General features: G+C 34.9%; 2 protein-coding genes and 1 long non-coding RNA gene across 4 annotated transcripts in view; 1 reads left to right on the top strand and 2 right to left on the bottom strand.

Annotated features, from left to right (window-relative positions):
* Nucleotides 1-18,150: 18,150 nt before the first annotated feature.
* Nucleotides 18,151-58,353, bottom strand: LOC143236912 (neuromedin-U receptor 2-like). The gene is made up of 4 exons (XM_076475589.1): nt 56,702-58,353; nt 33,036-33,587; nt 32,485-32,619; nt 18,151-19,042 (listed from the first exon to the last, which is right to left on the bottom strand). Exons 1-4 carry the CDS (start codon nt 57,027-57,029, stop codon nt 18,336-18,338), a joined length of 1,722 nt encoding a protein of 573 aa, XP_076331704.1. The 5' UTR covers nt 57,030-58,353; the 3' UTR covers nt 18,151-18,335.
* Nucleotides 42,495-61,072, top strand: LOC143236913 (uncharacterized). Of its 2 annotated transcripts, XR_013019791.1 has the most exons (5): nt 42,495-45,722; nt 47,466-47,656; nt 49,306-49,375; nt 59,645-59,791; nt 60,199-61,072. It is a non-coding gene; the product is annotated as an uncharacterized LOC143236913 (long non-coding RNA). The 2 variants fall into 2 exon arrangements; XR_013019792.1 differs by lacking the exon at nt 47,466-47,656 and having other exon boundaries at nt 42,504-42,843.
* A 9,749-nt stretch (nt 61,073-70,821) lies between these two features.
* The window catches only part of LOC143237756 (uncharacterized), an 11,316-nt gene continuing 10,048 nt past the window's right edge, over nt 70,822-72,089 (bottom strand). Inside the window, exon 8 of the mRNA XM_076477317.1 lies at nt 70,822-72,089. This exon is cut by the window's right edge and continues 1,361 nt beyond it. The gene's annotated coding sequence lies outside the window, so the exon portion shown is untranslated.

The following is a 72,089-nucleotide window of genomic DNA, read 5'->3' as shown; positions in this document are numbered from 1 at the left end:
TGTTGGGCTGTAATCTCAGCTAAGTACGATTCTCGTCCTTTTATTAACGTAACGCGCTTCACTTCATCTTTTGTGACGCTGCACCATGTGCGATGCATGAGAGTATTCCGAGCACTACAGAGCTGTTTATACTTCATATGCTTATTAGGAATTACAAACAGCTTATTGTAAACAAGACGATCACGATATCAGATAGTGTGTTTGCTTCTTCTCCTAAACAACGCATTATGCACACAGAGGGAAGGTCAGAGACCTTATAATTCAAGTGTAGCCATCTTTAATTTTGATTGGAAACGGTAAGCAACGCTCAGTACCTGCAGCTGGTACTCTTCAACCAAAATAAAATTTACCGTTATATTTATAACGTATTCACCGCTAAAAGCAGGCAACCAGTTCAGTAGCACCATGTTTCGAACCAGAAATCATCAGATCATACTAATCATTGAACTCCCGAGGTTTACATCGATAAATCTGTGAAATATTAGAATATGTAACGTTACGTACCTTCCTAGAAGAAAGGTCTTCATTAGCATTCCCCCCACACGTATAGACACACACGCGCCTGACTTTTTTAATTATTTTATTTAAATTCTGTCAATTATTATAAATATCTTTACGTGATCCAGAAATCACGTTATTATATGTTCCCCTGTCGAATATCTTACCAAATATATAGTCACTGAAACATCGGTGAAAATGAAAGCGACAAGTTCGGAAACAGTCAACAAACAATAATGAGGGAGATATTCCATACATACACCACAGAGTCTGGTGATTTGGACCCTCGACTTGCAATCTGCGGGTCGCCGTTTCCCATTCACTTCACTGAACATGGTCTCTCTCTTTCAGCCGCGGACACGTTATAATTTAACGGCCAATCTCACGTTGGTTATGATTGCTAAACCAGAGCAAATAGACCTCTGCGGGACATTGAAAACGAGCCAAACCACAAATATAGTAAGTATGTGTCAAACATTCTGTGGGATAGTTTGATTCTCAGCTTATACATTTTGACAGTTTATCTCTCTTGTACGCTAACATGTGATGTGCCTGAGGACAGTGAATATTGTTGTTTTTCATAATTTAGTTATTTTAATAAAATAGATGCCTGAAGGTGATGGATTTTGTTTTTGAATCTCATCAATAAAGTATGCGCGTTGAAAGTGTTAGAGTGTTTTTTAATTCATATTCTAAGTTTTATTATAGATGGCGTATCGTTTATATTCTCTCTTTCTAAAACGCAATCACATTTTTTTTCGTTGATTCTACAAAAATACATGTTCATATACACATCTTCATACATAAAACTTCATAAATACATTTTCAAATGTCCCTCAGTGGCACAGTAGAATATCTGCGGAATCACAACGCTAGAAACAGAGTTTCGATACCCGTGGTGGACAGAGCACAGATAGCCCATTGCGTAACTTTCTGATTAACTACAAACAAACATTTTCAAATACGTTTACAAAAATCTTCACTAAACATTCTTCTATGTCATTTTAACACAAACAAGAAAAAACAAAATTATTCTTTCATTACAATTTTCTTAATTGTGTAACAAAATGTTCTAGTAGTTTCAAACCTAATCAATGTCCTGTTAAGAGACAACAGATAGCTTGTTGTGTAACTGTGCGCTAAATAGAACTCAGCAAGAATATAGTAATTTGTGTTCTTTGTAATTTCGAGTATATAATATTATACCAGTTGGAGAGAGCTGTTCACATACCAATATTGAATTAACTTATTTTTTATTGAGATGGCGAAATTCTACTATCATTATATATAAGTAATTTAAATATCACAGTTGTTGTGATTGACCATATATGCAAATTAACACCCTAAATTTGCCAATTAATTTAACAGTTTAACAGAGACCGGTGTTTTATGTTTCATCCTAGAAATATCTATGAGCATAATGATATAATATATACCAGTGATGGCGAACCTTTTAGAGATTGCGTGCCTCAATTGTGACCCAAAATTATTTTGTCTATCCGAACGTGCCAGGATTTTCATAAAAATGGCAGTTACTTTCCAATAAAAAACCGACTTTTTGATGAGTATCTTTATTTTAAAAAAAGTCGAATTACAAAAGTTTCAATGAAACTAATAAATAGCCTTGACTTAAAATTTGTATATTTAGTCTTGAATTTTATTAAATCAATGCTATCTCTGCTGTTGTGAACACTCGGATAACTTGTTAATTGATGGTTCATATTTTGTTGATTTGAGAGCAACACATGCAGCACTCAGTTCATCTGTAAGCTTGTTTCTTCTGTCTGATTTGATGAAATTCAAAGTTGAAAACAGTTGCTCGCAAGCGTAAGATGATCCAAACAAAGTAAGAAGAGCTATTCCAAGTAATTTCATTGACTTAAAATTAATTGGCAAAGAATTCCACACTTTAAGAATTTCATTTTCACAACTCTTTGCAACGTTTTCTTCCAAGATCCCTCCACACTCTATTTTCTCAAGTGTTTTACGCAGGGCACAGAATTTATTAGTCCAAGTATAGTTTTCCTGAAATTCTACCAGCTCCATTTTTAGAGTTTTCAAACCCAACCAGTGTAAACAGGAAAGATCGAGATCTTCAAATTCAGTTTTATCGGGAAAGGTAAGAAAATACAAAGTTTTTTCTATCTTTTGAAACTGCATAAATCTGTTATTAAAATTCTCCTTTGCTACCGCGATAATGCTTGAAAATTCTTTGGAGATTTCCTGTTTGCTTAAGGAACAGTCCGCAAATGTTGTCGAGTTTTCTGAATGCATTTTCAGATTTGGAGAATATTTGAGTTCCCCATCTTCGATGTCTTTTTCAAAAACTTGCAATTTTCACTCAAATGCCTTTATATCACAGAACATTCTTTCTGCTGTTTTTCCTACTCCTTGTAGTTTTGTGTTCAGTGCATTGAAGTGTGATATAAAGTCTGTAAAGAACATGAGGTTATTAAGCCAAGCCACATCAGTGAGCTGTGGAAAGTCTTGTCCTTTTTCATGCATAAAAAATCTAATTTTGTTCAAGCAAGCAATAAATCTTTCCAGAAAACGTCCTCTGCTCAACCATCGGACATTGTTATACATAATTAAAGTACTATATTGTGCCTGAACCTCATCAAGAAGTGTTTGAAACTGACAAAAATGAAGCTCACGAGTCATAATGTAATTCACCATTTTTGTAACATCTTTGAGTATATCATCTAATTTTTTGCTACTTTCTTTTGCACAAAGAGCTTCTTGATGTATAATACAATGAAACTGGATGACTTGATGTTTTATTTTGTTCTCAAACAACTTTATGAAACCAGATGTTGACCCAACCATACATGGTGCTCCATCACTAGTGATCGAAACTGTCTTTTCGGGCTTAATACTTTGTGTCGAAAAACATTCCATCACAGCATTGTAAATATCTACTCCTTGTGTTCTTCCGGGTAAAGAAATCAGTTTCACCAATTCTTCCCTCATGGAGTCACCAGCAGCATAACGCAAAATTACTGCTAACCTTGCATGATTATTTATATCCGTACTCTCATCCAAACACATGGAGTAACAAGAAGCCTTTTGTAAATCAGTACTGAGTTGTTGATTGACATCATTTGCCATACGTAAGATACGATCCTTCACGGTATTTCTGCTAAGTGGTACCTCACAGATTCGTTGTAAAATTTCACGTTTATTTGAAAAATCACTAAAAAGGGAATCACTTCCAGCTAACATAGTCGTTTTTATGAAATCTCCATCAGATAGAGACTTACCATGTTTAGCGATACATAATGAAATTTGAAAGCTGGCCTTCGTCAAATGATTAGGTTTAGAAAGAAAGTTTCCAAGACTAAGACATTGAGAATGATATTTTCTCAGTTCGTTTGCAAGAAATTCCTCCTTTTCTGTTTCATCAAGTTCAGCAACATTTTTGTGGTTGGTTTCAAAATGCCGTTTGGCACTTGAAGTACGACACACAACACTTTCACCACATAAAATACATAACGCTTTTCCGTTGCGTTCAATGGTTCCAAATAATTTTGTCCAATTTTCTTGAAATAATCGTCCACTATCCATTAGCTTTGCCTTCTTTGCATTCATTTTTGGTATAAGTTAAACACACAAAAGTAAAGTTTAATGAAACAAACTTTTAAAAATTTACTTAAACAAAGAACAGTTAAATATTTAAACAAATTAAATTGTCCCGTTTCGTTAATGTAGCTTTTTTAATGCCATGATAATGTGGAGAGCAAAATTTAAAACTAAACACGATTGGTTGAAAAATATTCTCAAGTTAATCAATAGTTTATAATGTTTTGCATTTTTAGCTGCATTTAGCTTGTATTATATTCAAATTTTCAATAAAATTACAAAGAATGATTTATGACAAGTTTTCTGTTTTTTGTATAATTCTTCATGACTGCAGAATAATAAGTAACCGATATAATTATTTATTCATATTGGTTGAAGACCAATACGAATAGATGTAATGACTTACGATGGCACCCCCGTCGTTGAAAAGGTTCGACATGCAACCTGTAGGGATAATATCCCTAATATATCCCTGGGATATATTATAGTATTAATCTAACCCGAAGTAGAGACAAGGGCTGACGTTAAGGCACATTAAACTGGGAACAACGATTTCCCAGGCTTTACCGATATCCAATCCTTCTCATCGATCCTACCGGGAATATCCCTAGTTCTAGTGTTAGCTACACTTACGCGCATTGCCTCCTCTGCACCACGAGGAGGCCCTGAAAATCAAAGTACTTGAACCCTAGTGCTCTCAGGTCATGCCACCTCTCATAATTACCTAGCTCGCTACATACTTCTTAGCAAAGATGCGGAAATCCTATCACGTGCCAGCAATCGTGGCCTTGCGTGCCATAGGTTCGCCATCATTGATATATACTAACTGACTAATTTTGATCAAAAATAATTCATTAGGTTTCATATTTCATGACATTTACAACTATAGCATTGTAATTTTATATAATCGTAGGAATGCATTTATAAATAGTGTTCATTAAGTATTGAACTAGCAGCTCCTCAAAATATCTGTGGTCAAATTATTATCTTTATTACAACAGTACTTCTTTAAATACTACGAAAAGCTTTAATTACAGACATCGAGATCTGAAAGTCCACTTGTCTTCGGCCTAACATTTGCTTAGTACTATCTATATTCGATAAAATGATAACTATACAGTGTAAGTAGTGTATGTTCTTGCTATAATTTAGTTATGATTAACTTTGTCATACATAATTTTATAAGTAAGTAAACGTATAATGTTTATATTATGATAACTTCATAACATAAACACTAGGTAACATAATAAATTCACATAGAACATTTGGTAAGATCACAACGTTATACAGAACATCTGGCAACATGACAACTTCGTACAGAATATTTGATAACCTAATAACTCCAAAGAGTACATTTGGTAAGATGACAACTTCATACAGATCATCTGGCAACATGACAACTTCGTACAGAGCATTTGGTAACATAATAACTTTACATAGCACATTTGGTAAGAAGACAACTTCACACAGTACATTTGGTAACATAATAAATTCACATAGAACATTTGGTAAGATGACAACTTCACACAAAACATTTGGTTAGATGATAATTTCATACAGAACATTTAGTAACATAATCAATTCACATAGAGCATTTGGTAAGATGAGAACTTCATACAGAACATTTCGGAAGATGACAACCTCATACAGAACATTTAGAAAGATAACAAGTTCACACAGATCCTTTGGGAAGATGACAACTTCACAGAAAACATTTGGTAAAATGAGAACTTCATACAGAACATTTGGCAACGTGACCACTTCATACAGAACATTTTGTAAGATGACAGCTTCATACAGAATATTTGGTAACATATCACATTGGTAGCTGATCCAATTTTTAAGTGAGTTTCTACGACCAATTGAACAACGTTTACAATGGATTGAAATTTGTTCAAATTTAGAAAACAGTTAAAATATTGTTTCTGTGTACAGTTCTGAACTACATCTACATTAATAAAGTTGCGTCCTTTGCTTCTTCCTTTAGTAAAAGTTACGTCTTTGATGTTTTCCTATATCACACCCTCCAATGGCACAGCGGTATATGTGCAGGCTTATATCGCTAGAAATCTGGTATCGATACCCGTGGTGGGCAGAAAACAGATATACTGTTATGTCTTTACAAACAACAATATCAGTTGGAATTTCTAGCAAAAAGAAGTTATTTAGTGAAAATTAATCAGCTGAATTAAAAATATCAGTTGACTTGTGGATGTCACGTGTATCAGTTCTCTTGGAGACAAAATAAGGGATTCCTCATTAGCAGACCACGTTCACTGGTACGTCCAAACTCTTGTTTAACTTGACCTGTGTTTACCGTAATGCAAGTTGTCAAATATTGAAACTATTATTATGTTATGAAGAGTGTCATTTAGAGTTATTTATTTAATATCCTTGAGACGTCATGACTGTGTCATCTTCGTTATAAAAGCTGAACTAGATCATATATTTTATTTAATACATATAGAGGGCACGACATACCAAACGGAAAATTTGCTCGGTCACCTCTTACGTCACACTACTATCTTACAACATGAGTATATTATATCAAAAACCAAACAGTAAGTTTTGCAGTAGAAATTATTTAAGAATGTTGTCTGTTGTGAAGAATTTTTTTCATTTCCTAACGTTTAATAAAATCATTAAGAATAATTTTCGATTCAAATAAATACAACGTCTCACATCGGGCTATCTGCTGAGCCCAACGAGGAGAATCATACTCTTTATTTTAGCGTTGTAAATCCGTAGACTTACCGTTGTACTAGCGGGGGGCTAACCCTGGGGTAGGGATGTTTCTTCGAGACTTTACTGTCCTTCTCTAAAAGAATTTTTTTTTACAAGTGATTTTTTGTAAGTAACTTGTAATGTTTAATATCAAATATAATTCTATCAATGTTTAGATAATAAATTATAAAAGTGACTGTTAGAAACAATTATTAACGAAAGTGTAAAACAAAACAGTCATTAAAATAATAGAGTGCTAATAGTCCCCAGTTGGTAAGTCTACGGATTTAGAACGTTAAAATCAGACGAGCGATTGTTCTCAGTGGACTCAGCAAATAGACCGATGTGGCTTTGTTATAAGAAAAAAAAACACTTATTAAAACTACAGGATGAAATAGTTTTATTGATTGTCTAGTCACCGAATCTTGCCAGAAACAATTATTTTGTCATTGTTTAACTTACCACAAGCAGTTATGATCTAAACTTACCTTTAAATATGTTATCACTAAAACACAATATCTGCATTTATTTGAACAATGTATTTGCGTGCATTTATAAACCACCCAAAACCATATTTTTCATGGGCAGAATGAGACACTTGTCTCCCTAATCAGAGGAGTTTACGAGACACCTTCTCTCAAAACCGTGGATGTTTCCGTTCACAAATCCTAGATTTGGCGATGTAATATATATATATATCTTTTGTGTTTTCACATCTTAAGTTATTTTCATTCCTGAATTTGTCAACCATTACCGACTTCTCTTTATTGTATTTACCAACCCAATACATACTTATGAATGGTTGTTCTATATTTTATGTTGTTAACAAATTAGTTCACTTGTGTGGAAATTTAATAAATGAATAGTTCGTATGCCACAGGCTTTAGGCTTTCATAACATTTTCTAAAGTAAACAGGCATTAGGAAGCTGATGTAGAAATATTAAAGTATAAATCTAGAACTACTAAGTCTATGTTTTCATTGTATATGTACTGTGTATGCATGTGGATCTGCTTCTATATTATTTCTTTAGGTGTCATTTTCAAGCTCGCGAGCACAAAGCCCTTGAAGGGTTTCAAGCTAAAACAAGTTCGGGTTTGATCCAGTGTTCAATTAAATCTATATTTCTAGACTTATTTCAGAAGAATACCGGCCAAATGGTAAGTGAATTTGGAGTAATATATAAATAATATATCCTTTAAGTACACAGAGAAAATTTGAGTTTTTGTGACACCAAGAAAAAAAAATGTCGGATGGTTATATTTTGTATAGGTATGTTTTGAATTTCGCGCAAAGCTATACCAGGGCTGTCTGCGCTAGCCGTCACTAATTTAGCAGTGTAAGACTAGAGGGAAGGCAGTTAGTGATTACCACTCACCGCCAACTCTTGGGCTACTCTTTAACCAACGAATAGTGGGATTGACCAAACTTTATAACGCCCCCACAGCTGAAAGAGCGAGCATGTTTGGTGCGACCGGGATTCGAACCCGCGACCCTCAGGTTACAACTCAAATGTCTTAACCACCTGGCCATGCCGGACCATTTTCATTATTTAATAGTTTCAAAACTTTATTTAAAATGACTTTATATATTTTGTTACCATACTTTTATTTTCACTTTAAACTTTGATTAGTTTAAAATTCAACCTAGTTTTAGGCTTACTTTCAAAATTATAAATATGTTAAAGTAATAAATATTCATTACAGCCCAGTCAGATTGTTTTTACATAACTTGCTTAATAAATGCTGATAATTGGGTATATAATCTTTTAATTTGTTTTTATTTTGTCACGAGTCAGTTTACATCTTTCTACATCAATTAAAGATTGACTTATGAAGTTTATTAATAGATATTTCTGATTTGGTTTTCCGAAGTGACTTTTTTTACAACTCAAAATTATTTTCTTATTTCGTGTATGTGTATAGTTTAGTACATGAATATAATCTGGTTCCTAGTCTTCTCTCTAAGTTTTAAATTCTGACATATTTCAGAATTCAATTATTTCTTGAATTCTGAACGATGTTTCGAATAATAAAATAAAATAATCGGTACTTTAACCTTAACAGACTTAGGTGTGTTCTGTTAACTTTACCTTGTCCAAGAAACTCTTGATATAAATTATTTTTATAATGAACAGTTATAATATTTTTGGTTGAGAGTGGTCGAAACGTCGTAACTGTCTGCAATATAGATAATTTTGTCATTCCAATTTGTAATTGTTGTACTGCTTGTGAAACAAACAAGCTCTGGCTTCAAATGAAATAACCTTACGTTTCTAAGCCTTTTGTTTGTACACCTTTATCAATAGACTTCACTATTGAAATAGAGTTATGAAACTTTGACAGTTTCTAGTCCAACAATTCTTGTATATTTCAGTACCTTAACTTCTTCACAGAAGAGCACGACCAAAAGGTTGGACAAGAAAGGTTCGTTTTGCTGACTTATGATAATCAATGGCCATGATTTTAATGAATTAATTATTCGTTATAAATTAATTAGTATATAATTTTGTAATTACAAGTTTGTGATTGGATGATATAATGAATACACCTGTATTCGACACGCAGGCATCCAAAACTGTTTTGCTCGCGTTTAACATTGTGAAATTAACGGTTTAAGTAAGTAAGAACGTAGTCTGCTTGTTTACGAGTAAAGTGTTGCAAAAGTGTCATCAGCATATAAACTCATTTGAGCACTTCCTAAAAAATTGTGTCTCGTATAAACAGAAGAAAACGCTTGTTAGCATACTTGCCAAGCTACTCTCTTACCAGTGAAGATAAAATATGATTACTAGGAGGCGTAATTCGGTAAAACATAAAATCATTTATTAATAAGTCAATGAATCTATCTTTGTTGTTAAAAACGAGTTTTCTAGATAGTTCCTTTGTTAACTGAGTTAAGTATTCTACCAAATTAAAAACGTTTGTCAGGTTAAATAAACTCCAACTCTTTACGAAGTTCTGATCTAACCACGTTATTTTTCCTCTTTTACCTGAATTGACGTACTCAAAGCTGAGATCACCTTAAATAACGTATTTCTACACATAAGTTATTCTGTTCTGTCTGTGATAATGTCTTCACAGTGTAAGTTTATATTTATTGCTTACTCTTACGCAGCTTGGTCGTATAAATGAGTGTTAAGATTTTCTTTATAACAAAATCAGAGCATATTTTAGCGGTTCACAGTGAAAAATGTGTCTTTGGCGTACAAATTTGAAATAGATAATTACAATTAGTATACATTGTGACGTGTAGATGGCAGTGCTAAGTCGAATGACGATAATATGTAAAGTGCTTAGGTTACTTTCAATAATTGCTTGAAAATGTTTGTGGTCTGTTCTATAGATCTCTGAATATCACTACACACCAACGTGTGTTTGTTGAAGTTAGTGAGTTAATAGTTTTTAACTTCTAATAGTCTTTCTATCTCCGATGAAGTCTCCGTGCGGTAGAAATACACGAACTCAGACATGCATAGAGACACTTTACAGAGGACTTCTGCAAGAAGTCGATTTTATCGTTTAAGGAGACTCCTAGCACCTAATCTGCTTAGTGTTTTTAATATATAATTAATTCTCACATGTAGATAATGTCTATAAACTATTTTCTTTGAGTTCTTTGTCTACGTTATAAGACTATTTATCCATGACGCAGATAACCCTCGTTTAGCATTCCGAGAAATTGAAAAACAAAATTAAAACAATTTATGTGATATAAGAAGGAAAAGGTCAAAAGCACCTGACCTTTCCAGGTCCTTAACGACCATATCCCGACAAAAGACATACATCTGACCAGACTCTCTCAAGTCTTCAAACCTAAACCCCAAGAACGAAGCGATCCGTATGTTGTAAGAACAATATATCTTCTTATTTGGCCCGGCTATAGCCATGTGGTTAAGTCGTTTGACCTATCATCTCAGGGTTGTAAGATCGAATCCCCGTTACCCTAAAACAAAATATCTTATTAAGCACATTAATTGTCAACATTATTATAAGGATATTGTTGTGAACCTTGTGACACAGGATTGTAACGAAACATTTTTACAGTCATTCATAAGCGTTACTGAACTCAGTGTGAAAGTGTTTGCTATCACTCACTGGCTTGTTATAGTTAATACATAACATTAAGTAACTCATAGAACCTTGTAAAATAATTTACACTAAAACTTTAAATCCAACTTAACAGAACACCCGGACTGAAGTTATATAAACTCGTGATTAATGAAAGGTCACTTTGGGACATGAAAACCTGATTCCCTTATAAGTAATTTGAGTGTATCTTTGCATGCACTCAACAAACCTGCATGTTAAATTTGGTGGTGATCCATCAATAGGGGTCGAAGTAGTGGTAAAAAAAAAAAACTCTTATTAAAACTGCAGAACACAAAATGCAAATCTGAAAATTCGTGTGTATTTTTCCATGGACTCAATAAACCTGCATACCAATTTTGGTGAAGGTTCATCCACAACCGACGAAGTAGTTACATGGACATACAACAGACAGTACTACAGTATTATATTTATGTAGATACGTTTTTTTTAATCGCGTTTTAAGTATCTAAGCAACCTATTTAAAATATTGATTTTTTTCATTACTCCTGAATTGAGTGCAAGCTATTGTTTCGGAGACAATTTGTAATGTCATTTGTAATTTATCTATTATAAAGTTGCTTGGATAACAACCATATTAGCTTCATTTTGTAGATACTTGTCACGTATATGTACTTTATTCAAGCGTATACATGTTTTAGTACATTAACTTCTAAGTCTACTAATTTACGACGCTAAAATCAGGGGTTCGATTTTCCTCGGTGGACTCAGCAGATAGGGCGAAGTGGCTTTGTTATAAGAAAACACAAACACATACTTTCACTGAACTTTCTGGTAGCATATAAATTTCGTTTTTTCTGCCATCTATTGGTTAAGATATATATTATATCACAAAATTCGAAACTTTTTCAGTACAAATTTGATTTTACTCGGATCCGGTAAAGCGAATCGAATGCGTGTTAACGTTTCTGAATAACTCTAAGATAAAATACCAGATCTGCAGATGATAAAAGTTTTGCCTTAATCTTCTTGATAATTTATCGGTTTAATATTGATAACAGGTTCTTTGGTTACGTTTCAATCGGTTTGGTTTGTTTTGTTTTGAATTTATCGCAAGGCTACACAAAGGCTGTTTGTGCTAGCCGTCCCTAATATAGCAGTGTAAGACTAGAGGAAAGGCAGTTAGTCACCACCATCCACAGCCAACTCTTGGGCTACTTTTTTACCAACGAATAATGGGATTGATCGTTACATATAACGACCTCACGACTGAAAGGTCGAAAATGTTTGGTGTGACAGGGATACCTTTTAATGGGAAAAACTGAAATTACAGTGTCAGCAAACGTCTTCATGGTTTAATTTTATAAGTGCAGTGTAGAATCGAAATCTCGTTAACTTACAACATACGAAACTAAAGAGATTTAGAACTTATATTGAACTTATTGAAAAAAATGTTATATTTACTATTTTGCACATCACGCGATGTGAGATTTTAGATTTTATTTTTTTTATTACCGATAAAATAATGTATTTTATTTTGGCTTCGGTTATTTAAACAAATTTTGCTTTAAATGTTTCTTTTGGGCCCGACATGGCCAAGCGTGACTCCCGGTCGCACCAAAACATGCTCGCCCTTTTAGCCATGGGAGCGTTATAATGTTACGGTCAATCCCACTATTCGTTGATAACAGAGTAGCCCCAAGAGTTGGCGGTGGGTGGTGATAACTAGCTGCCTTCCCTCTAGTCCTACACTGCTAAATTAGGGACGGTTAGCGCAGATAGCCCTCGTGTAGCCTTGAGCGAAATTCAAAGCAAACAAACAAGAAATGCAAGTAATCATTATAACATTAAGTGTTCAAACTGACATCTACTGATATAGTATATTTTGAACGTATTCCAATAAATGAATTAATTGTACTTGTTTTGCATTAAGCACTCTTTCGAAAAGGCTTAATAAAACTTTAATGATTAAATCGTGTTTTTATGATAGGATATTGTGTAATATAACATTTCTTTTGAAATAAATACGTTGACTCATATAAATTCAGTTGTAAACTTCGGCTTTTCATATTTATATTTGAAATAACACCGATCACATAAACACAACAGATGCTTCTGGTCGGAAGTATACACATAACAAAATTCAACGCTCAGCGTCAGCGTTGCCACGTCTAGTTTCTATGGTCACCTTTTATGATCACTGATGTCCAGTGCTGAATGAACAGAGTAACGGCCCGAAAAGCGTTGAGACCGAAAAATGCAATATGGTAACTTATAGGAAGAGCGTGACCTTTACAATAGGTCACTCACGGTGTAATTATGGATGTAGCAGCTTTTTTTTTTTCTCTTATAACAATATTACTTTACAAACGCAACGCCTAAATAGAGATAAATTTATTTCAAATGACAACATTTCAAGCAGCCACTGTTTTTCATGCTTAACATAAAAATGAAGTGAAGAGTGGTTGCTTAAAATGGCACTTAAGAAATTGAATTTGTTTCTATCTCAGTTTTATGTTTCACAGTGATTTGATTTTATTACACTTATCTTCCAATGTTGTACGAATTCTATCTCTTCTGAAAAACTGTTTGTTTGTTTTTTTCCTTTGCTTGACGTCCATCTTGAAAATGTCAACAGATTGGCGCTAAGCGTTGAAGAAAACCTCACGTCATGGCTGATTAATATTGTTGTGTTTTGGAATGCGTCCAACAATCCTGCTTGTTTTTACTCTAAGCGACATCTATGCCGTACAGCTAAACCTATCGTTTCTGGAACTTACGTCAGCATCATCAGATATTTCTACGCAATTAAAATTAATGAAATCTTCAAACACAAAACATGTCAAACGTGACATTCATTTCAATATAATTACTAAAACAGGCTTTACTACGCTTTTGAAGGCTCAAGTTGAAGGGTAAACCACAAACACTAGAATTCCGTTCAATATATTTTATAGGTATCTGGTGGGTATATGCAAATTAACATCTACATATTAAAATAAATATTTTTTATGATATAATTAAAGTTCTTGGACGTTAACCAAAAGAGGGAAATACTTCTTAACATCAGAGGAATATTCTATTGAGTTTCATGTCATGGCGAATAAAAATTGACATGTAGAATACGCTGTGACTAAAGGTGGTAAATAATAATATTGTTATTGTTTTGAATTAAGCACAAAGCTACACAATGGGTTATCTGTGCTCTGCCCATCACGGGTATTGAAACCCGGTTTTTAGCGTTGTAAGTCCGCGGACATACCGCTTAGCCACTGGGGCCCAACAGGAAGTTAAAGGATTGTTGTAACATAATGCATCGTTGTGAATTCGAAAATTCTAAACTTAATGCCACAGTGTGTTTCCCTAACAAGCAAAATAAATTATCAACAATATTAATGGGAAGAAGTGATTCAATTTGTTGTCATTCTGCTCATAGACATTAAAATGTCTCTAGCACAAAATCCTCTGGCGAGTGAAATGCCCAATGAAAAATCTAATATTCTTAACGTTTGAGAAACAATTATAATATAAATACTAGTATTAGATAAAAATGCCTTGTCGACATAGGATGTAGTAGATATGGAATGATTTTGTCCTCAAACTTCATCTGTTGACCTTGTAGCTGCTTCACCAGCTCAGGGATTAAGATTAGCTTTCTCATTCGCCAGTTCCTTTGAATGCTGAAACAGTTAATTCATTCAAATAATTATCAGTAATACACATAGAGTGAAAGTAAATAAATAATAAAGTGTCCATATATTTAACCTACCTTAGATGTGTTCCAAAATAAACTAAACCAGTGAACGTGTTAGACTTCACCAACAAAGTCCAGTTCGTACCATTGCCTTTGAGTTCAATTCATTTGCTTATATAAATAGTAGGTCAATTACTTCCGGCATGGCCTAGCGCGTTAAGGCGTGCGCTTCGTAATGAGGTCGGGCAAGGGAAGGTACCCTATGTCGGAGCTGCACGTTCCGTCGATGGCGTTACACAATTCACAATACGCAGATGACATCGCAATCTGGAGCACCTCCAGAAACCCAGTAATGGCCATGTCTCGCGTACAAGAATCACTAAACAACGTCTCAACATGGAGCAACAAGTGGAGGGTCGTGTTAAATCCGACAAAAACACAAGCAATCACCTTCTATAGAAAACTAAAGAAGCAAAGAAAAAAATCTAGGAAAAATAAATCTATCACTTGGAAACACAACCATCAACATGAGCAAAAACATCACATTCCTTGGCGTCACTTTCGACACAAAACTAACATGGAAAAAACACATAAACAATATACACTCATCAATAAGAAAAAAGGATTTCATATCTAAAGACTATAACTGGTAAACAATCAAAATGCACACCGAACACCATTATACAAATATACAAGGCTTACATCCGTCCACTAATAGAGTACGGATGTCAAGTAACATACAACATGTCAAACAACACACTCCAAAAAATCAAGTGCAACAAAACAAAATATTAAAATCCGCATTCAGTTTACCATCTTTTACACCAACAAATTATCTACACCAAATTAGTAATTTACCAACTATAAGAGACAGAATAACAGAACTTTCTCTGAAATATTATCGAAAGCAGAAAACAGAAACAAACTAACGGCATCACTACACAAATTATCAAGTGCACCAACAAAATACATATCACCATACAACATATTTCAAGAATCACAATCCACTCAACAAAGAGTTTAAATACATAAAAACTATGTTATTAACATGAATTCCTTTTTTTTTCAGGTACAGGGCACACGACAGGCAAAACTTTCGGCGCCTGTCGGGTGAAAGTGGGTTTTCTCGGGGTACTCCCGTTTCCCCCCACATCAAAATCTTCAGGCATTGGATTTCTAGATCCCAGCCCAGGCAACCTTTTTGCCAGACCCAGAATCGGGCCGTTTGATTTGATCTGAACTTGAATGAATTACATTCATGTTCACATCTACCCAACTTTTTCTTTTCGAGACAGGTCCCGACCTTTCCTTCTTTCCACTGCCACCTTTGCCTCCACCCAAAAGACCATTTAGTGAGACATTCCCCACCCAAAAAAGTCAAGAATAATAACGATAATTAATTTATTAAAATAATAATAATAATAAAAAACCACCACTTAATCCTAATAACAATTCACGAAAGGGGACGAAGAGGAACTACAAAGTTCCTGAACACCCCAGTTGGAGAGAGAACTCTTCGGATTTCTCTCTCTCTAAACTAAACCCCTGCCACGTTAGTTTAGTTTAGTTTAGTTCCGGCCACTTTGACGCGGAGTCCAGAGCTGGTCACTGAGCAAGTTAGACGTACTGATATCTCTGCCAACATGCTGTTTAAGATGAAACATTCATCCACGCCAGTCAGGCCGTTAGTACCGCCGGTAATCGTCGACGGTCTACCGTTGAACCTCACGCCGCTTCAAGTCGCCATGTTGATCGCCCAAGCCAAGCCAGGGGCAATCATTGAACCGTCCAGGACCCGAATCTTACGCCGGGGCGGTATTCACATCCAACCAGCAACTACCGCAGACCAAATGTATCTGTGCCAGATATGGAACACCCAATTTAATGTAAGTTGTTCCCCTACCAAAAGTCCAGTCAGTCTTTATTCAGTATTCCTCAGAGGCGTCGATCCATCAATACAACCAGAAGAAATCAAACAAGCCATAGAACCTCAAATTCAGGCCAATGTTTATGCTGTTCATCGATTTTTTCTAAGAACACTAACCTTCCTACGTACTTCATGTTTGTTTGTTTGTTTTTGAATTTCGCACAAAGCTACTCGAGGGCTATCTGTGCTAGCCGTCCCTAATTTAGCAGTGTAAGACTAGAGGGAAGGCAGCTAGTCATCACCACCCACCGCCAACTCTTGGGCTACTCTTTACCAACGAATAGTGGGATTGACCGTTACATTATACACCCCCACGGCTGGGAGGGCGAGCATGTTTAGCGCGACGCGGGCGCGAACCCGCGACCCTCGGATTACGAGTCGCGCGCCTTACGCGCTAGGCCATGCCGGGCCGCGTACTTCATGAAGATAGTGACAACATCGAAGTACAGTGCTGACTGTATTTTACGTGACGGCTGTTATTATCACATATTCCACTTTTGAGCCGAACGCCCACATCGACGACCTTTCAACACTTGGTCAAACAAAGCACCCAGACATCAAAAACAACCAACGGACAACTACCAACAAGAAACTACAAAAATACCGCCGAGTCCAGATCTAACCAGAAACACGAAGACAGATACAGATAACTCGACCCAGAAGACGTCAACTCCCTCTGTCAGCAACACGCCAAGTTTAAGTAGTCCAAGAAAGAAAGAGGACAGATCATGCCAGACTTCAGTCCCAGTTCCACAGAATTCAACAACCAGCCAGACTCAAACCACTACCAAGATAACCATCGACGCGACAGTTCAAACTAAAAAACAAACTACCTCCACGCAGAAAACTCAAACCAAAATCACAAGAAGAAACAAAGCATCACAGATCAGCGAAGAACAACTCACCGAAGAACAGCCAGTTGTTCCACCACCTAGACCACGTTTTTCACTTGCACCAACGGGCTTCAAGTGTGAAAACAAGTTCATGACGAAGTTACTACTTGATCTACAAGACCGCAGCTAACAGTTTCCATGTATACCACCGTCACAGTTCATCAGCTTTTCTTTTCTTTTTTTCCCTATATTTCTTCCCAGCTACTTCCGGGCACGGTCTAGGTAGATTTTTCGGCGCCCAGGCCGTGAAAAAGGGTTTTCTTGGGGCACTCCCGTTTCCTCCGTACCTAAATCTGAGGTATTGGATCTTTAGGTCTCAGCTAAGGTGACATCCTTGCCGGCCCCGAATCGTGTCGTTTGAGTTGACATTTCGTCTCGCTAGGTATTGTCACTTGATAGGTTAGTACCGCCCCATATCACTTCATAACGTTAATCAAACCAAAATAAAATATAGGAAAACCATCAAGCACAGATAGATAAATTATCTTTCACGGAAGGGGTCGAGGAGGAACTACAACGTTTCTGAACACCCCTGTTGGGGCGAGAATTCGTCAGACTTCTCTCTCTCTAAACTAAACCCCTGCTAAGGTTTCGTTTCATTATGTCAATGACCGAACATCCACAGTATTGAACAAAGTTTTTTTTCTCATTGAAGATGGTAGATTTATTGCGGCTGATGAATGACTTTACATTAATGATTAATTAATTTCAAAGGTTGTATCAATAATCAACATTTAATCTTAGTTATAACATCTCAATAAATAAATGAGTTTTGAAACTATCATTATTTCATTTTAAGTAACAGTTTATTACCCCACCCCATGCATAAATACATTATATTATCATATTTTGTTTCATTACTCAAGAATATTTCGTAACCTTATATACAATTTCTATTCGACTCCATTAAATAACATTACGATTATATATTTAATGTTTCATAAAATAGTTGACAACATCAAATATAGGTGGCTAAACTGTGGATTCTTCAGGGATCACGTGTTCTTGTACTGATTGACCAGCTGTACTATAACTATAATTAAATTTTGGTGTAAAAATAATATTACAATTGGTACAGTCGACGCATTCTGGGTCTGCAACTGAAAGTTTTGATAGTTGAGGCCGGATGGCCTTGTCCAGTTCTTCTGCTAAATCGTCTTCTTGTAGGTCGTTTCCGTGGGCATTCGGATTCTTGCCCTGTTCAAACTTAATTCTAGTTTGAAAATTAGGCTCACTAACAGTTCTGGAAGTATATGTTACAGGAACAACTGAAATGCTTTCACCTGTTGTCCGTTTCTTTCCACCATCTACACGAACAGGTTCATAATTTGGGTTTCTTACCCACTTCATCGACACTGGCAAAGGACTGCTATCCATATAGTTCTCTATCTCCATGTTTCGGAGTCGAGGGCACGAGTTGTTACGATCTAGTCGAAGATTATTTAACGAATGATTCCGATTCCAACGGACAGAACCTTGCGAGCTAGATTCCTTGTAGCTAATGGGTCGCTTACAACGTTTGTTGTCAATTTCATGCCAACAAAAACAACAATACGAACAGAAGCAATAGGTACTTGAAGGGTCGGTACACAATTTTTCCCTGAAAGCCACACGGAAACGATTGGACATAACACTGTACAGAATTGGGTTGATGGTTGAGTTGAAGTAGTAAAAACAACCTAGAAAAACAAAAATAAATATGTATGAGTTTCACATCTGTTTTAGTGAACGAGTGGAAATCAAATAAAAAATATTAAATATCCATATTTAGCAGTTTCAAGGCATTAGGGTTTAAATGACATACATTATCAACAGCAAAAGTAAATAAGTGAATAAGTATTCCTTGTACTTGGGTCACCATAAGCGTTTCCTTTTATTACTTTTTTTTGCTTCTTTGTTTGTTTTTGAATTTCGCGCAAAGCTACACGAGGGATATCTGCGCTAGTTGTCCCTAATTTTGCAATGTACAACTAAAGGGAAAGAGGCTAGTCATCACCACCCACCGCCAACTCTTAGGCTACTCTTTTACCAACGAAAAGTGGGTTTGACCGCCCCATTATAATGCCCTCACGACTGAAAGGTCCAGCATGTTGGGTGTAACGGGGATTCGAACACGCGACCCTCAGACTACGAGTCGAGTGTCTTAACCGCCTGGCCATGCCGAGCTTTTCTCTGCTAATACTAATATTAAAATTTACAATATTCGTAACCACAAAACCATACTTCAGAGTTGGAATCTCACTAGGAAGGTATATTTAACTATATAATTGATAGTTGCGTTTGTTTTGGTTGCTTGTTTCTTTTAATCAATGAGCTATCTGTACTGTTTCCATTTTGAGGATCGAACTCCAAATGTTAGAATTACAATCAACCATTTGCCACAAAGGATGGGAGTTGTGTATTTAACCCTCATTATGTAGTGTTAGCCGACAATCAGTAACTACGAACTAGATAACCAAACATCTCCTCAACTGTTTCTGTAGTAACACAGTGATTTACGTTTCCATTGAAATTATTCACCCGTTCATTAAAAGTTATCCTGTAGCCCGGACATGGCCAGGTGGTTAGGGTGTTTTACTCGCAATCTGAAGGTCGCAGGTTAAAATCCACCTTCCACAAAACATGTTCTCCCTTTCAGCCATGGGGCTTATAATGTTTCGATCAATCCCACTATTCGTTGGTAAAAGAGTAGCCCAAGAGTTGGCGGTGGGTGGTGATGACTAGCTGCCTTCTCTTTAGCTTTACACTGCTAAATTAGGGATGGCTAGCGCAGATAGTCCTCGTGTAGCTTACGCGAAATTAAAAAACAAACAGCTAATGAATGTACACTGGGCTGAAACAAAACAACAACCGTTAAATATATGAGGAGCTAGAAGAGTTATATAATATAATATTAGGTAATATAATATTACATACAATACAATATTCATGTTATTTAAATTTTATCGCTTCTATTAACGATCGCACCCTCTCTCCAGTCGCACAGCCGTAGCTATGAAAGCTTATAACGCTAAAATCGGGTTTCGATACCCGTGGTTGGAACAACACAAATCAGTCTTAATTATAAACAGACCAATAATGATAAGTATTTGTACGTATTATCTAAAGTTATTTCTCTGACGGCTTACTACGTGCAGAACATATTAAGCTTATAGTTTAAGACCGTTCAATGTGACACATTCAACATTAATATACGTACATCATTCTTCAATCAACACGTGTTCAGTGAGTTCGGGTGTGAACTGCTTGTCAACAACACGATTGTGGATTTCACAGTACACAGTTAGTGTCCCGTTGCCACAAAAAAAATTCACCTGGTATTTTGAGGTCATGGGTGAGTCATATAAGCAACAATCAAATCGCTTTTTTTTATTATTAGAGTAACCGAAAAGTCGTCACTCACTGATGTTAACAGTTCAACATTAGACATGAATGAGACAAGACGTCTTTTTTGTATATCCGAAACAAACCAAAAATAATCTAATCTGAGATATTTAGGCTGTTTAAAAATTAGAAAATAAAACTCATCTTGACCTTCCTATAGACCTTGATTTTCAGGTCAACTTTATACTAGCGCATAAAAATAATATCATAAGCAAACATATCGAGAAGATTATCTGTGAAGATAAACAGTTGATATCTTAAATACCCTACGACCGAGCGAGGCCCAGTTTTTAGTGTCCGCAGATTATGAATATGAGAGCTCGTACCACATGACTCCTTATCGGTAAAAAAAAAAAAGCACTCCGCCATTTTACATTGTGGGTACACGAAAAGCGTGATGGGTTATATTCCAATAATTTGACGAGATAAGATTGTCTCACATACTGGCAGTGAATATTTTAAACCTATCAGAGACCGGTATGACCAGATGGTTAAGGTCGCGGGTTCGAATCCTCGTCGCATTAAACATGCTCGCCCTTTATAAAATCACGGTCAATCCCATTGTTCGTTGGTAAAAGAGTAGCCCAAGAGTTGGCGACGGGTGATGATGACTAGTTGCCTTCCCTCTAGTCTTACACTGATAAATTAGGGACGGCTAGCACAGATATCCCTCGTGTAGCTTTGCGCGAAATTCAAAAACAAATGTACCAGTTCAAAATTAGGGACAACTATATACAGATAACCCTTTCGTAGCTTTGTACAAAATTCTGTAACACACAAATAAAAATACGTATTCTACTGAGCACTAGTTTTTAATCCATTTTATCTTGTGTTCTTTTCTTTACATTTTTACAGTTGAAGATGTTATGGTTGTATGGTCATCTCCTAGTTAAGACTTGGTCTTCTTAGCTTAGTAGCGAGGTATTCCATTATTCTAGACTAGGATTCTTCCATGGAATATAGAAACCAAAAGTTGACACAACATCAAGTCCGGTTATACGGCACTTTTTTTTTTAAAGTGCAAAGCATTACAATGGGCTATCTGCGCTCTATCCATCGCGGTGAATAAATGAAGCACAGATTACCACAACAATGTCATCCACATACCTCTTGTGATGCACAAACGTAACACTTTCAGGAGAAAAAACCACTAATGTTATTGTACTCAAACATACTAGAAACAGTTTATAACTTGTTTTATAAACGTTACAGACAATTAATTTCGAACTACTCAAATTTTGTTGCATTAAAATGCTCGTCTGACTTTTAAAATAAGCATATTATCTCCAAGGTCTTTCAGAGTAAGATTACAATTTTAGAAATAAGTTATCTCTTTAAACAATACAAACAGTCTCAAAATAAATATTTTTGTATAGAGTGTCTGTGTTTTCTTATATCTAAGTCACATCAGGCTATTTGCTGAGTTCCACGAAGAGGAGTCGAATTTCTTTAGCTTTGTAAATCCGTAGATTTACCGCTGTATCAGCGGAGGACCTTTGTTTAGAAGTCAAAGTATGTCCAATTTAAATTCGAAGGAAATATTTCGAAGAAGTTGTAAAGCAACTATAACACCTAGTAGACACCAAAGCAACTATAACACCTAGTAGACACCATGATCTCGGTAAGCTGTGATAACAAAACTATAAATGAAGTTAGAGCTAAATCAATGACTTATAAAAAATGTACAGATGGGAGTAAACGTTCTTGAAACACCCAAGTGTTGTTGTTAATAATTTATAAGGTTACAGTTTGCCTGGTGATGAAAAAGCGGTCTTGACCTGACGGTTATATTTTTTCATCCTCCATAAAGAGTGTTATATTCTATGTTTTGAAACATTCTGACAAAAACTGTCCAAGCGTGAAATTTGGAGAAATTAGTGCATAGCTTTGAACAAGTTAAAACTCAAGTCACTGGATATGTCCCAAAGATGTTACAAGATTTCAGGCTTAGTAAAAAAAGAACATAGGTTTAAGCAAAGACGGAACATAGGATTTAAAAGTTTTAAATAATTTTAATCATTAAGCCTGATTAAAGTAATAGGGTTGTACTTCTGTCTTCTGCGATATAAGGTTACCTTATGGAACATAGGATTTAAAAGTTTTAAATGATTGTAACCACTAAACCTGATGTAGGTAATGGGGTTTATATCATAAATAAAGTACTAAAAATTAAGAGTTATTTTGCAACAACCAAGGAAACCAACCTTACACGATATTTCTTACAATTAAAAAGACAACATCATTACGTAAAACAATTACTATAAAACCAGACCAATGGAATTGTAGTGTGGGGTCTTATACAAATTCCCTGCGGTTTACAAACGTGGTTGTCCAGTTAAATCAGTTGTTTCTAGTGTAGTTTACTACAATCAACAAAGTAAGATTTCTTACCCTGTTTTCTAATAGGTTTGTACAAAATGAGTGGTAAGATAATTGAGGTACTTAAGTAGACTGACCTAAGGCCCCGAACAGTTCAAGAGGTACCCCCATATTTTATTTTATTATTTAAATCAGAACTTTGACTTTTGCTTGTTATAGTACAGCGTTCATTACTCTATGACTGTTGGGAGTTCACAGAAAGTCCCCGGCATGGCCAGGTGGTTAGGGCGTTCGCCTCGTAATCTAAGGGTCGCGGATTCAAATCTCAATCACACCAAACATGCTCGCCCTTTCAGCTGTGTGAGCGTTACAATGTGACGGTCAATCCCACTATTCTTTGGTAAAAGAGTAGTCCAACAGTTGGCAGTGGCTGCTGATGACCAGCTGCCTTACATTGCTAACTTAGGGATAGCTAGTACGGACAGCCCTCGTGTAGCTATGCATGAAATTAAAAAACAAACAAACAAACGAGTTTACAGAAAGCAAGACGCTTCTTGGTTAGGCATACGTGTGAGTGGTTGGTAGATAATAAACACACACAGCGTGCAGGATTCATGAAAGATATTGACTCAGCGGCATTGCGAGTGAAAAAAAAACACTTTTTAAGAAGTTTATTATTGCATATTGTATTAAAATTCGTCTTTAGAATAAGCTCTAGGTTGAAAGGACTTTAAATACAAAAATATACCCAGTAAAAATCTAGCCAGTTCACGTGCCCCTCGTGCAGACAATGATATACTAGATCGACCACTAGAGGGCACTTCAGTTGAGTAAAGACTGTTGTTACTATAAAATGTGAATTAACCCACCACAGTAAACGAATATGATGCTGTGCCTATTCCAGAGTTTCTTTCGCTTTTTCTTTCTTCATTCTAGAGGTGAAGTCCTGCATATAATATCTTGCTATGAAACTAAGAACATCATCTCTTAACCAGAACACGAAACCCTACCAATACATCATAAACTGGTCAGTGAAAATTTGCCTAAGTCTAACTACGCAATAAAAATGTAATCTTTCAAGCAGTTTTTTGTTCAATTAGTTAATCTTCTTTTACACGAAAGAATTTCTGCCTGATTGTTTTCAGTTTTGTGTGTTTTATTACTTGGATTTCTAGTGTTTGTTTCGTGTTCTAAGAAACGCTTTGGCTTCTTCTCAACTATTCTAAGTTTATTTCTTAAAACTACTTGTTTTAAAAATGCCTTACTGTTTTTCTTTATGTTTTTTTTTCTTTTAAATATCATTGTCTTTCTTTTCGTTAACGAATGCAGTACTTCAACTGTGTGTATTGTTACGCAGATAACATAAGAAATCGCCTTAGCGTAATGAAAGGACATAAAATTTAGATTGCTAACGACCATTGCGATTCAGCTCCATCTAGGTATAAAGATTGAGTTGGCTTCATTGTTTACTCAACCATTTACATCCAACTTCTAACAGTTAAACTGCCAACTAATCTTATAGAACATCGAAATACGTAACAAAATTAACAAGGTGAATACCTATATATATATATATATATATCCATTCTTACTACGCTTGAATGTCTTGTATGGCAACGATCGCCATTGATCAGAAACTAATCAGAACAGATCTTTTGAGAACAACTAACGAACCCTAACGATTTTCCACAGCTTCTATTAACCCTGAAGTATGCTCGATAGAGAGGCTTAGAAAGTTCGTTTATTTCGTGTTTTTTTATGTTTTCGTATAAACTCAAATAACTTTCTATGGCGTAGTTCAAATGAAAATCAAAGATAGTTCATGATAATTCATATTTGAAGTTAGAATCATTCTGACGTTTCTATGTTTTGTTTGAACAGATACACATACACTCAATAATATTTTCTTCTGCAACCACTTTAAAGTTTGTGTGTACTTTCCTATAACAAAGCCATATTGGGCTATCTGTTGAGTCTACCGATGGAAATCGAACCTCTGATTTTAGCGTTGTAAATCCCTAGAGTTACCGCTGTACCTTATGTTTTGTTTTGTTTTAATTTTGCGTAAAGCTAACTGAGAGCTATCTACACTAGCCAACACTAATTTAGCAGCGTAAGAAAAAAGGGAAAGCAAATATTCATAAACACCCACCGACAACTCGTTACTAACTAATATTGGGATTGCTCTACATTATAATGCCCAAACGGCTGAAAGGACAAGCAAGTTTAGTGTGCAGGGAGATTTGAACTCGCAATCCACAGATTGCGTGTCGAGTACCTTAGCCACCTGATCCTATAGAAAAACTAAAACAGTTTCTAAGAATGTACCAGTTAGGTATTTTTGTTTGAAATCTAGTGTTTGATCCAGAATATTTGTTTTGTTCTATTTATTTTGATACAAATAATCAACAAAAACATTAATGTTTGTTGGTTTAGTTAGTTTGGGACTTCGCGCAAAGCTACACGAAGGCTATCTATGCTAGCCGTCCCTAATTAACAGTGTAAGACTAAAGGGGAGTGTGTTTGTGTGTTTTCTTATAGCAAAGCCACATCGGGCTATTTGCTAGATGAGTCCACCGAGGAGAATCAAATCCCTGATAAGACTAGAGGAAAGGCAGCTAGTCATCACCACCCACCACCAACTCTTGGGCTACTTTTTTACCAACGAATAGTGGGATTGACCGTATCATTATAGTACCCCCATGCCGAAATGGTGAGATGTTTGGTGTGACTGGGATTCAAACCCGCAACCCTCAGATTACGAGTCGAATGCCTTAACTACCTGGCCATGCCGGGCCTAAATATTAATGTAAAACTGAAGAGTTGAACATCAAATAAACCTGCGAAAATAACAAGATGGATGAACAAACAAAAAAAAACAATTACTAGATAACTATATGTTTCTTAAACTACTCATGATATCCACTAAGAACGTCGGAAAAGTTGATGTGTACAAGCAGTTTAGAGACATAAATAATACAGCTGATTAACTAATAATACAATTAATTAACTAACAATACAACTATTTAACTAATAATACAACTGAATAACAAATAAAATTAACAAATAATAGAGCGTAAAAACAAATAATACAACTAATTAATAAATAATACAGCTGATTAACTAATATTACAGCTGATTAACTAATAATACTACTGAATAACAAATAATACAACTAATTAACTAATAATACACCTGATTAACTAATAATAGAACTAATTAACTAAAAATACAACTGATTAGCAAATAATATAGCTGAATAACAAATAAAATTAACAAATAATACAACTGAATAACAAATAATACAACTAATTAACTAATAATACACCTGATTAACTAAAAATACAACTGATTAACAAATAATACAGCTGAATAACAAATAAAATTAACACATGTGTGTTTTTGTTATAGCAAAGCCACTTGGGGCTATCTGCTAAGCCTACTGAGTGGAATCGAACCCCAGATTTTAAGATATGTAAATGCGTAGATTTACCGCTGTACTAGCGGGGATCGAATTAAGTACTCGTACAGCTGAATAACAAATAATACAACTGATTAACAAATAATACAGCTGAATAACAAATAAAATTAACTTTCTTCGAGTTAGTATTGGTTTATCTTCCCAAAACCTCAACTGGTATAGTCATGAATAGTTCATACATTATGTTAAAATTATAACTCTCAATAACTGTGGTATAACCTGTAACTATGAGCATCTGTCTCTTTTCCTTCATTAATTGGTTATATTGCAGACTAGTGGGTGACCACAGTCTCTTACTTAACCAACGTTCACGCAGTAAAATAACTGGAATATTAAGATTATTGCTGTGTTATCTTAATCTGTCTACCTGGCGGCGTTAAATGTAAATAATTATCGTGTTTTTAATCATACATCACTGTATGACTACTAAACATTCGAAATGACTGCAGTGACATAGATTAATTAGCTTCGGGATGGAATGACAACCAGTAAACTTTCTTTCATCTAAGAGATTATGATCACATTATGTGGAGTACTACATATGTGCTCAGAGACAAACAACCATGCGAGTACGAGATCTGCATAGGTTGAGAACCTTTCGCGAAGAGGCCAACATGTCTGTTCCCTCACCGGATTTATTAGTCAGGTTTATGCAACTGAGATGAATGGTTAAGATATCAGTCACTGAAACAGATCGTGTAAATCATTTGAATTTTTAAAAATTTTGATACAAAAAGATGCTTCCTTGGCCACTTTGGAAACACTTCTGGTTCGTAAATTTTCTTTCAAACATAAATGACTTAGTAAAGTACCCCATTTTCATGGAAGACTGGATGCAATTGAACACTTCGTATTACAGTAACTTTATCAGTTGTTTGTAATACTTGTATCTACAGTTTGTGACCACGAATTAAACGCATTAATTAGTTTAAGATTTAAACATCGTAGTGAAACTCAAGCTCATATACGTAGATTACTGAGCTATATCCACATAAAGGAATTCTTAGAATAGCCACTACAAAGTGGACAAACAAATCTGTTCAAAAGTATATGGAATGTTTATCCAAGAGTCTTGTAGCCTCATGATGGGATACAAGATACAGTTTGGTTAACCTGATGTCGTGTTACAGGCTATAACTAACTTTCATGATGGAACAAAAGAATAGGATAGATACAAGCACAATAAATGCAGTTTAATAACTATACCACCAGGTGTCCAGCTGATGGAAGATGGAAGGCACAGTAACGTTATTAGCAATTATCTGATGTTTTTAGACTAGGATGTTCCAAACCAAAGTTTATATTCACTCGGGGTGTCTTCATGGCCAACAATAACATCAGATCGAATACAGAGAATATAAAACAAATTTCCATGATTGGCAGGTCAATATCGTGGAATAACACAGAGTGAGAATTATATCTGATATCACACAGTTACCTAAAGTTGAAGTGCACCAGAAACTACTAGTCATACCAACAGCACAAATAATCTTTACTTGGTAGACAGAAAAATTATATAGAGTGAAACAAGAAGCTCTTGTGACTTAGTTTTGGCTATTGTATTACAAGTAAAAATTTGTTGGGATAAAATCCCACGAAAATATATCTTGCAAAACTGGACGGTTAACCATTGTTATCAGTAAAATACAAACATTCTTCACGTGAACCAAGTGTAAGTTTGACAACATATTATCCTAGTTGGATTAGATACGGAGGAGTACATAACATATTATCCTAGTTGGATTAGATACGGAGGAGTACAGAATATATTATCCTAGTTGGATTAGATACGGAGGAGTACAGAATATATTATCCTAGTTGGATTAGATATGGAAGAGTACAGAACGTATTGTCCTAATTGGATTAGATACGGAGGAGTACAGAACATATTATTCTAGTTGGATTAGATACGGAGGAGTACAGAACATATTATCCTATTTAGATTAGATACGGAGGAGTACAGAACATATTATCCTAGTTGGATTAGATACGGGGGAGTACAGAACATATTATCCTAGTTAGGTTAGAAACTTAGGAGTACGGTAAAGAGCCATCTGAACACTATCGCTATTGCTGACTTATTTCTAAGTACGTTATACATAAAGATTCATAAATTAAAAAGAGAAAGAAAACCTCTAATTAGGATCAATAAATAACTTACACCGGATTATTCTTAAATCTGAAGGTACAGTGTTGGGTTTGTCTGTCTTTTTTGTGGAGTTTCTCATAAAGCTACGCGAGAGCTATCTGCGCGAGCAGTCTCTAATTTAGTAGTGATAGGCTACAGGATAAGCAAATAGACAACACCAATCACCGCCAACTAATAGCTGCTAATAATTAGTGGACTGACTGTCAAATTATAACACCATCATGTATGAAAGAGTGACCGTGTTCAATTATAGACTGCGAATCGAGTGCCTCAACTACCGGGCCACGCTTGGCAAGAAACCAATAAATGAAGAAATTACAAGCATTGAAAGTTAGTGACGGATAATAACAGAAATGATAAAATAACGTTAAGTAAAGACCATAAGTACTATCAACATAATTAAATAACGTTATGTAAAGATCATAAGTACTATCAACATAATTAAATAACGTTATGTAAAGACCATAAGTACTATCAACACAATTAAATAACGTTAAGTAAAGACCATAAGTACTATCAACATAATTAAATAACGTTAAGTAAAGACCATAAGTACTATCAACACAATTAAATAACGTTAAGTAAAGACCATAATTACTATCAACATAATTAAATAACGTTAAGTAAAGACCATAAGTACTATCAACACAATTAAATAACGTTAAGTAAAGACCATAAGTACTATCAACATAATTAAATAACGTTAAGTAAAGACCATAAGTACTATCAACACAATTAAATAACGTTAAGTAAAGACCATAAGTACTATCAACATAATTAAATAATGTTAAGTAAAGACCATAAGTACTATCAACATAATTAAATAACGTTAAGTAAAGACCATAAGTACTATCAACATAATTAAATAACGTTATGTAAAGATCATAAGTACTATCAACATAATTAAATAACGTTATGTAAAGATCATAAGTACTATCAAAATAATTAAATAACGTTAAGTAAAGACCATAAATACTATCAACACAATTAAATAACGTTAAGTAAAGACCATAAGTACTATCATCATTATTAAATAATGTTATGTAAAGACCATAAGTACTATCAACATAATTAAATAACGTTAAGTAAAGACCATAAGTACTATCAACATAATTAAATAACGTTATGTAAAGATCATAAGTACTATCAACATAATTAAATAACGTTATGTAAAGATCATAAGTACTATCAAAATAATTAAATAACGTTAAGTAAAGACCATAAATACTATCAACACAATTAAATAACGTTAAGTAAAGACCATAAGTACTATCATCATTATTAAATAATGTTATGTAAAGACCATAAGTACTATCAACATTATTAAATAATGTTATGTAAAGACCATAAGTACTATCAACATAATTAAATTCTTGAAAAGAAGAAAACTGTTGTTTTCAGTTTGTTCCATTTTCACCATTATCATCGGATTCTTTATTACTAGAACCATTTTATATATTAGTAAGATATCTGCACCAAATGTCTTAGTGGACTAGAGATCGCCTATAAGTTGGCCAAGTGTGTTAAGGCGTTCGACTCGTAATCCGAGGGTCGCGAGTTCGAATCCCGGTCGCACTAAACATGTTCTCTCTTTCAGCCGTGGGGGCGTTATAATGTGACGGTCAATCCCACTTTTCGTTGGTAAAAGAGTAGCCCATGAGTTGGCGGTGGGTGGTGATGACTAGCTGCCTTCCCTCTAGTCTTACACTGCTAAATTAGGGACGGCTAGCGCAGATAGCCCTCGAGTAGCTTTGCGCGAAATTCAAAACAAACAAACAAAACAAGCCTATAAGCTAAGTGCAGATAATAGTGTATGTGTTTTATGAATCAGTTGATTGTCCTTACTTCTGTTATATGGTGCTACGAATCAATTAACAGTCATTAGTTCTTCTATGTGGTATTATGAATCAAATAATAGCTTTTAGTACATATATACGGTGTTATAAATCAGTTAATAGTCTTTAGTTCTGTTATATGGTATTATGAATCAGATAATAGATTTTAGTTTTTTATACAGTGTTATAAATCAGTACACATAGAAGCATCACAAAAACGTAGAAATCAGGTTTATATTCGTATGCACCTATAACCTAAAGTAAAGATGTAGGTTATTTATATTATGATGGTTTTGTTTTGCTTTTTTAGAAACCTATTATAAAACATAGCCATCATGTACAATGATACTTGTGGTATCAAAACATTGAAATATAAGTTCAATATATGTAGAATATAGAAGATGGAAATATTTTTTTACGTCTTGCAGTCTTATCACACAATATTAATTAACATGGTAACATTGATTCAGGTCTCAACACGATCAATATAAGTTACGTGGTGCTGCTTATCCAGGTCTCGACACGATCGGTATATGTTACGTGGTGCTGCTCATCCAGGTCTCAACACGATCAATATAAGTTACGTGGTGCTGCTTATCCAGGTCTCAACATGATCGGTATAAGTTACGTGGTGCTGCTTATCCAGGTCTCAAGATGATCGGTATAAGTTACGTGGTGTTGCTTATCCTGGTCTCAACACGATCAATATAAGTTACGTGGTGCTGCTTATCCAGGTCTCAACACGATCGGTATATGTTACGTGGTGCTGCTCATCCAGGTCTCAACACGATCAATATAAGTTACGTGGTGCTGCTTATCCAGGTCTCAACATGATCGGTATAAGTTACGTGGTGCTGCTTATCCAGGTCTCAAGATGATCGGTATAAGTTACGTGGTGTTGCTTATCCTGGTCTCAACACGATCAATATAAGTTACGTGGTGCTGCTTATCCAGGTCTCAACACGATCGGTATATGTTACGTGGTGCTGCTCATCCAGGTCTCAACACGATCGATATAAGTAACGTGGTGCTGTTTATCTAGGTCTCAACACGATCAGTATAAGTTACGTGGTGCTGTTTATCTAGGTCTCAACACGATCAGTATAAGTTACAAGTTTCTGCTTATCCAGGTCTCAAGATGATCGGTATAAGTTACGTGGTGTTGCTAATCCTGGTCTCAACACGATCAGTATAAGTTACGTGGTGCTGTTTATCTAGGTCTCAACACGATCAGTATAAGTTACAAGTTTCTGCTTATCCAGGTCTCAAGATGATCAGTATAAGTTACGTGGTACTGCTTATATAAGTCTAAAGATATTCAACATGGCGTTATTTAAAATGTCAAGTGAGCTACATCTTGATATATATTTAAAACTTATTAAGATGATGGAAGTAGCTCTCCTGGATATGTTTTAACTTCAGGATTTCTAAAACAAGACAATTTCTCTGTTAATGTTATAAAAAGCATGCTTTTATATACGATGTTTAAATAACCCCACGTTAAAACAAAATAAGAAAATTATCGAAACAAACAAGTAATCGAACCCTACTTTCATCTTATTTATGAATGAACTTTGTGCACAAACATACTGCTCTCAGAGACGAATATTATCAAGTCTGATTCGACTTTGTCTCCTTAATAACACAAAAACAACACCTCTGATGTATTTCTGTCCAAATCACCTGAGAATTGGCATAGTGTAATAGTCCAAAGTTCGATCTGCTGTGTACTTTAAATCTTATCCATAGTTTGAGCCGTGGGAATGTCATTTCGTCAACAGTCGGTGCCTTCTCTGGTTATCTGTTCCCGGACCCCTGAGATTTCTGTCCTAATATTTTATCTGATTCATTAGTAATGTTAAGAATACCAAGTGCCAGTAAGTGGCACTCCTCATTAAACTCAAGTTACTGAAATCAAAAGAGAAAGGGTACAGTGTAAGTGTTGTTGGTTACCTGCAAGAGTAAATAAGTAGTGGTTAACTGTTCGTAACTGCGTTGTCCATCCTGAGTATAAAGTAACATAGAGAAAAAGAAGTCTTTGGGAATGGAACGGTGCCCAGCAGACGAAGAAAGCAATGACAACAGCAACTGTAATATTAACCAAAATAAAATTAGGTTCACATCATCTTCATGTTCATCAGATAACTGTTAGAAGAGCTAAATAATTAAAATCCATACATACTAACATTTTTCCATAGAAACATGTATATATATGTGTACGTATATAGATAGGTAAGTAGGTGGACAGATATCCACAAATGCACATCATTGTAATTAAAAGTAATATTTCACAATTTTAAACCCCTAACTCGGAATACTATGGTTATTTCGTTTAATATTATTCTTACACTTCGGGTTTAGTTTCAGATATTTAAGTTTGTTTTTAATGATTCAGGAATATTTGTTATTGATATAAATTTAATTACTGCATAAATAACTTATACGACAGTGCTCAACGCCTATTTTATTAATTTAGACAAGGAAAAGAGACGCATGTGTCTTACTTAACATGCGAACCACTATTCGACGTGACTGTATTTTTGATCGTTCTCTATCTCCTCGGTAGGCGGCACTTCCCTCAGAAGTGTACCTACGGAGATTTCTGGACTGGTGTAACGTCATCGCTATTCTCACATAAAGCACAACAATCACTGTCATTGGGACAACAAAGAAAAGAAACGTGGAACACAACATCAACGTCTCCCAGCTTCTGTCTGGTTTGTTGAAAGGAAAACCACACCAAGCTGACGATTCGAGTGTGATACCCATATCATCCGTGAGGTAATTCACGCGGGTAAAGATTCCATAGGGTGTTGCTCCAACGAAAGACAAAACCCATATTATAACAATATTTCGCATCGCTCGGGAAATCTTCGATTTGGTCTGGTGACGTATGGGATGACATATTGCGATGTATCGTTCAGTACTGAACGTCACTATGGTCAGAATGGAAGCATAGGCAGTGGTTTCAGGAACTATAGCACGGAGTTCACATATCAAACTGCCCAGTTCCCATGGATACTGTTGCCACATTGTGTACAACTCCAACGGCATAGCTAAAACAAAATATAAAACATATGTTAGTGTAAGGTTTATTGAGAAAACGTTGATTTTTCAGATTTTTTGAAAATCACCAGGGTCGAAAAAAACATAAATATATCGATATATATATATGTACAGTACATCCCACCGTCATTACACTTGATTTAATAAATATATATATATATTAAAATGAAAAACTGTCTTTATTGATTTTTACTTTGAAGAACCTCAAAGATTTGTTTGTTCCTAAATTGTGCGCACAGCTACTCGAGGGCTATCTGAGCTAGCCGTCCCTAATTTAGCAGTGTAAGACTAGAGAGAAGGCAGCTAGTTATCACCACCCACTGCTAACTCTTGGGCTACTGTTTTTACCAACAAATAGTGAGATTAACTCTAACAATATAACAACCCCATGGTTGAAAGGGCGTGCATGTTTGGTGTGATGGGAATTCGAACCCGCGGCCCGCCGATTAGGAGTTGATCGCCCTAACCATATGGCAATACCAAGCCTGCCTCTCAATGAATTGGTTCAGATACGTTAATACTAATGACTTTAAACAATTACAGTAAGAATCACACCAACGTATTTAACTGTACGTAACTTTACAGCGGTGGAGATTGAAAAAAACATCTTCTGTAAGTTATTGTATACTACTTGTGTCTAGGTTAGATTTTGTTCTCAGAAGGTGCCAGAATGTTACAGAGAGGGCTTATCTTTGTGTTCTTTGCCACCTAAAATGTTTGTATGTATTTTTTGTGGCTGTTAATGTGGAATAAAAAAACATCCATGGTAATGTAACGACTGTGCACGTGGGTATGACCAACGTTAAAAGCAATAGGTGAATGTCTTTCCTTTGAATATGAATTGTAAATAGAAGTTAATTTTCACGTCACACAATCTTGCAAATAATTTGAGAGCAGAGTAAGAAATATTTCGTAACGTTTCAGCACCTACTGATAAATTGCAGATTTATGTGGATATTTGTTAACAGTTCATTCGTATTGTAACAGATTTACTGTTGTACATTTATTTTAATACCTACGCTTATTTCACTATAGTTTGTTTTTATGCATGTGACGTATATTGTTGGACATGTATTGCACAAGTCCCGCCCGTTCTCTAAATTGGTAGAAGATTCTGAAGAGCAAGAATAAAAAATATTTGTTTTATAAAAACACTTTTGTGTTTTCGAAAATTGTCGAACGTTCGTGAATCTCGCGTGACTGGTATATAAAACCGACGCGCCGAGAGACAATTATTATTTGTTTGTCAGCTACAGTCAGTATACTTATAAGCTTCGGAAACTGCAATTGTAATTAACACTTATTAATAGGAAAACTAACAGAACTTCACCAAGATTGTTTATAGATTTCAAACATTACAAACCATTCAACTTCAGTGAATTACCTCAAACGTTATTATTTCTACGAGGAAATTAAGTATCTTCGATGAAAAAGTTAGTTTGGAACCGGTGAGAGGCTAGCCATGAAAAGAGAGTGCAAGCTTAGGCGAGATGTAACAGTATTAACTCAAAATTAATTTACTTGTTGCAGACCTGAACCGTCAATGAAGTATTCAGTTCTAAAGCAGTTAGAAGACTCACGATAGTTTGTAAGTTTGTAAAACTCTTGTATATAAGTCAATATTTGAAACAAATATTTATAATAACCGTCAATATCAATTGTATTATTATTTGTATATTAATATATATTTCTGTTAAAAAAAACTGTGTGTATCAATCTTATTGGCAAATATAATAAATTTGATAATATCGAAATTCAATTAATTTCTAAATTCAAATTCCTTGCTATTTGAAATCGTAATATGTAACTATGTAACATAATAAATAGAAGACTCATCTGAGATAAATTATAATACTTAACATTATCTAAATATCATGAAAGGTCCAAGTGGAAGCTGAGAAAAAAGCTGTTATTTCTTGTCACACTACACATCAAATAGGTCGTGGCTCTTACGTATCGTATAAATGATATTTATATCATTTCAGAGTGTTTGGAATTAGGAATGGCGTATCAGTTAGCCTGCTCAGAATGTGAATCCAAAGGTTATTGGTTTATATCTCAATGCTGCAAAAAGACGCCCACAGTTTGGGTTGTGGGTGCGCTATAAGAGTAACTGTCAGCTCGCATTATTCGATCTTTAAAATATCAGTTGACGATGGATGCTGTTTAGTAGCTGTCTTCTCTTTAGTGTTTCTCTCTGTTATATAGTTACAATGTAATAAAAGGTTGCAAATATAATTCCCTATTGGCGGTTTCTTTTACAAAGCGTATTAAATTTGGTTAAGTAATTTTATAAAAAATTCCTTCCACGATTGTGTTAGAAATATTCGTAGTATAAATCTCCGAAGCTAGTGAGACTGAGGTTGTTTCTCCCTGTAATACCGTTACCCTGTTCTTTTCAGTAATAGTAATTCATTTCACAACAGCCTCACTGAATACATTTATTAAAACATCTTAAAGATAAGTGACACGGTCCAAGATTTTGAATAAGTACAAAAAAATATTGTATGTAGGATAATCTCACAGAAGGATTAATAAGCAAAGTCCTCAGTGGCTCAGCAGGATGTCTTCGGACTTAACCTATAATGCTAATAACAGGGTTTCGATACTCGTGATTGGCACAGCATATATAGTCCATTGTGTAGCTTTGTTCTCAGCTGCAAAGAAAAACAGATAATGTGCAAAGTGTTGAAAGTGTCGCAATTAAATAATAATAATTGGTTGTTTTGTCTTTTATGGACTAAATTACAGTGAATTAGATGAAACCTTATTCAAAAAATGTACTTGGGTCAAATGGTTGAATAAAACTCTTGAGTGGGATGTCCTTTTAGTTATCAGCCTTTCCTCTTATCAGTGGCTTAAAATTATGAACGGCCTAACCTGAGATTTGCTGACCTAGTAGTTTAGCCCATATGTGTAAAAGATGTTCTGGTCGAAAATGTCAATTCCTTGTTACTCAGCTGTATAATTAATTAGATTTTCTAGTAAAGTAGCCAGTATTTCATAAAATCAAATGAGCAAATGATTAAATTGTGGTTTAATTAAATGATATTGATAAGAATTGTTTTTTTAGGTACCAAGGTAATCAATGCTGGCTGAGTGTTTAATAGATCTAACTTCATGTAAATAAGCTATAATACTAAATAATCCTGACGTCCACATTTCACCAGAGGGCGAACGTCCTCTAAAAACAGTTAGCTTATTAGGTTTAGACTAAATACTTTCATAAACGTTTTAAATTTCCTGCCATCGAAAACAATAAAAAGTTATTTAAAAACAAATGGTGTTAGCAAAAGGAATATGGTTGCTACAGAGTTCCTTATGCAAAGCATGAAGAATTTTAGTGAGTAATGTGGGTGGGCCATTGGGTCCATGAGGAAGATTAATGTGGTTACATCCACAAAGACTTTAAAAATCATCAAATGCTTTGTTTGTTTGTTTTGAAATTTCGCGCAAAGCAACACGAGAACTATCTGCGCTAGCCGTCCCTATTTTAGCAGTGTAAGACTAGAGGGAGGCAACTAGTCATCACCACACACCGCCAGCTCTTGGGCTACACTTTTGCCAACGAATAGTGGGATTCATCGTCACATTATAACGCTCCCACGGCTGAAACGGCGAGCATGTTTGGTGCAACAGAAATTCGAACCCACGACCCTCAGATTACGAGTCGAACGCTTTAACCCACCTGGCCATGCCAGGCTATCATCAGCTGTAGAAATCGATGAAGAGTATATGAAACAAGTTCCGTAGCGATAGTTTCATATTTTAAACCTAATGTAGAGTGAAGGTAAAATGATTTTCACCCCTTTCTCCTAGTGACTTGACGATATGTTTAGGGGATTCTAACGTTAAAAATCGCTGTTTCACATCTTCGCTTAAACAAAAACAAACATTGGATTGCCCAATAGCGTTTGAAATTCTCACAAGATCAGACACTTTCTTAGACATGAAATTAAGAAACAATTTCTTAGAGAAAAAGATAAATCATTAATGACCATATAATACACGACCCCATTTTATTTTGATAGATTTATATTAGAACATTACCTAAACGTTTACTAAAACAGAGTGCTTAATCTGATTCAACCTTCTTTTATAGGCTTTCATTTTATTCTGCAAGATATTATTTATTTCTTTAAAAACAATGTTAACATTGAAGTCTTTACATATGCACTACTGTCTGTTTAATAATAAAGATTAGAAAATACAAGGTAGAACGCATTTCAAAATTCAATGTTCAGTGTCAGCGTTGGTGTGCTCTCGTTTTAAAGTCATTTCTTGTCATCAATCATTTCCGGTTTATTGCTTTAACTCTGGCTCAAAATATGTAACATCACGGAGAAGCGTTGAGATTGAAAAAGTAGCAAGGCAGCTTCTGTGAGGGACGCAACACTTGTGATAGGTGACTTACAGGAGGGACGCAACACTTTTGATAGGTGACTTACAGGAGGGACGCAGTACTTGCGATAGGTGACTTACAGGAGGGACGCAACACTTGCGGTAAGTGACTTACAGGAGGGACGCAACACTTGTGATAGGTGACTAACAGTTTACCCTAAATTCGAGGGCAGAAACTCTTTTCTTTTAAAATAAAATCATTGCAAAATCATAACATTTAAATAGAAGCGAAACTTATTTTATCTAGTAACGTGTCAACTAAACATTTTTCCTTGGCTTAAAATGAAAACTGAAACTATGACTGTCACTGGATGGTATCTTTGAATTTTGGAATGTGGCTTGGGTCATGATCAAGACCAAAGTCGAACCCTTGAGCAAATAAAACACTTTAAACGATTTATTTTGGATTATATTTGTATTAAGTCATATTGCCATTATATTTATCATCACTCTCTTTAGGTTTAAACATTGGATATTTTTCTGCATTAAGGTGATTTCAATACAGTTGTACAGAGATCAACTTATATTCATAACATATTTTGGTGACAAAATCTAAGCTTGCAGTCAAAAATAGAATCGTCAATCGAATATCTCTACTTATCTTAACCAACAACAAGAAAACTGTAGAACAAACCTTGAAGTTTATTAAAAAACAGAACCGTAAATCCAATATATCTTTTCATATATTAACCAACTACAAAAAAACTATAGAACAAACCTTGACGTTTATTGAAAAACAGAATCGTAAATCCAATATTTCTGTTCATATATTAACTAGCTACAAAAGACTGTAGCATATATCTTGGTGTTTATTGAAAAACAGAATCGTAAATCGAATATGGTTTTTAATAATAACCAGCTACAGAAAACACTGTAGAACAAACAGAATCGCAAATCGTATATATTTGTTCATTTTAACCAGTTTTAAAGAAATTATGGAACAAACCTTGACGTTTATAACGAATTGACGAAGCAAATAAAACGAAACAACAAACTACCATTTAAGTTTAATTAATCTGAAAGTCCGTAATATATATCTAAGTTACTTAGATTGGACAAACACTTTTCTTATCAGATAACAAAATTAAAGGATTAAACTAACTACTGCTTCAATCATGTTAAATAATGTATTACTGTGATTCGTTCAGTATTTCTTTATAACTTTTGGAATCAGTTGAGTAGACAAACAGACGTCTTTTCAGCTCGGCAATTTCCGGCCTTCGACATTTCCTGATGTTAAACCATACAAATCCATTCTCCTCAGAAACAAGACTTGGGAACAAGATGGCTCTTAGGCATTCTCCCATGTTTCTGATAACAGCCAATTACATTTAAACATCAGAAAATAAACTAAAATAGTAAAAGAGAACTATAGCAGAGATAAGAGAAAAACGAAGAAAACCCATTTTACTGATATAACTCAACATAAGTTGAACGGAGGAAACCCATTTTACTGATATAACTCAACATAAGTTGAACGGAGGAAACCCATTTTACTGATATAACTCAACATAAGTTGAACGGAGGAAACCCGTTTTAATAATATAACTCAACATAAGTTGAACGGAGGAAACCCATTTTACTGATATAACTCAACATAAGTTGAACGGAGGAAACCCATTTTAATAATATAACTCAACATAAGTTGAACGGAGGAAACCCATTTTAATAATATAACTCAACATAAGTTAAACGGGGGAACCCATTTTACTGATATAACTCAACATAAGTTGAACGGAGGAAACCCATTTTCATAATATAACTCAACATAAGTTAAACAAAGGAAACCCGTTTCAATGATATAACTCAAGTTAAATGAAGAAAAGCCGTTTTACTGATATAACTCAACATACGTTAAACGGAGGAAACCAGTTTTCATAATATAACTCAACATAAGTTGAACAAAGGAAATTTGTAGAAAATATAAATGAAGATATGAACGTTTGAGGAACTACTAAAAGAAGAATGTAGTTTAAGTAACAAAAACCTCATTATGAATCCAGGTCAAAACACTATATATATATATTACTTTCATTATGAATTCAGGTCAAAACACTATATATATATATTACTTTCATTATGAATCCAGGTCAAAACACTATATATATATATTACTTTCATTATGAATCCAAGTCAAAACACTATATATATATATTACTTTCATTATGAATCAACGACAAAACACTATATATATTACTTTCATTACGAATCAACGACAAAACACTATATATATATATTATTTTCATCATGAATCATAACAAACAGCATCAACCGCCACACGTCGGGCTCCTCTCTCATCGATAAATATGATTTAACCCTCACTCGTATAGCGCACCCCTGGCACCAAAGCGTGGAACGCGAATAATAAACAGCAACAGCAACAATAAATAATATCATTATCTAGAACAATATTCAATATCTACTGAATAGTACAACATGTTTATTATACTTTAGAATTGTAAGATAAAGAATGTTGAGAGATATATTCACAGGTTCATAAGATTTGAAAACACTAAGAAATTGATAAAAATTATCTGAGAAAAACATAACACGAGGTTTATCTTTTGACCAAAAGTTAACTGATCATTATTGTTGTTTCAGTAAATTTTAAACAATACTTCGTGTTAGTGTTACAACATTTTCGTAATTGTAACAAGAGTGAATTCCTGAACAAATGAGGCAAATATTGCTAATTTTCAGTTATTCATATAATGACTTGAAAAATATGTTTTTGTTGTGATATGCTGGAATATCTTGCTTTTCCTCTCTTCTATAAGAGATATGGAAATCATATGAGAATTTTGGTTAATTAGGTACATGGTTGATACACGTGCTTCAGAATGTAGCTAACATTGTTTTGTTTTAGTTGCCTCTATTATTTATTCTCTGTATTAGGTAACTAATCTTCTTTGATCACAATGGAGTTTTAACGTTGCATGAAGATTTGGTTGATAGCTGATTTTGACGTTAAACAAAAGAAAAACCGATCACTGCTGTCATGGAACTGAAGTCATTAGGTGATGCCGTCCACTGAACAAAGAAAGCAAGTTTACATTCTTGATTAGAAATGGTTTTCTTAGTTCAGTTTTCAACTGGATAATCTAAGGGAAATACTCGCCTTTTTGGATATCATTGTGATTGGCGGCAGTTGGTCGATATCCAGAAACAGAAACCTCACAAACGAAGTACATACAATCTACTACAGGAAGCTCTCCCTATTCCTCCCGAGTAGGCAATGATTAATATTGTGTTGTTTTTCTTTGTGAAACAAATATTTTGTTTGTTTCTAATAAATTGTCTAAACGCTTTAATTCCTAAAGCGGACCCGCCACTACCAATGGTTTACTTCAAGATACCTGTTGCAAAACGCAGAGTGATTGGGAATTTCACAGAATTTCACACTGTAACGTAATTTTATCTGCCAGTATCTGGTATTGACGTATCGTTCCTAATAACACAATAGCACAATATCTGTCCCAAGAATGATGACACTACAGATATTTTTTACTTTGTCTTTTTCTTGACCACGCGCAGGTTTCTATAAACTAGAACACACCAATAGTTTGCCGTTTTATATTTCAGAGGAAGTTGGTTAAGCACTTTGGATCATAAAACAAAAATTCTTTAGTGCAAGAACAATAAGTTTGAGGGATCCTACATTTACGTGCCGATGTGGCCAAGTTGTTAAGACACTCGACTTGTAATTTGCGGGTTCGAATCCCTGCCACACCAAATGTGCTCGCCCTTTTAATCATGGAGGTGTTGTAATGTACGTTCAATCTCACTTTTGTTGGTAAAAGAGTAGCCCAAGAGTTGGCCGTGGGTGGTGATGTCCAGCTTACATTGATAAATTAGGGACGGCTAACGCAGATAGCTCTCCTGCAGCTTCGCGCGAAATTCAAACCAAATCCTAACTTTTCAATACTGGAGTTAGATACCCCGTGGTGGACAGATGTCATTTAATATTATAAAAAATAAAACAATAAAGAAAACAGTTAAACATTCTGTGCTAAAGATAATGATTAGTGAAAAGCTGTCACTTCAGAACTATTCTATATTTCAAGGTCTAAGTTATGTGAATCTAAAAAAGAAAACTGATTTTAATATCAATGCTCGTCTACAAACGAACATTACGCAAAAAAAAAACATTTTGTGTTAGAGTTTTGAAAATACGATTTCGAAATTTGAAAGAAAATTAAAAACAAATTCATGTGCACAGTTTAAGAAATATATTAACATATTAGAGTCAATATATTAAAAGTATAGAAGATTTTTTAAGGCTTCATAAAAATTAAACGAATAAACATGAAATACACTGACACTGGAAAGTGTAAACGACAGCAGATTGAAATTAGTGTTTTTTATTGTTTTTCTTGGCAACAATTAAGACTTTGGAAAATTGGGACGCTCTTGAGAAAGAAACACTTTTTCAGGCCTAATTTTAGCTGTGACTTTACGTGACAGAAAATGATTAATATGGGTTGTTTGTTTGTTGTAAATTTTGCGCCAAGCTACACGAGAGATATATACGCTAGCCGTCCCTACTTTAGCAGTGTGAGACTAAAGGAAGGCAGCGAGTCATCACCACCCACTGCCAACTCTGGAGCTACTCTTTTATCAACGAGAAGTGTGACTGCTCTTCAAATTTTAAGGCTCTACGAAAAGTGAAATTGATCGTCAAACCACAATGTCTCTACGAAGTCTCTAAGCACTCGAACCTACGACTCTCAGCTTAAAAGTCGAGCGCCCTAACTACCTGACCACGTGGACAAAATGAAACAGACATCAGTGCTGACTCTTTGTTGCTGTTGTTTTACATAGATATTTTCAGTGATCTTAGCGAAGGTAAAATAACTCTTTAATAACAACTTCCAGGATGTCAAGCTATCTTAACAAAGAAGCTAAAATCTACCTTTCCCTAAGCTTGTTATAAACCTTTCATCACGATGCTTATTAATTTTATAAATTGTACTTCTAGATATTTAATTTATATACATCCATTAAGAGCAGTTAATCTATTGCTATACAACAAGATGAAGTATATCGTATTTCGCCCGGCATACCCAGGTGGCTAAGGCACTCGACTCGTAATCCGAGGGTCGTAGGTTCAAATCCCCGTCACACCAAACATGCTCGCTCTTTCAGCCGTGACGGCGTTACAATGTTACGGTTAATCACACTATTCCTTGGAATAAGAGTAGCCCAAGAGTTGGCGGTAGATGGTGATGACTAGCTGCCTTCCCTCTAATCATAAACTGCTAAATTATGGACGGTTAGCGCATATAGCTCTCGTGTAGCTTTGCGTGAAATTCAAAACAAACCAATATCTCATCTTAAGGTTATTTGTAATTTGTCATCTTCCTAAGTTACTTTATTCAACACATCAACATGCATAGTTCTGTTAAAGTAACTCGAGTTGATCTTTTAATATTTAGAAAAATAAATTATTCTTTTAAGATATATTGTAATATCAGGGAAAGGGACTTATCTATGACAGCTATGTATTTAAGACCTTGTTATTTTCCTGCAAAAGTAAAGTAGGTTCTAACTCCTTTTTTGGAAAAAATCGTGCATATCATGTTTATTTGTCAAACTGCAATCAATGAATTAGTAAAAGATAAAAATTTGATACAAAATCATTTGAATAGTTTACCTTAAACAAGTATAAAATCATTCTATAAATAGCATCGTAAACCCAACTTTAATTCTTTGAACTATAAACATTTCAAAGCACCTTTAAATTGAATTCACTAATACTAGCCTGAACGTACTTGGAATTGTTTTGTTAACCCTGAACACAAATATTTGACCTTTAAGTTTAATTTATCAAACTAACCTGAGCTTACAGTATTTTTAACGCTGAAGTTAAGACACATCCAAAACAAAATCCATAAATTTGGATGATCAAAATTTATATCACCAGACTCGGTAGGCTAATTCATCAATTTTGACTGCTGTATCGTTTAGATTTATGTCTTAGAGTCCATAACTAGCACCAAAATTAAAATTGATTTTGATACAACGCCGCTTGTAGAATTTGTCTTATTTTGACGAGGTTTTATAGTTTTGTTTTCGATCTAAAATTGCTCAAGACATAGATATTTCAGCATAGAAAATATCCAAAAGTATTTTAATAAGAACAATAACAGACAGAGATCATATTTACAAAATGTGTTATTAAGCAAACACTGGATTTACTTAAATAAAATATGAATCACCATCTTCAAGACCTATGGCAATAGTATCTTTTACCTTGGAAGGAGAAAGATCAAAACAAATTTTCCTCTTTACGGGTTTTACTTGAATTCTTTCTTTATTTTTGGAAACTCTATGATACATTTTTATCGATAAATATTCTCTCGCGAGCCGACCTGTCATGGCCACGTGTGTAAAGACGTTCGACTCGTAATCTGAGGAGCGCGGGTTCGAATCCCTTCACATGCTCGCCCTTTCAGCCGTGGGGGCGTTATAATGTTATGGTTAGTCCAACTATTCGTTGGTAAAAGAAAAAAACCAAGAGTTGGCGGTGGTTAATGATGACTAGCTTCCTTCCCTCTAGTGTTACGCTGCTAAATTAGGGACGGCTAGCGCAGATAGCCTTTGCGTAGCTTTGCGCGAAATTCAAAACAAACCTTCTCTCGTGAGTACGTTCATATCGGCCCTGAAAAAGGCCGGAGTACTGTGGGATGCTCTGGCCCAAAAATCTACAACAACAACAACTTCTTACTAGTAGCCGACATGAAAGCTAGGGATGGAGGAAGAGATATTTTGCATCTGACCCTCCTGGATATTCAAAAATTAAACATACCCAAATACCCACAAAGAAGAAGCAAAGCGAACATTCACATCAACTGTTCATTTTACACTTGAAAAGCATTTTTTTAACTTTATTGTTTCAAGTAACAGAAGACAATTTGTTTTTTTAGCTTATGATATTATCAAAGAAAAGGAAGTTACCTCAAAAATTACTGCACTGAATATATTTGTTTATGCTAACTTTAATCAGTTGACTAAAAGTGTTAAGTCAAGTGTTAAGTGTTAAATATTCTAAATTTATATTTTTCAAAATTATTGATTCACAATAGCAAAACAATCAGCAAAGAGTTTCAAAAAGAAAGGAAGAAAAATGGTTTTCTCTTCTTTTATCGGTGTTCCCTTTAGGCTACTGGCAAGTTTACAGACCAACAACGCTAAATTCTAGGGTTCGATTCCCGCACCGAAACAGAAACTAACAAATTTTCTACGATATAATTATGCCCACCATGGCCAGCTTGTTAAGGCGCTCGACTCGTAATTCGAGGGTGGCAGGTTCCAATCCGTTTAACATCAAACATGCTCTCCCTTTCAGCTGTGAGGGCGTTATAATGTGACAGTCAATCCCACTATTCATTGGCAAAAGAGTAGCCCAAGAGTTGGCGGTGGGTGGTGGTGACTAGCTGCCTTTTCTCTAGTCTTATCAGGGGTTCGATTCCCCTCGATGGACATATCAAGGAAATAGCCCGATGTGGCTTTGTAATAACAAAACACACACCCCTCTAATCTTACACTGCTAAATTAGAGACAGTAGCACACATAGTTCCCAAGTAGCTTTGCGCGAAATTCGAAACAAACCAAACCAAAACCAATCGGTATAATAAAAGTGATCTGTGGAGAACACACTGTATGGAAAACTGGAAATCTTGTATCGCGAATGGGAAAGAATCTTGGATACAAAACATTTTCAGGTAATATTGTCTTTTCTGGAATACAGTTTATATTTATTGCTTGAAGACGATACTTTACATTAATTTAAGAATTAGATAAAACACTTAAAGGTTTTCACTTATTTATACAATATTTATCAAATAACGGCAGTGAAGTACCTAATATTAGGCTAAACATAGAAAGACTCTAATCTGTAAAAAAATAGTGTTACCTTTTTTTTCCCCACAAGCATACAAATAGGTTCGTTTGGAGGCACTTGACAATTTGCTGTCATCATGGAAAGAAGCGCCAAAATAACTATATTCCAAATAGTACACCGAAATAAACTGATAAAAAATATTAGTTTCAACAGGATATTAACGATACAGTTAACGAAATATAAATGTTATCCCCCATTTGTTAGTTCTCCAGTGACACAGCAGTATAATCTGTGAACTCAAACCGCTAATAACCAGGTTTCGATACTCGTGATGGGCAGGGCACAGATAGCCCATAATGTAGCTTTGTACTTAATTCCAAACAGATGCATTTGCTAATTTTAACCCTAAATGCATACCTTTGCACATATGCAGTTATTTTTAGATACGGTATCAATATGTTTTAATATAAAGTTGAACCACTGGAAGAGCATGAATATTGGTTTCAGTACTGACTGTCAATACGTTCTGATCAAACTGAGCAATCTATAAAATTCATAGAAGCTAATGGTGTAACTAATTTAACATATCAGATGAACTATAAGTGTGCAAACTCGTCACACAAAAACACATAATGATTAGATTACATTGGTTTATCGGTTGGCTGCTTACCCTCGTTGCTGTGGATATTTTAGATAGTTAAACATGCTTACATCTGAAAATTAATATCACGATTCTACAACAAATAGTCAAAAAAAGAGAAAGTTTTTTTAAGTTAAGCACAAAGCTACACAACGGACAATCTGTGCTCTGCTGAACACGGGTATCGAAATCCGGTTTTAGTGTTGTAATTCCGCAGACATACCGGCCTGCCACTAGGAGGCCAAAAAGAAAATAGTAGATGTACCATTCATTTTACTATTTTATCGGTTTATAGCTTCATTAAATGATATTTTTTGGTAATGAAACTCGTTTGCCAAACATTCTTAAATGTTATATTACCCCGCCCTAATGTACAGATAACCCAAGCAGAAGTGACGTCATTCCGTTAATACATAGAGTAATTATTAAGCGTCACGTGAGCAAGGTACGGGAGGTGCAGCTACGTGTACGTGAATCAACTCACACATTATACATACAATCAGACATGTTTTCCAACAGCACTTCACTGATTCTCTGTCTTACAATATCATAAAATTACTAGTATTTTTTAATTGTAGCGTCTGACTCAGTTTCTTCTGTACTTCATTAGATGTACTTCTTGAAACTATGTCTAACGTGTGGCATTATATTTAAGTGTCATGCCTGCAACCCACCTATATTATTATACTACACTCAAGTGTCATTCATGCCTATAACGGTACCTGTATTATTTTACTGCACTCGCGTGTCACGCCTGCAGTACCATTTATATTGTTGTATTACATGTTGTATTTAACATAGGGAACAACATGTGCATATTTTTAAGAGGTTATTGTTGAGCTGCCATGAAACTGTGTATGAATTATTGTTTGTACTATATTTGAGTATCATGTATGGAACAGTATCTCTATTGTTATACTATATTTAAGTGCCATGTCTGTAAAAGTTTGTGTATTGTTGTAGTACCTTTTATTTCCTGCGTAGTATCGGTCTGATGGACTACAAACAAGAAAATTATTCAACATCACCCCCCCGCCGCCGCCGCCGATTTTAGGACTACTCCCATCTGATCGAAAACTGGAATTTAACTGTCACTGTTTTACGCTGTGGCACTCTCACGAACTATGAATCCTCGAATTCATAAAATGGGCCCGTTAACTACCAGACCACTCCAGGTCAGTTTTGAAAATACTCGTGTTTACAGAAACTACCCTAACAAAATAAAAAAAAAAAAACCATAGCTGCGTCTGTTTACAGCGCGTGGAGGGAAAATGTCGTAACTCGTAAGCTGTAGGCAGGGTATTTTATATCTCTAAAGCTATTTTAATATGGCGTTATCAGTGGTTCGCACGCTTACCCTTCCTTATATCGGCAGATAAGGAACTAAAGTATTCACTTATTAAAAGACGACAAAGCAGAGAAGATCCGTGCAATTTTATCTTTGCTGTCAAAACTTAGCACGTTCGCAGGCGATAAAGGAATACGACAGTGGCTTTCATCACTGATACTCCAGTCTTCAAACGCCGCATTCTATTGGTGTACCTTTTTAATAAACAAATTCTTCGTCAAATTACGAGGTAATTGGTTTTAAAGCAGAAATTAGAATCTGTTAAACAGTGTTTTTATTATACTTGAGCAGTGAGTAGACATCTATGCAATTGTATTTTAACTGTTACGTTTGTAAACAAATGTAATTAAAGAAAAACAAAACATTGGTGCGTTAATGTACGTTATAAGCGTATTTTTTCACATAACTTATAGCTACGTGTAAAACGAAACGTATAATACGTGAACATCAAAAGGAAAATAAAAGAAATATGAAGTAATACGATGACGCAGCCCGTTCGATCGTACTTATAAGATTGAAACTGATGAGGTAAAATCATAGTTTTGGTAGTTTCTTTGATATCTAGTCTCATTTCTACAGGTTACCATGGAGTCTGTCTATTGTGGTTAATGCGTATTCAGCATAACTCACAGAGCTACTAGTATTCATAAACCGACCAGACTTTTGGATTCTGCAACCATAAATAGACTTGGCGCTCACCCAAGGATGTTATAATAGGAGTAACTTTTAACTTCCTATCTAAAAACACGCGTTAAATCAGCTAGTGGTTTCTAACAGACCAGAAGTTAAATTACCAAATTGTGCTTGTAATGAAAGTAAAAAAACAAAACAAAAAACATTTATTGCTTCCATACGTACGAAGTACTGTTGGCAGTGTTCTTAATTAAATATTTTATTCATCGTACAAGTTATATATGCGCTTATTTTGAGAAAATTGTCTCTTTAAATCTTATGGACACCTCGGTATGATTTTGCGACGATGTGACACTACGTTGTTACTTACTTATTTAATAGTGATTTGTTAGCAAAGTAAGTGACTTAAAGGCCCTAACTTAGAACTCCTGACCTCCTCTATATCAGTTCGATAATTAACTGAGATCCCATAACTTAAAGAGCTAGGTAAATGAGATTCGAAAAACAGTAGATTTGTGAGATAAGAAAAGTGTAGACTGGTGCTTGTCTTCTTGTTTTAAGACGGTTATGAAACTTATAAAGATATTTAATAATTAAAACACTAACCCAGATTCAGCTAATGAAGCTACAATAAAGGACATGTTGACTGTGATTTTTAACCTGAAAATGAATATTGTTAAGGGTTTGTAAAAAATAATCCACATCGACAGACGGCATGAAACGTCATAACTATAACTAACTGCTGTTGTTGTAGAAAATGCCAGTTTTTTTTTTTTTTACATAATTAAACATAGATAGAGAATTAATGTATGTTATTATATTTGAAAAATAATTCCATTACAGCCATTAGAAAGACGTGGTGAGTTATCAGAGGATGACGCCTTCTTTTCGGACAACTGATAAAAAGCATTTGGTGAGTAAGTTGTAGAGAGTAGCTGAGTACGAAATAAAAACACTAAAGTTTGTATTCGTTTATTTATCTAATTGTCATGGTGAGACCGGAGTTGTGACATGTGATCTATAGAAGGTGAACATCACCCAGTAAATAAAAGTAAGGATGCTGGAATGAGTACCACAGATGATTATTCATCTGGATAACCAAGTTATCATTAAGAATTATATTCGAATTTTTAAAGCAGGGATGAATACACTTGGTTCAAAGATATTCCAGATAGCCTATAGTTGAAGGAAAATTTAGTATGTCATACAATTCGTTAGTGAATTTAGGAAGAATGGGTTCTAAAAACTGTTTGGAAGGGATTTCGTCTAACGATCATAAGTCTTCCCTAAAATGTAGGCCTCGTAGATATACAAGGGCCCGGCATGGCCAGATGGTTAAGGCACTCGACTCTTAATCTGAGGATTGCGGATTCGAATAACTGTCACACCAAACATGCTCGCCCTTTCAGCCGTGGGGGCATTATAATGTGATAGTCAATCTCACTACACGTTGATAAAAGAGTAGCGCCAAGAGTTGGCGGTGGGTGGTGATTACTAGCTGCCTTCTCTCTAGTCTTACACTGCAAAATTAAGAATCGCTAGCACAGATATCCCTCGTGTAGCTTTGCGCGAAATTCAAAAACAAATAAACAAACAAACAGATATACTTGATGTACGCCCACACCTGAAAAAGGGTAGGACAAAGATTTAATAACTATACAGAAGAGGCCCGGCATGGCCAAGCGTGTTAAGGCGTGCGACTCGTAATCTGAGGGTCGCGGGTTCGCATCCCCGTCGCGCCAAACATGCTCGCCCTTTCAACCGTGGGGGCGTTATAATGTGACGTTCAATCCCATTATTCGTTGGTAAAGAGTAGCCTAAGAGTTGGCGGTGGGTGGTGATGACTAGCTGCCTTCCCTCTAGTTTTACACTGCTAAATTAGGGACGGCTAGCACAGATAGCCCTCGAGTAGCTTTGTGCGAAATTCCAAAAAACAAAAACAAAGAATACAGGAGAGAAGTTGGTTCAGACCCCAATGCATTCTTGTTAATGATCCTAGGAATTAATTATCTTTTTTTTACCTTTTCTTGGAATTGATTTAAATGACATTTTCAGGTCAGGTACTTATTTAGTAAATATTTAATTACAGTGAAAAGTTGAATCGAAACCTTATCGATTTTAACGTTGCATGAAGAAACCTGGATTAGAGAAAGATTTGATTTTTTTTTTCGGTAGGCCCAAAGAGAATAGCATGGATTATTTTTAACAATTGGCGGAAGGCTCCATGACCGAAACCAAAGACGGAAACGGCCAACTCCTACTCGGAAAGGCCGTGCATGGCCAGGTTGTTAAGGCACTCGATTCGTAATCTATGGATCGCCGACTTGAATCCCCGTCACACCATACATGCTCGCCCTTTAGGCCCTATGTGGTTTATAATGTTACGGTCAATCCCACTATTCGTTGGTAAAGGGGTAGCCCAAGAGTTGGCGGTGGGTGGTAATGACTAGTTGCCTTCTCTCTAACCTTACATTGCTAAATTAGGGGCGGCTAGCGCAGATAGCCCTCGAGTAGCTTTGTGCGAAATTTCCAAACAAACAAACAAAAGACTTTTGACATTTCCAAGCAAGCGTACAAACAAAATGATGAAGTTTATCGTTTTAATTGTTTAACAAAACTCTTCCGTCTGCAGTACCAATAATTCCTATCTAGCACCAAAAATAAAAACTAATACACACATATATATATATACACACACATGCATATATAAGATGGACGGTGTGTTATTTTGGGCGTATAATTAGATTTCAAAGTAGGTTAGTAGAGATTCTGATGAGTAATAAATTTGAGTCAGATACACGTGCGCTCCACGCTTGGTATTGCTAGCGTACAAAAATATAGCTAATAAAAACGAAACCAACAAATATAACGAACTGTTTTCAGGTTTTATTAAAACAACTAGATGTCAACATATATGTAACCTAGTTAGTTATAGTAATATAGAAAATTTTATAGCGTTAAAACTTTCTATATTGGTTATAAATAGCTAAGTTACGTCCCCAGATGCTACAACAGTAAGTTTACGGATTTACAACGCTAAAATCAGCGATTCGATTCCCCTTGGTAAACTCAGCAGACAGCCCGATGTGGCTTTGTTATAAGAAAACACGCACATTTCTAGCTAAGTTACGTATATATCTATCCCTTCCTGCCTTTACAGAATTCCAGCCCGGCATGGCCAGGTGGTTAAGACACTTGACTCCTAATCAGAAAGTCTCGGTTTCGGATCCCTGTCGCACCACACATGCTCGCCCTTTCAGCCGTGGGGGCGTTATAATGTGACGGTTAACCACATTATTCGTTGGTAAAAAGTAGCCCAAGAGTTAACGGTGAGTGATGATGACTAGCTGCCTTTCCTCTAGTCTTACATTACAAAATTAGGGACGGCTAGCAAAAATAGCCCTCGTGTAGCTTTGCGCGAAATTCCAAAGCAAACAAACTTTACAGAATTTGATTTTTTAAGTTAGTTGTATAACTAACTGAACGTCATTCTGGTTAATATTTGAGGCTAAATAAAAAATTGTATTTTAGTTGTATAACTAAATGACCGTCATGCTGGTTGATAGTACTACCCGCTAGTACAACGGCAAGTCTATGGATTTACAACGCTAAAATTAGTGGTTCGATTTCCCTCGCTGGGCTCAGCAGATAGTCCAATGTGGCTTTGCTATAAAAAACACACACACACTGGTTGATATTTGAGGCTAACTAAAATATTGTACTTTATTTATAACGCCAACCAAATTATGATTACTCATACGGAATCAGAAAGTTGTTGCCTACTTTCACTTATCTTTATGACACAAATAGCTGTGATTTGTTATATTTTGACCAAGGAGCCTAAAGAAAAATATTTTTAGAAGATAACGTTATGTGTGAAATGGCTTACATCAGAGGTGAAGCTACTCTCTAAAACAGGGGTGGCCAAACCGCGGCTTGCGAGCCACGTGCTGCTCCTTAACATATATTGTGCGACTCGTGGAAATATGTTGGCTGAGCTCCTCTTTGCATCACAATTTAAAATAAAAAATAAATGAAAGATTTTCAAGCTTTATAATTATTTACATGGTATAAACAGAGAGTCAACTGGATTAAAACGTAAGTTTAATGTTCGTGGTGAGTAAATATATTTAATAATTTAAATCCTAATTTTAATGCTAGATTTAATGCTAGAGTCAGTGATTGAAGAAACTTCAGATCAACAAGGATTACAGAGGAATTGTACTGGAGAATCAGTAATCATACAAGCAAGAATTACAGTGGAATTGTACTGGAGAATCAGTAATCATACAAGCAGGAATTACAGTGGAATTGTACTGGAGAATCAGCAATCATACAAGCAGGAATTACAGAGGAATTGTACTGGAGAATCAGTAATCATACAAGTAAGGATTAAAGAGAAATTAAACTGGGGAATCAGTAATCATACAAGTAAAGATTACAGTGGGATTGTGCTGAAGAATCAGTAATTGTACAAGCCGGTGCTGGAAATGTTAATTTTTTGTGGGCGTGGCTTGCGATCGCGTGATTGTGGCGTGTGTGGCTGTATTGCGAACAGTGAATATAGCGGAGTGTTAGTGTGATACCTGGCGCTGTAGAGTTTGGTTGCATTGCGCGTGTTGGAGCTTATTGTTTCTTTTCACTTTACGTTTTTTAGAAATGTCAGTGACAATTTTGTTAAAGAAGATCCGTCACCAAATTATAAGAAGCAAATGTATGAAGATGAAAACAAAACTTTTAAGCCAGAGTGGGAAGAAGATTTTACATTCATCATTAAAGGAGGTAAACCTTTGTGTCTTATCTGCTATGTGTTACTAAGTCATTACAAAACCAGTAACTTGAAACGCCACTATGAAATAAATAACAAAAGCATTTCGTTTGATTATCTACCTGAATCAGAATTACGGAAAAACAAGTTAACCCTATTAAAATCATCACTAAATAGCCAGCAAACACTGTTGACAACATTCAATAAGGAAGTTGATACAACGAGTGAAGCTAGATTTGTTATATCATGGAATATTGTTCAAGCTAAACGCTCATATTCTGATGGTGAATTTGTTAAGAAGAATGTAGCTGAAGTTGTTGCAGTGTTAGATCCAAATAACACAAAACTTCAGCGACTAATAGCACAAACACCACCTTCACGCCACACTACAGAGAGACGTATCTACCAGATCAGTGCTGATGTTGCAGGCAAAATGCAAAATGATTTAAAGAATTCCCTTGCATTCAGCTTAGTCCTTGACGAAGCTACAGACATACAAGATAACCCACAACTGGCGGTATTTGTTCATTATGTTTCCTCTAATGTAAATGTGAAAGAAGAGATGTTGAACTTATTGGCACTAAAAGAAACAACTCGTAGTGTTTACATTAAAAATGCGCTTCACAGAGCCTTAACAAATGCTGGTATTTCACTGGATAAATTGGTCAGTGGTGCAACAGATGGAGCACCTGCAATGGATCTAGGAAGATACAGGATTAATTGCACTTATGAAAAGTAATCCCAGCTTTCCAGAGTTTCTCCCTGTTGATTGCATTATTCATCATGAACACCTGGCAGCCAGATACTTCAACAATGAAGATGTTATGAAATCTATTCTTGAAATTGTTAGTTTCAAAACTTTTATTTAAGATAAACCCAGTGATGTCTCTTTCTACTGTATTGTGAGGTGGCTATCAACCAGCAATGTCTTAAATAGGTTTGTGGATCTATTGGAGCCTATTATTACTTTTCTTGAAGAAAAGAAAAAATTATCCTCAACAAGGAAATGATGAATGGATGCAAGATCTAATGTCCCTTACTGATATAATGAATAATCTACAAACTCTCAACTTGGCACTCTAGGGGAAGGATAAGATTGTTTCTGATCTTACTCGGACAATTTTCAGCTTTCAGAATAACATAAGACTCTTTTGAAAGAGACATATTGTCAAGAAACTTCAGTTACTTTCCAATCTCAAAAGGAGAGTAAATACATTCCCTGATATTGAAATAAAAGACCACAAACTGGAAGAATACAAATATAAATTACAAGGACTGCTTGATAATATTCTACACAGGTTTGAGGACTTGCAGAAGCTGAAGCCCTGATTTGCGTTTCTTGTAAATCCATTCATGGTTGATGTGATCTATGATGGTTGTCCAATTCTCGAACCTCTGGTTACAGAATTAGCTGCTGTGGAAATAAAACTACAAGAGGACCTGGGTCTAAAGATGATCCATAAATCCCATTCTACAATCGAGTTCTAGAAGCAAGTTCCAGAAATAAAATACCCTGAACTGAAGAAAACCAGTGTGTGACATCTCAATTTTCAGCACAACATACTGCTGTGAATCGCTGTACTCTGTAATGAAGTTTGTGAAGTGGATGCATCCTTACAAATCAATACCTGATGGAGCTAACTTGTACAGCCATGACAACATATTACAAATCAATACCTGATGGAGCTAACTTGTACAGCCATGACAACATATCAGCCAGAATTTCAACTACTCACAACCAGTAAGGAAACTCACAAGACCTCTACTAGCAGTAAATAGCCTGATAATTGTACCAATGTCTGTTTGTGTCAGAAAAATATTATGATAAGACTAAAATTTTGTTAGGTGGTACCTGATTAAAATATCTCTAATTCTATTGTTTTACATATTTTCCTCCATATTTTGATCAGATATTTACTAAAACAAATAAATATCATTAAAAATATCAGTTTTTATACCTTTTTTATTTTTAACAGCCTCATTTAACGTTAATGAAATGCAAATTTGCATATTTTTCTTGCATATGTTTCCGTAGTTCATTACCGTATTAAATACGCTCAGTATAGTTTAAACAATAATCAGCCAGGATTTTAAAAACATTTGGTGTATATATGTATAATTTGTGATTATTGAAACTAATACAAATTAACAGGTTAACAACTACATACATTAATAAATATTATTACGTACATGTATTTATTAATATTTATTTAACGAATTATACATGTAGCAATAAAAACGTGTGTGTAATAATATTTTCATGTCTTGTGACTCTCAAACATCTGAAGTTTATTGTATGTGGCTCTTACGTTAGGCAAGTTTGGCCGCCCCTGCTCTAAAACTATTTTTCATCCACCCGATTTTATTTTGTTTTAGGGACCGGCATGGCGTGATGGTTATGGCACTTGACTCGTAATTCGAGAGTTGAGGGTTTGAATCCCATTCACACCAAACATGTTCGCTCTTTCAACCGTGGGGGCGTTATAATGTGACGGTCAATCCCATTATTCGTTGGTAAAAGAGTAGCCCAAGAGTTAGCGGTCGGTGGGAATGACTAGCTGCCCTCCCTCTAGTCTTACACTGCTAAATTAGGGACGGCTAGCGCAGATAGCCATTGTGTAGCTTTGCGAGAATTTCAAGAGCAATCTTTCTGTTTCTTTAATTTTTAGTCAGTGATTGATCTTTAACATATTATATTCAATTGCTTTCAGGCCTCTGCTTTGTTTCATTCAAACTTTTATTGTGGTCGTGATAAATTATCAAGTTTTGTTATTATTTCAAATGCCAAAAACATTAACAGGTACATTTTCTAGAACATAAAAGATTCACTTAGGACTTGGTTAACTTAATGCAAACTCCAATATTACAATTAGTTCAGGTCTTTAAAATAAAAAAGAATTGTAATAAACTAATAAGTTAATTCTGACTGTTACTAGATGGTCGATAGTCTAAAGACTGAACTTTTTATGAATCACAATCATTTCAGGGTTATAAAGCGTACATTATTCAAACACTATTTAACTTTTCACAAACAATACATTAATTGTCAGTAAACTTTCCTAAATAGGGGCAAGTGCTAAAAGCCACTTAATTAAGTGTTTTTGTTTTTGACATTTAAACGTCATTCCAGATTGCACTAGAATTACAAAAAATAATTAAGAATTTTAAATTCACTGTATAAGGTTTAGCTTTGTTTAGGATTATACTTCCGTTTATTTTTACTTCCAAAAATAACGATTCACGCACGCGAAACATAAATCAACTATACTGCAACTTTGTTGAAGCAAAAAAAAAAATTCTTTCTGTTATACAGATAGGTTTAGGTTGTATTACAGTACTCTAGGTGTAATAAAAGTAAAAGTTCCTTTTAAAAACACTTTTATTTCATAACATATTCTTCATATACTCGATATGAAAGTTCCGTCATTCCTCTGACTGACTTATCCTATTTCTATGTCTATTAAATCTTACCGCACAGTAATGTCAACATGTCAGCTACAGCCAGATTGAAGAGGTAGCAGTTGGTCCCTGTCTGCATGTATTGGTTCCGGGCTATAACGAGACAAGTGCAAGCGTTTCCAACTACACCAGTCAGGAAAATCACTGCGTACACAGATGTTAGAGGGATCAACCAGCGAAGAGTGAGACGTTTCGGGCCGAGAACTGATGCAATGTAGTCCTCTACACTAGGTGTACTTGACACCTGGTGTGCGTGGAAATATTCTGTAACATTTAAAAGAAACATCTCGCTACCGCTAAGGATCTGTGACGGCGGAGAAGTGGTTACCACGAGGACCATGTCCACGTAAATAAGAGCCCATAAATAGGGCACTACTCGCTCAAAAATTTGTCTCTGCGTTGTCAGTAAAACACGCTTAAACTATCGACAAACTGCTAAGCGTTATCGATTTTTTTAGTTGAGTTTTATTTTTTGATACATGAATCAGATGCTGATGAAAATATTACTACTTAACAAACATGGTTACAATGTACTGCATTAGTAAACACACAACGCTGCTTCCAGAAATAGAAAATGAGTATTTTGTACTTTGGGAACGTGTCCAAATTTTCTCCTTTTTCCTGCCAATTTTGTCTTATTTTACAGTAACATACCTGATAAGGTATTTAAGTCTGTCAACTTTCAGCTAAGGTTGGTTCCACTCTTTCACGGCTTAGCTGAAGATTCGGAAAAAGCGAAGTGTTAAAAAGTTCACAATGTAATAAAAAGACATCTAAATATCTTACTAGTTAAAGACATTTGTTATAGTACATAGCAGAGGGTAAAGGTCAGTGGTCATTATTAAGTCCACGTATATTGATAATCCTTCAATACACACACTGACTCTCACTTCTAAGCCTGTTAGTTTTTAAAACCAAAGCCTGTTTTTTCACGTTATCTCCTTCTTCGTGTGTTCCACTCACTCGAATTCTACGATTCACTCGACATCAAGACGCGAAACACTAATTTGTTCACTTGGGTCTCCAGGATGGCGCGACAGTTGATAGTACTGACGTCATACTTTCCACTTGCGTGAATGGAAGCGCCATAACGGCCCATTGACCAGATTATTGGATAACGAATTTCTCTTATTTTTTCAAGGTCTCGGTTTCACGGCTAAGTTTGTATTCTAATTTTAATGAAACGTAAATCTGCTGTGTGAACAAACTATCCAACATTTTCATATTTCTTCATCTAAACTCCTCTTTCAACATAATTGACAAGTTATTCTTACGTTTGAATAGTAAACCTACTACTTCTTGTTTACTTCATAAACTTAACAAGTAAAGCTATTACACCTGGTGAGTTTCTTTGTAAGCTTAATCAGTAAAGATGCTACTACTCCTGGTGAGTTACTTCATAAACTTAACCAGTAAAACTACTACACCTGGTGAATTGCTTTGTAAACTTGATCAGTAAAGATACTATACTCCTGATGAGTTACTTTGTAAACTTGATCAGTAAAGATACTATACTCCTGATGAGTTACTTTGTAAACTTAACCAGTAAAGATACTATACTCCTGATGAGTTACTTTGTAAACTTAATCAGTAAAGATACTACTACTCCTGGTGAGTTACTTTGTAAACTTAACCAGTAAAGCTACTACACCTGGTGAATTACTTTGTAAACTTAATCAGTAAAGATACTACTACTCCTAATGAGCTACTTTGTAAATTTAACCAGTAAAGCTACTACACCTGGTGAGTTACTTTGTAAACTTAACCAGTAAAACTATTACACATGGTGAGTTACTTTGTAAACTTAACCAGTAAAACTATTACACATGGTGAGTTACTTTATAAACTTAATCAGTAAAGATACTACTGCTTCTGGTGAGTTACTTTGTAAACTTAACCAGTAAAACTACTACTTCTGGTGAGTTACTTGAGAGGAGAAAATATAGAAATAAAGTCTAATGGGCACCAGAACTGGTTCTTACTTAAAAGCAACAGTTTGGTTTTAGTGTTTTCAGTTTGACTTCTGTGTATCTTATAATTTTCGTTTGTCTTTTGGGATAGCTGTTTTGATCTTTTAGTTTTCTTTAATATACCTTATTTTTTTACTTCGATACATTTGTGAGATTGGGGAGTTAACTCTTGAAGCAAGTTCAGTTTGTAGTGCTGTCAAATGTGTTACTAACAACACTCTTTTATTTAATAATTTTGTAGTTTTTCTTCCTTAAGATGTTTAACATGAATATTGCGATAAAAACAATGGATTTCTCTGTTGCCTAACTATACAAGTCTTGCAGGGAAACAATCTTTTCCTTATTTGTTTGTTGAATTTTACGCATAGCTACTCGAGGGTTATCAGTGCTAGCCGTCCCTAATTTAGCCGTGTATGACTAGAGGAAAGGCAGCTAGTGATAACCACCCACCGCCAACTCTTGGGATACTCTTTTGCTAACGAATAGTGGGACTGACCGTCACATAATATCGCTCCCATGGCTGAAAGGGCGAGCATGTTTGGTGTGACGGGAATTCGAACCAGATACCCTTATATTCCGAGTTGAGCGCCTTAACCACCAGGCAATGCCGGGTTACATTTTCCTTGTCGTGGAAATCCTTAAATTAGCTATTATAAAGAGGTTATAATGTCGGGAGTGATTAGAACGAAGCGAATTATCAGTCATAATTGTGTACATGACAAACTTTCTCTCTCTGGACTTTATTCGTTGCTTGAAAAACATACAGAAGTCACAATCAATCAGTAATTTGAAATAAATTGTCAATTTATCAATAGAAAAACACTATTTAATAATATACGCGAGAGAAAAGAATAACTTGTATAATGTAGTGATTTTGTTTTTACATTTGGTTTAAACAGATGAGTACACTTTGTTCTTATACTACGATAAGTTTAGCTAGTGTATGATTCTAAAACATTGTTCAATATTATTTTACACACTTTAGCTATTTTGCTGGCAGATTAATTCCTGTTCCCAAACGTCATGTTCCTGATAGATAAGAACCTACTTGTACGTGTCAGTAGTCAAGGTGCCATCACTTTCGCGAGATGCATCCCAGTCTTGTAGTGAATATCTTCCATCATACTTCACTGTACGTATTGTATATTTTTGATGATCGTTTTCCTCTCTGCTACAGAACAAATTATCGTTAATTATGCTTAAACAGTTTTAATTTAGAAAACCTTATAAAGCTCAACTTTGCTGATTCATTATTCGATGCATGATTCCATTTTAAACATTTGGTTTGGCTATATTTCTTATGCAGTGGGTTTTGACCAGCTGCACATCCATTAAGGCCACTTTGTACTAATGTGTACATTACTGATCTAGATATAACATTCATTTATTTATATGTAAGTCACAACAAGGTCTGTATTTGATAATAATGCATCACGTCTTGAGTATTCCTTGAATTACTTAACGTTAATTTTAAGTGTCTATGTTTTTACTTCAGCAGTTTCTATTATCAAGCGTGCTAATTCTAAGTGCTCTTTTCAGTATTTTCGCAGAATTTCTAGCGAAAAGTGTAACGTTCCTTCAGCCTATCGCATGATGTAGCCTTCACCAGCCAAACGGTTCGTTTCTACACGTTTGAAACGCGGCATTTCTGTCCTTGGAGCCTTCGGTACATTTATCATATTACTCCCAAGAAATCGATAAGTCATTCGTGATAAGAATTTGATATTTAAAATCTGGGTTGTTGGAGATTAAGCAATTTCCCTTCAGCTTGTCCATGAGATGAAGAATATTACAAAGTTAAAAAAATTATATGTAATTTGGCTTTCAGTCATTGTCTGATCGACCAAAGGAGGGAAGACATCAATAATGATGACAGTGGTAGTGTTGTGTGTCGTTCGGGTACAGATAGCGGGGATCTAATTATCAAGAAGATGGACGTGAGATGAAACCGGTAGTACCTGTAGAACAACACTACATTCTCTGAATGAGTGATGAAAAAAAATTATTCGATCGTCACCTAAGCTGGAACCTGGAGTTAAGAGCTATAATAATAATAAGTTATTAAAACGTTACAAAACTATATGTACTTTAACTAGAGAAAAATAAAGAAGATTAAATTAGAACCGTTAACACACCAGGGAGTTAGATACTATGTGTTACGTATAGGGGAATCGTATTTCGACTATAAGGAAGCGTGGCTACTATATGATGTAAAATTGGTCAAACCAGAACCAATTTTGTTTTGGTATTTTCTGTAAAGTTTAGATTCAGTTTGAGAAATCTGTTTTTATTTGTTGGTATGGTTGAACGAATATAGCAAGTAGCAGCAAAAGCAAGGAAAGAAAGTACCAGACTCAAAGCTTGGATTTGAAATGTTTGTAATTTATGGAAATATAGCAAGTTCTAGCTTATATTCTATTACTGGTCAAAACTGTAGATAAACAACATGGTGGAAGTTTTATAGCCGTAAACACAGTTTCTTATACATCGGAGATAATTAATCCTTACACGTTTTACGTTCGGTCTAATTTAATTGTACTCTGAATTATATAGAAAGAAATTAATGCATTTAATGTCCAGAAACTACGTGTAGTATAGAACTTTAATGTGAGTTTCTTTTGTGAAAAACTATCGTCTCGGTTAAAGGACTGAGAATAATCAGCTATATATTTCAATGGGTTGAGATAGGGTTAATTCAATTCATGCTTTACTGGTATCCTACATACCGATATTTTATTAGCATACTGAGATGCATAAGATAGATTGCAAAATCGTTAATATTTAACATGCAAAGTAAAACGATTGATATGGATCCTTTCTGAACTTCTGCACCAAATGAAAAGGTAAGTGAACGTAACATGCGAACTCTGGAAACGCAGTTTATGTGGAAACTAAAGATCCGCTGTAAAACATGGGTAAAATGTCGTAAAACTTAAGCTTGGGTTTAAGTCTATCAAAGAAGAGTCATAGGTATGAAAAACAGCGACTATGGCACGATTACAATTAAGACGATGAAAAACTGTTTCAGTTAAATTGGTAACCTGATTCGAGGTTTTTCTGTGTGTACTTACATGCCATACTGTGAATGTGAGATATAACTTTATTGTATTCTAGACACAATAGCAGCCTTGTGAAAACATTTTCTCGTAAATTTATTGTTTGTTTTTTTATTGTTATGCTACACAGTAGAATTATCTGGACTCTATCCACAGCAGGTATCGAAACCAGGTTTTTATTGTTTATAACCCATCGTATTTACCGCTGAGCCACGGAATATAGAGCAGATGATTAGTCATACAGTTAAGCAAACTCCTAGGGCGAAGGTCACTTCGGATGGATTATTTGATTCGTTTATTGTGAATCACTGCTATAAATGAGGGTTTCTATGGTGACGGATGGTCGCCGGAAAGCAGACATAAGTAAGTAATGTGGGTGTGAGATCAGAAGATCAAATTTGTTTTTAATTACGAAGTCACTCATTTGATCTTCACCGAGGTCTGATTTTAGTTTCTGAAGAAGGCCTATTAATATTGGCTTGAAATACATAATGGACTTGCTCAGAGACTATTGCAGGATATCTAGGGTTATAATGTAAGTCATTGAAGGTTATGTGATCATTTGTTAAGTTATAATTACTATGAATAGGTATTTACATAAATAGTTGTGAAGGTGACCTATGAAATATACTTTTAAACATGACATATCTTGTCCCTTAGGGATTTTAAAGAATTAGAATAGAGTTGAAGGGGCTAAATAAGGAATGTGGTGTTTAAAGATATAATAGTCTTAATACTAATGTGTTGCGACAAGAATAATTATAATTATATTTCACTCCACTGATTACACATGCACATAATTTTATAATTATCGTATATTATAAATATATAATTACAATCATATTTTGAACCACTATAATTATCTATTCTTATATAATGCTATAAGTATAGTATGTTATAACTATATAATTACAAACATATTTCACACCACTATAATTATATATGTTTATATAATGTTATATTTATAGTACAACAATATAATTACAAATATATTTCACACAACGACTGGCCAAAATCTTAAGGCCAATGAACATAAAGAAAAAATATTCATTTTGCGTTGTTACACTCAACCACTTATTTGAGCAGAGCTTCGAAAGATGAAAATAAGAAAAGGGAAAATAAAAACATTTTAGCACTTAATAGGGAAAATGTAAATATTATGAAATTAGTCTGAATACTAGCTGGTCAAAAGTTTAAGACCATACTGAAACGAAGCGTTAATCGGTAAACACGTAACGAAATTTAGTCATTTGTGTTCAAGCATTAGCGTTGTCAACATCTCCCACTGACATCTCCTGTGTTACATTGGGTAAAAGCATGGTAAAGGCTAAAAAGTAAAAAGAGTTTAAACGTGGCAGAATTTTCGAGCTGAAAAGCAAGGTCTCTCTCAACGTGCCATCGCTGGTGAGATTGGGCATAGTAAAACTGCTGTTGCAAATTTCTTAAAAGACTCTGAGGGATACGGAACGAGAATTTCAAGTGGCCGGCCCAAGAACATTTTGCCGGCGTTGAGCAGGAGGATTCGACGGGTTGTTCGGCAAGACACCAGCCGATCGTCGAATCAGATTAAGGCCCTTACGGACGCAGAATGAAGTTCAAGAACAATAATATGGTATCTACGAGAGAAAGGCTTTAAAAACCGTAAACGTCTTCACAGGCCATGCCTACTTCCACACCACGAAGAAACAGCTCGGTTAAACTTTGCTGAGAAGCACCAAACATGAAACGTAAAAAAGTGGACGAAGGTTGTGTTCTCTAATGAGAAAAAAATTAACCTGGATGGTCCAGATGGCTTCGTTACCGGCACGATAAGAATACTCCACTGGAGACATTTTCTACATGACACAGTGGAGGAGGTTTCATCATGATCTGGGATGCTTTCTTCTTCCATAGAACAATGAAGCTTTAGGTTATACAGGGGGGTCAAACGGCAGCTAGCTACATTGGCATGTTGGAGAGAGCATCCTTATTGACTGAAGGCCCTCTCTTGTGTGGAAATGACTGGATCTTTCAGCAGGACAACGCTGCAAACCACAATGCTCACATGACAAAGGACTTTTTCATAGCGAATAACGTGTTTCTTTTGGACTATCCAGCGTGTTCGCCCGAACTGAACCCCATTGAAAATGTTTGTGGGTGGATGGCAAGGGAAGTCTATAGAAATGAACATCAATTCCAAACAGTGCATGATCTTCGTGAAGCCATCTTCGCCACTTAGAATAACATTCCAGCCAGTCTTCTGCAAACGCTTATATCGACCATGTCAAAGCGAAAGTTTGCAGTTTGTCGCAATGACGGCCATGCAACTCACTACTGAGACCTCTTGTTGGGCATTTCCTACCTTGTTTAGGACTTCGTTTCAGTATGGTCTTAAACTTTTGATTAGCTAGTATTTAAGCTAATTTCATAGTGTTCACATTTTCCCTATTAAATGTTAAAAAGGTTTTTTATTTTTATTTTCCCTTTTCTTATTTACATCTTTCGAAGCTCAACTCAAATAAGTGGTTGAGTCTAACAACACAAAATGCATGTTTTTTCTTTATGTTCAATGGCCTTAAGATTTTGGCCAGCAGTGTATACATAATTTTATAATGATTGTATGTTTTATTTATATAATTACAATCATATTTCTCACCGCTATAATCATATATATTTATATAATTTCATAATCACAGTCGGTTATAAATATATAATTACAATCATACTTCACACCATTATAATGTTTTTTAACTAGGAAGGGTTAAAACTGACAAAGTTAAAAAATAAATCACTACATGTAGTTTTATGGTTTGTTATGCGCCAACATATCTATGCAAAACAAGTTTATGATTGTTTTCGGTTTTCTATTGTAAGACTTGTATCACAATGTTGACAACTAAAACATTCCAAGATGACAAAGTAGTAACATAGCTGCAATAGTATATATAGGTTTAAAAGTTGACGGAAAGTTCCCTCATCCATTATTTTCATATTAATAACACTGAAAGTTCCTCAGCCATTACTTTCATATTATTAACACAGAAAGTTCCTCAGCCATTATATTTATATTAATAACACATAAAGTTTCCTCAGCCATTATTTTCATATTAATAACACAGAAACGTTTTGTAAGTCGACAGTAGTAATTTCAAACTTGTCGTTGCATCATCAGTTTGGCTGTATGTTTTTACTGTTCCTATTTATCTATTTAAGATTTTGATGCGTCGTTCTTAACCAGTCGTTAACACATGTCATTCATTACCTTACATAAATAAGTACAAAATACCAAAGATTTTTTACTACAAAATGATTTCCCAAAAAAATATCATAGATCAAATTATACGTGATTATCTGTGTAACGTTAACATATCTTAACACATACTCTAGTGAGCATACATTGTTAGTAAAAACAAAATTAAGTAAGTTTTTCCCTAAAACTTATCTACATAAAAACCCGAATGTGGATTACAATTAAAACCAATGAAAACATCTATTGCTATTTATCAACATAAAAGCTTAAATGTAATTCTAACTATATTGGATTCACCACCAATATGCTGGCTGAAAACAATTGGTTTGTTTTTTTGAATTTCGCGTAAAGCTACACGAGAGCTATCTACTCTAGCCGTTTCTAATTTAGCAGTGTAAGACTAGAGAGAAGGCACCTTGTCATCACCACTCACCGTCAACTCTTGGTGTGCTCTTTTATTGAGAAATAGTTGGATTGGTCAACATATTATTATGTTTCCACGGCTGAAAAGGTCAGTATGTGACGTGGATTCGAACCCGCGACCTTAGCATTGCTAAGTGAGAGCCTCAAGCACCACGTCATGCCATGCCCCAAATCGTAACTAAAATAACGTAATTCTGTGACAGTTTCTATCCTTAGGTGAGTTTATTTGAATTATCTGGTAAAAATAACAATTCTAAATGTAGTCCTGTTATTGGAAACAAGGGTTTTTCTTCTTGTGTTATAAGGTTTAGAAGTCGGCCAAGAAATATACCTAACTTGACAAGTAAATAACCTCTAAATGGAAATTTCACTTTTATTTGCTGACTTCTCCAAAATCTGTAGTACTTCGTTTAAACACAAATTCAAAATTTACCAAACTCAATTAACAGACAAACTGGCTAACGCATTCACTGACTTAGTAACAAGACAAAGAAACTCCACTCGTCAAATTCGTGTTTCATATTTTCCGACTCATTTCCCTAACGTTTAAACAAATCCGTAACATCAGCACTATTCACGTCATATCAAAACTTCCAATAACAGATAATTAGAACGTATGATAAAACACAGCTTGCAACAGCAAATTTTCCTGCATTGAGCCATTGTTTGCTGTGCTTAATATGTTTATAATACATCTATTTTTCATCTCCAGTCACTAACCTGTCAAAAAGCTGAGTTACGTTCACGAGAGTGCAAAAAAGTGCAAATGTCCACTTTTGATTTAAGATTGGCTTCTGTCAAATCATGATAAACCCATTTTCCAAGTTTTGACACTTTTCCAAGTTGTTGAATTAAGCTTCTCTGCTAGTTCTTCAACTGTTACAGCACAATCTTCATCAGGTGCAGCCAGCAGCAAGTCATCATTAAACTCAATAGGACAACCTGAATGTGGCACATCACTTAAGTTGTATGTCATCTGATTTGATCTTCTGAAACCACCTTTGATATTTTATTTCACTGAGAGACTCTACACCATAAACACCTTGAATGTTTCGTGTAGTTTCTGCTGCACTATTGCCTTTTTTAAACTCATAAAGCATTATATGCCTGAAGTGCTCCTCAGACACATCCATCTTCATAAGGGTTTATTTGATTAATGATCTGAAAAAATGGAGTTGGGTTAGTTTATTTTATTTGTCTGAACATTTTTATACACGTCCTACTACATATTTTAGTCATTAAAGCTTTCTACAAAGACAGAAATGATGATGCACTTTCTGTATTAAATTTTCGGACGTTACTTGTGGTATGGCCTGATATAAGGTTTCAGATATATAAAGCGAATTAGCCCCGTATACTAATATGTAATATCATTTATTCATTCCGAAATTGAAGTATAAAAACACGGTGTGGCTGTCATTTTATTAGCGCAAATTGTTTATCTGTCTATTGCGTGGATTCAAAGTCCGTATTTTAACGCTGTGATGCTAAACTTATCTCTGTCCCACCAGTAAACTACTTAACTATATTAGGTTTCTGTAACACCGACATGATTATTGTTGATAAATAATCTAACTAATATTGGATTTAAAAAATAAATTTCATCGTCGATCGGATTTGTAAGAAGTAAATTTTCACTTTTACGTTTTACATAAAATTATAAATTATAACTTTTATGAACACAAAATTATTACTGGTAGAGAAAGTAATGAAAATAGTTAAGTTTTGTGGATTAACTCTTAATGTTTATTAACAATTTAATGAGTCTCTATAATATTAGTTTCTCTTCGAAGTATATATTAAATGTTTGTTACAGAACATATTTTTATATGCACCACTGATAATGTTTTGTGTTGCCCTCTATTGCAAAATTTTGCAAATTTGATTGTGGGATTACATTTTAAAGATCCCGGCATGACCAGGTGGTGAGAGCGCTCGACTCGTAATCTGAGAGTCGCGAGTTCGTATCCCTGTAACATCAAACACACTCGTCCTTTCAGCCGTAGGAGCGTTATAATGTTACTGTTAATCCCACTCTTCATTGGTATAAGAGTAGCCCAAGAGTTGGCGTGGATAGTGGTGACTGGCTGTCTTCCCTCTAGTCTTGTCCCCCGCTAGTACAATCTACAGATTTACAATGCTAAAATCAGGGATTAGATTCCCCTCGGTGGACTCAGCAGATAGCCCAATGTGGCTTTGCTATAAAAAAACATACACACACACTCCTCTAGTCTTGCACCGCTAAATTAGAGACGGCTAGCGCAGATAGCCCTCGTGTAACTTTGCGCGAAATACTCAAATTTTTGTAAATACTCAAAAATCAAGCTTGTTATTTGTTTGTATTTCCTCGCTAGCCACTCTATAAATAAACAATATTTTAAAACCAATTTATCTTTAACTTTAAAGTTCAAATATATGAAATTTAGGCTGTCAAGGTTTCACTGGCTTGCTTGCTAATACTACTGTCCTGCTGTCACAGAATGTACATATAATCTATTTCTTGGGACTTCTAGTACAAAGTTGTATATTAGACTATCTTCGTTCTCTCCCCCGCGGATAATCGAAACCCTGGACTGTAACACTGCAAGTCCATAAAATTTCAATGGAAGTGGCGGAAGATCTTTCAGAATAAAGTTAAGGAATTTCTGTGTCTTCGATCAGTTTGTTTTTTTTAATTCTTTCAATACAAAGCCGTTAAACGTTATAAGTTTCATGTATTCGTATACAATGTGTATCTAAAGTGTTTTTAGTGTTTTGTGATCAGTGAAATAATCAGTTTCTAATATTATTTCAATTACACTAAACTTATTGCTTACATCTAGAGTACCCAATAGGGGATTAATGTATTCTACTCATTCTAAGTTATAGTTTTTTTGGTTATTGTTTTATGACGTCATGTACTCCTTGTTCATTCGTTACCTCAAAATGGTTTGGTTTATTTAAATTTGTTTTGAATTTCGCGCAAAGCTACTCGAGAGCTATCTGCGCTAGCCGTCTATAATTTAGCAGTGTAGGACTAGAAGGAAGGCAGCTAGTCATCACCACCCTCGCCAACTCTTGGATTACTCTTTTACCAACGAATAGTGGGATTGACCGTAACATTATAACGCCCCCACGGCTGAAAGGGCGAGCATGTTTGGTGCGACGGGAATGCGAACCCGCGACCCTCAGATACCTCAAAGCGGTTTAATCTGGACGTGTTTGTTTTTGTTTTTTGTTTTATTTACCTTGGAAGAAGATAAAATTTTACAAGAAACAGGGGTGTCAACAGACAACTTGCTGTCCGTGGAAGGAAGATTACTATTACTCGCTGGAGTAGCCGTTCTCTGGACGGAAGTCATGTAAATTCGTGATTCATGAAAGGTTATCTCAGAACGTGAGAAGTTACATCTTTTATATGTAATTTTAAAACGTCCATAAAAATTGTAAAAGACAAAATTTTAAAGGGCAAGTTTTCATGTATCTTCTCATGGGCCTAACAAACATCAATGCCAAATTCGATGAAGTAGTGGAAAGAAACGCCCATAAAAACCGGAAAAACGAAAAATAAAAAAAAATTGTAAGTTTTTCTCTGTGTTTCTCTGTGGAAGCAATGAATCTTCACATCAGATTTGGTGAAGATCCATACACTCTTTGCGAGGTAGTTACATGGACATACAATACAGAGTACTATTATATTTGTATAGATAAGTAGTTACATGGACATACAATACAGACTACTATTATATTTGTATAGATAACTAGTTACATGGACATACAATACAGACTACTATTATATTTGTATAGATAAGTAGTTACATGGACATACAATACAGAGTACTATTATATTTGTATGGATAAGTAGTTACATGGACATACAATACACTACAGACCGTACTGTTATATATGTATATAGATAAGTAGTTAGATCGGCGTACAACAGACAGAACTATTATGTTTATATAGATAAATAGTTACATGAACATACAACAGACAGTCATACTATGTTTAAATAGTTAAGTAGTTACATGAACAAACAGCAGACAGTTTTATTGTATTTATATAGATAAATACTTACAATGACATATAACGGACAGTACTATTATATTTGTATAGAAAAGTAGTTACAAATACATACAACATACTACAGACAGTACTACTATGTTCATATCGATAAGTAGTTACATGAATATACAATGAACAGTACTAATATATTTTTAGAAATAAAGAGTTACATGGACATACAACAGACAGTTCTATTATATTTATATAGATAAATAGTTACATGGGCATACGACAGACAGTACTATTATATTTACATAGATAAATAGTTAAATGAGCATACAACAAACAATAATATTATATTTATACAGATAAAGTTAGATAGACATATAACTGATAGTAGTATTATATTTATATAGATAAATAGTTACATGGGCATACGACAGACAGTACTATTATATTTACATAGATTTTATGACTTGCTTTACATTCTCTTCCAGTTTTGAAATCTAATCAACTTGAAAATCTAACATATGTATGTATATATATATATATATAAATGATTAGTACCAGTAATAGTGACTAGCTATAAGGAAGGAAATATCTTGTTAAATACAGTAGGTCTGTGTTAAAAGTCTCTGCAGATTCATTGCGTAATATTTAAGTACTCACCGTATGGTTGTGGAAATTGGATGACACCCTTGTCAACACCGCTTGCAACTCATACCTAATTATTATTATTAATTAGACATTGGTACAAAAATTCTACTGGATCCCACATTTTTAGCTTTTTACGCGTATAAACTTATCACTGGTCCAACAACAAGCATGAAGTCTCTTTATTACTTAGCATACAGCTTTGCAGTGAGCTAACCATGATCTCTTACCCGCGAGCGTAAAAACCGATTTTTTAGTGCTAAGAGCTATTAGGCTTAGAGATAAGTCACTGGGAAATCGGAATTAGTTAATTAATTATGTTGTAACAAGAAACTAATTAACAATAGATGATCGTTCAGGAAAACGATTCATATTTCATTTGCTTCAATTGATCAAAATAACGATCACAGATTTATTTAATTTATTTAAATCGTTAATGAATATGATAACTAGATATAGATAGCTAAGTGATGCCTGTGGTGGTGGTTTCAGAAAAGGTTTTTGACTAACATCAACTTAAGAAGCCTTAACTGTTTAAAGTAAAATTACGAATGTTATTTATTATGTTGAAAATTGTATTTAATTTATTTTGTATAATTTTGGTGGTTGTATTACCTACGAATATAGACACCAATATAATAAGATGGAGAAAACATTACGCGGCTTTGTTTTACCGCTATTTAACTTAAAACGAAAGAAAGCGAATTTTTAACAAATATAATTTATTTCGTCTTATTATATTACAATTCGTCCCAACCTCCAAAATAAAATATGACAAAGCTAAATGAAATGAGAAATAAAAACAGTGTTTTTCAATTTCGCATCGTATGTTAGGTTAAACAATGTACTTTACCAATAACCAATACAATATTCTATAAATATTCGAGATGAGTAAGTTTGAAGTGAAATATTAATTATAAACACAATACTCGCTCACTAGAGGTTAATTATAAACACAATACTCCCTCACTAGAGGATGATCTCTACATGACTGCCGAATTATATAAATATTTTATATAAATTATATAAATATTTTCCATGTTAAAATTGATGCAGTATGACTTTTGAAATAAATATTCGAAATAATAAATTAAATATTCGAATGCTTAATATGTAATAAGAGGAGAAATTCATACAAAGATATTGAAAATAAGTATATAACAATATTGTTTTTATATGTACATATAACTCAGAAACATATAATCTTTTTCAAGTATAACACATAATTTAGAGCTAGCTTTCATTGCACTCTTCCACTCTATCATGCACTAAGTGATTTTAGGAGTAGTTTTAACACTGCGATGATAAAACAACTCCGAATATTAAACAGACCCTCATAAATTGGGTATATAAAGGATTCAAAAGTAATTCGTGATGACGAGAAACCCACTTGAAGTAAAAAAGTATTTCATTACGGCTGGTATGGGTATTATAGCTTTCATTAAAATAAAGTAGAGAACAGTGTTTTTACCTTCTTAGGTCATCTTCAGGTTAACAAAGAGTTTGATGTTCTGTATTTTATTTTAATAAAAGTATTAATACCCATACCAGTCGTTATGAGATACAAAGAGCCAAAGAGGCTTAACTGTCTTCTTTACTTTGGCTACTGACGTAATAAGGAAATGATTCCCGCTTATTAAGCTTTATAGTTTAGGTTAACGAATGTGCTATCAAACTAAGTGGAATTATACCTAAATATTTCTTCTAGGAGCGAACAATTAGAGTAGTTGGTTTGTTTTCAATTTTGCGCAAAGCTACACGAGGGCTACCTGCGCTAGCCAGTCCTAATTTAACAGAGCAAAACTAGAGGGAAGACAACTAGTCATCATCACCAACTGCCAACTCTTGGGCTACTCTTTTACCAACGAATAGTGGGACTGACAGTTGCATTATACCCTAACCCCCCCCCGACAACTGAAAGAGCGAGCACCTGGCCAATTATGGTAAATTCACTAGTCTAATAATGCCAGATTAAGCTTTTTAGTATTTTGTTATAAATGAAACTAATATATATTTACAAAAACAAAAATACCATTTTAATGTGTTTTAATGTATTACAACTCATCACTTAATTCGCTGTCTCA

The sequence above is a fragment of the Tachypleus tridentatus genome, chromosome 13 (assembly GCF_004210375.1).
Source record: "Tachypleus tridentatus isolate NWPU-2018 chromosome 13, ASM421037v1, whole genome shotgun sequence".
Lineage (NCBI taxonomy): Eukaryota > Metazoa > Arthropoda > Merostomata > Xiphosura > Limulidae > Tachypleus > Tachypleus tridentatus.
This window is presented reverse-complemented; position numbering and strand designations above follow the sequence as displayed.

Excerpts from the sequence above, each read along its gene's own strand:
- LOC143236912 (XM_076475589.1), bottom strand. The coding sequence starts at position 57,029 with ATGGTCCTCGTGGTAACCACTTCTCCGCCGTCACAGATCCTTAGCGGT. Across the intron at positions 33,588-56,701 it reads CATGTTGACATTACTGTGCG|CTATGCCGTTGGAGTTGTAC; the intron begins GTAAGATTTAAT and ends ATTTTGTTTTAG. Across the intron at positions 32,620-33,035 it reads AATAGTGGTTCGCATGTTAA|TTGCTGTTGTCATTGCTTTC; the intron begins GTAAGACACATG and ends TTAATATTACAG.